General features: G+C 42.5%; 3 protein-coding genes across 4 annotated transcripts in view; 1 reads left to right on the forward strand and 2 right to left on the reverse strand.

Moving 5' to 3' along the window:
- The first annotated feature begins 732 nt into the window (after positions 1-732).
- Positions 733-15,799, forward strand: hsf2 (heat shock transcription factor 2). 2 transcript variants are annotated; one of them, XM_066677635.1, is made up of 12 exons: positions 733-972; positions 2,259-2,367; positions 3,500-3,627; positions 5,528-5,652; positions 5,751-5,826; positions 5,962-6,023; positions 6,769-6,850; positions 7,503-7,618; positions 9,239-9,499; positions 12,387-12,489; positions 12,708-12,771; positions 14,744-15,799. In XM_066677635.1, the coding sequence occupies exons 1-12, from the start codon at positions 880-882 to the stop codon at positions 15,040-15,042; spliced, it is 1,518 nt and encodes a 505-aa protein (XP_066533732.1). In that variant the 5' UTR covers positions 733-879; the 3' UTR covers positions 15,043-15,799. The 2 variants fall into 2 exon arrangements, with proteins under 2 accessions (XP_066533732.1, XP_066533733.1); XM_066677636.1 differs by having other exon boundaries at positions 6,772-6,850.
- Positions 15,800-17,877: 2,078 nt separating this feature from the next.
- Positions 17,878-28,548, reverse strand: serinc1 (serine incorporator 1). Its single transcript, XM_066677363.1, has 10 exons — positions 28,392-28,548; positions 24,448-24,609; positions 24,121-24,314; positions 23,613-23,692; positions 22,385-22,522; positions 21,801-21,970; positions 21,293-21,383; positions 20,983-21,124; positions 19,589-19,813; positions 17,878-19,079 (listed from the first exon to the last, which is right to left on the reverse strand). The coding sequence occupies exons 1-10, from the start codon at positions 28,428-28,430 to the stop codon at positions 18,941-18,943; spliced, it is 1,380 nt and encodes a 459-aa protein (XP_066533460.1). The 5' UTR covers positions 28,431-28,548; the 3' UTR covers positions 17,878-18,940.
- A 22,018-nt stretch (positions 28,549-50,566) lies between these two features.
- Positions 50,567-53,258, reverse strand: part of LOC136702254 (zinc finger protein 420-like) — an 8,082-nt gene continuing 5,390 nt past the window's right edge. The window contains exon 2 of the mRNA XM_066677227.1: positions 50,567-53,258. This exon is cut by the window's right edge and continues 265 nt beyond it. Within this exon, the coding sequence (XP_066533324.1) occupies positions 51,784-53,258 (1,475 nt within the window). The 3' untranslated portion in view covers positions 50,567-51,783.

Consider the following 53,258-nt stretch of genomic DNA (forward strand, 5'->3'; position numbering starts at 1 on the left):
CCAGGGTGTATTCCTGCCTTGTGCCCAATGATTCCAGGTAGGCTCTGGACCCACCGCGACACTGAACTGGATAAGGGTTACAGATAATGAATGAATGAATTTACAATTCACAATCGGAGCCCTGGCTGCACTGGAACAGTTTGGAACAGTAAAGTTTGGATAATGGACTCCCGACAGTACATTTTACGATTGTCAGGAGGATATCAACCTCAATATCGGCCCAGTTATCCTGTGGTGTGGACCAGGCAAAACTGTATTAAATAGACAGATTCAGACAGACAGAGTTTTTGACATCACAAACCCAAGGAACCATTCTTGTCAATTAGAATCTGATAGAGTGTGTTGAGCGGTGGAGAGGTGAGTGGAGGTAGAATCAGGTATTAATTACATGTTCATAAATCTGTGTGCACTTTTAAGGCTGCAGGGGATGTTTTAGGGGAGTGTGTAATGCTATGCTAGGGACCGGTGTTGGGCCCTGTCCAGGGTGTGATAAATCCTGCCTGTGCCCAATGATTCTGGGTAGAGGTTATAGAAGATGATGAATAAAATTAATGAATGATTCGAACTGAGCACAGTGTCTACTAAGTGCACTCTGTAGGGGAGCATGGAGCCAATTGGGACCGAGCGAGTGACAAAGACAACCCCCCACCCCCCTTCACCCCCCCCCCCCGTTTGCGTGAAGGGAACACGTGCAAAAACACACACTGATTACGTAAATCCGTAATGGACCAATCAGGAGCGCTCAGAGCAGCAGCGAACCCGTGAGTCTGCGTCGCTTTTCTCGCTGTTCCTGCTGTTGTTTTGTCCAGAGAGAAGAAAAAACGAGACAGAGAAACAGAGACATAAAATAACAACCTCTTTCATTCAAACGGCATAACCATGAAGCACAACTCCAACGTGCCCGCCTTCCTCACCAAGCTGTGGACTTTGGTGGAAGACTCGGATACAAACGGGCTGATCTGCTGGAGTCAGGTAACGTTAACGTACACATAGGCTAGCCGTTAGCCACCATTAGAATCATTTTGGGACACAAAAGACAGTCTAAACTAGCCTGTGGACAACCCAGGTAGCCTTTTCTGTCTAACAGAGCCTTATAACTTGACGTTAAATACATTTAAATCGAAGCTAAATCGCATGTAGTTTTTGAAATTTTCCCGTCCACCTTAAATGGCTCATATTGTGCTGGCGTTGCCCACATTCTAAAGCAGCTGCTGCGTCATTTAAGGTGGAACTTATAATTCTACAAAAGAAGTCGTCTGGCACTCTGTTTTTTGTCAACTCATTGTCCATTTTATCAACCCCACTGACCATATAACTGCACTTTGAAATCCTGCCAGTACAGGCTGTAATGTACCTGTTGCTCTGCATACTTTGTTTACTAATTCACCCAGATCTTTAATGGTCAAATATCTGGAATTTACCCACATCACAGTGAAACAAGACTGCCCAGACAGTTTGTGGGCTGCCTAAGTTAGAAAATATTAGATTCTGATTTTGCACTGCTCCTGACGTCAAGTGCAGAGACGTAAGAAATCTCCCGCCCCCTTGTTTGACTCTCTCCAATCACAGAGCTGGATCCATGTATATGGGCGTGTGCAAAGACTATATAAATATAAATTAGTCTCAGCTACAGACGCTCTGCCCACAAGTAAACGAGAAGAGAGTCTGGTACCGTCACTGCACTAACCTGGCCTCGCTGTCGGGATTCTTCTAATTGCATTCTAAAAGGCTGTGTTACGTCTGTGTACACGCACTTCCCTGTGTCGTTTGTGTACTGGCTCTGATACTGGTCCAACGTGAATCATAAAGGCTGCCTCCTACACGCCATGACAAAATACATATAGAGTAACACCACAGTCAATGAATGACAATATTAATTCTGCTCAGAACAGGGCAGTGCAGGAGTGTTTTTATTAATTCAGAGCTGTTGTACTTTACTATAGATATTGCAGGATGTCTATGGTTTTTGTTTATAAGGGTAACCTAATAGCTAACCCTTTCAAACTGTCAGAAATTTCTGTTGTCATTGTAAAGTGCTGCTTATTGTTGATTGTGATTCTAGACTTTTACTCTGCTCTTATGGGAGCAGTCTGTTTAGTTAAGGACTGAAAATAGACAAAGCATCCACTGTACATCTCTGACACCGTTTATCCTCGTTTCTGATGGTGCTAAATGTTTAATAAATGTTTCAGTGACTTAAAAGCTCTGATCTGTGTGCACCGTTTTTTGTTTTTTTTTGGGTCCTGTCTTTCTTACAGGAAGGCAATAGCTTCCTTGTGCTGGATGAGCAAAGATTTGCGAAAGAGATTCTTCCCAAGTTCTTTAAGCACAACAACATGGCCAGTTTTGTACGGCAGCTGAATATGTGTAAGTAATTTTACTTGGTCTGCGTGGCTGTCCATTTCATGTCATGTGTTTTTTAAAGGAGGGCGGCACAGTGGTGCAGCAGGTAGGTGTCGCAGTCACACAGCTCCAGGGGCCTGGAGGTTGTGGGTTCGATTCCTGCTCCGGGTGACTGTCTGTGAGGAGTGTGGTGTGTTCTCCCTGTGTCTGAGTGGGTTTCCTCCGGGTGACTGTCTGTGAGGAGTGTGGTGTGTTCTCCCTGTGTCTGAGTGGGTTTCCTCCGGGTGACTGTCTGTGAGGAGTGTGGTGTGTTCTCCCTGTGTCTGAGTGGGTTTCCTCCGGGTGACTGTCTGTGAGGAGTGTGGTGTGTTCTCCCTGTGTCTGTGTGGGTTTCCTCCGGGTGACTGTCTGTGAGGAGTGTGGTGTGTTCTCCCTGTGTCTGTGTGGGTTTCCTCCCACAGTCCAAAAACACACGTTGGTAGGTGGATTGGCGATTCAAAAGTGTCCGTATGTGTGAGTGTGTGAGTGAATGTGTGTGTGAGTGTGTGTTGCCCTGTGAAGGGCTGGCGCCCCCTCCAGGGTGTATTCCCACCTTGTGCCCATTGATTCCAGGTAGGCTCTGGACCCACCGTGACCCTGAACTGGATAAGGGTTACAATGAATGAATGAATGTTTTTTAAAGGGGACATATACCCATTTTCTACAAGTGAACAGAGTTCTGTATGAAATGTCTGTGATATATTTAGTTCAAAAACAAACAAGAAGCATGACATCACCATCAAACATAAAGCTATTGTCTTTGTCAATATTAATATTTTAAAACTGATGGCAGCGCCCTGTAACCACCGTCAGTCGGTGACAGATGCTGTAAATAATGTACACTGAAATATTGAAAACATGTTTAAAAATCATATAATCGGTATTGAAACATTTTATATTGTGATGTATATTGATATTGAATTATTGTCCAGCCCTAACCTGCACACTAAGATGCAGCACCAAATCAGTATGACTCATATTTCCCCATGTCCTTAGACACAGGCTGATCACGAAACACTGAATGGACTGTTTTATCTCCGTGTGTGGGTTGATAAAATCTCCAGATGCACGCTTTAATGTCACCCCATTGTGTGTCTCCTTTAAAATCTGTTCACAGACGGCTTTCGCAAGGTGATGCACATCGACACTGGGATAGTAAAGCAAGAGCGAGATGGACCTGTTGAGTTTCAGCACCCTTACTTCAAGCATGGCCGTGATGATTTGCTGGAGCACATAAAGAGGAAGGTCAGTGCTGTTACAAACCTCTTCATTTCAGGAAACAGAGTGGACTTTGTCTGAAACCTAATGACTGACTGAAGCTAAATGAAAGACATGGATTTCCAACAGCAGCATTGTTATAGGGTAGAACAAGTTAATGCTAGTGCACTGGCACAGAACGTCTCCTGATCAGCCGCCAGGCATGAAAATATCAGTCCTGCTTTACCTCTAAACTGGGTGAAGTTACCCAGACGGTGTAGGACATTTGGGCTAGCCCAGTATTTACTTCAAGCATAACACTGTGCTTGTGTATCCTCTAAAGTCTGAAATGACAGTGTTTGAAACCCTTTATTTAAAACACAGCAGGAACTAAAGCATATCTTCTGTTATTGTGATATATGTTTCTTATATCTCTTTTTAAATCTGTTAATTTCCAAAGCTGAAACTGTGCTAATGGAAAGTGTAAACGGCTGATATACAGTGTTCATTTTGGAATCATTGTTCATAGTGGATTTGCACAAAATGAAACTTTAATCCTGGTACAACCTGGTGCCTGTCTCGTGAAAGATGTAAGACATGGGTCCTGACTATGTTTAGGCTTCACAACCCAAGGTTAAGTAGTTTTAACTGAATCCTTTTGCACATGAATGTGTGGCGTTGATGACAAACACCTAGTAGCTTGAAACATGAGCTTTTGCCACTGTTATTTTTTTTATTGAAGCATTAACAGCTTTCTGACTTGTTTAAAGGCACTGCTATCAGGAGAGAGAGAGAGACACGGAGAGAGAGAGACAGAGAGAGACACGTAGAGAGAGAGACAGACACACAGAGAGAGAGAGAGAGAGAGAGAGAGAGAGATTCTACAGCAGTCCAGTTTTGTCATAAATCTGGCCTTGATTTGATCACCTGTATTGGTCCCAGAGCTGTTTATTATCCAATATCCGCCCGGCCCGGAGTGGGCATAAGCTGCTATGGCAATGGCCTCTGGACCTTTAGGTCATGTCTAAGCCAGAAGTGAGGCTTTGTGAGACTGTACCTAAAGTGCTTGCCACTGACAATAGCAGCATCTTCATGTAAGTCCATCTGCATCAATACATCAGTGCAGTCAGTCCAGAAAGTCAGTACTCATGCAGTTCTAAAGTCTCTGCACTTTATCAGTGGCTGATAAAGGCTCATTTTCAGTGGCTGATAAAGGCTCATTTTCTCCCATGTTTTCTGACCTTGGTCTTGTTACACAGTTGGTGAGTTGGTAGGGACTCCAGACCCCAAATTCACATATACTGAACGAGGAACACCTACGGACACTTTTGAGTCACCAATCAACCTACCAACGTGTGCTTTTGGACTGTGGGAGGAAACTGGAGGAAACCCATGCAGACACAGAGAGCACACCACACTCCTCACAGACAGTCACCCGGAGCGGGAATCGAACCCACAATCTCCAGGCCCCTGAAGCTGTGTGACTGCGACACTACCTGCTGCACCACCGTGCCGCCCATCCCCTTTAATGCTATTCTATATTAGCATTCTTATTCAGGGAAGTGTAATAGCACGGGTCATTGTCATAAGGAACAAAGACTAAAACCTGAGATGCCTCTCCCGTGGTGCAACAAAGCAAAAGCTGTTTATAAAAGCCATTTATGATTAAGTTTTTATGTGAGCTTCTGGGAGGAAGGCACTTCTTCCAGAGAGAGCACCACCCCAATCTCCATAAACCTTTTAGCAAAATGTGGCTGTTTGCTGGTGTAAAAACACAGACCCTTTGAAAAACAGACAGTAAATACCTACTTTTTGCTGCTGTGATATAGCTGAAGTATTCAGCACTGTTTGAATTGCCAGATTAAATAAACATCGCTGCACCTATCTGCACCTATCATCTTACAGGGAATGAGACAGGAATGTCTGTAACGTCCCGTCTGTATTATAGGTGTCCAATGCCAGACCAGAGGACAGTAAGCTGAGGCAAGACGACCTGTCCAAAATCCTTTCTAGTGTTCAGAACGTCCATGATCAACAGGAAAACATGGACGCCAGACTCGCCACTTTGAAGCGGTAAACGTAGACTCCTGTATTATTGGTTCGTAGTTTGTCACTTAAGTTTATCGTGCGCTGTTGTCATGTTCTGCAACCTTTTGATGCTTTGACTTCAGGGAGAACGAGGCTCTGTGGAGGGAGATGTCAGACCTACGACAGAAACATGCCCAGCAACAACAGGCTATAAAAGAGGTACCTTTTAAATATGTTCTGCACGGAGCTTGAGTATTAAACAACATAGTTTTAGAAGGAGGCTGAATAGTTGTATGCAGGTTAATGCATTAATTTTCTTAGGTCTGAAACGTGTGTTTGTTTCTTCTGTTTTAGCTTGTGCAGTTCATCATTACACTGGTACAGAACAATCGCATTCTCAACCTGAAACGCAAAAGGTAGGACTTAATGTTGCAGGTTCTGTAGGGTGAGGGTCATACAAACATATGCTGGAGTCAGAGGCGATTGCTCTAAGACTGCAAGGGGAGCTCGGCTTCCCCTAAAATACCAAAAATGAAGTGATCAAATATATACTGTTGTGTACATGTCATTGAATAAATATGCACTACAACGCGCTCAACTTTTGTTCAGAATCAGCTTCTTATCACTGGTAAAGACGCGGCTTTCCTCTCAATCATTCCCGCAGCTTCACAGTGCTTTAAACAGTGAGGACGTCCACAGAGTTCAATAGCGAAGCAGCGAAACGAGACGAGTCATTGGATAAATGATGGGCTTTGTCCCGCCCATCGGACGCTCAGCGTCTCTGGGGGTCATGGGGCAGTGGGCTGGCCTCGGCTGGCCCGGACGCAGACTACACACACACTCTTGTAGCAGTTACTTTGTAAAAGGATACAGACCGGACATTCAGGAACACGGTTCCCTTTGTTTTTCATTAGATTTACTGTTGAGGATCTCTGTTTTCTAACAGGGACCATGTCACTTGGTGAAGTGACTCAAACAGGCAAGATATAAAGTGCATGGCTTAGATATCAAATAGTGATCCGGACACACCAACACGAATGGATGAGCTTGTTTATCAGCCACAGTGTCCCTATAAAACCAGGCCTCATAGCTGTTGATGGTATATAAAACAACACATGCAGCTTGGCTTCTGATCATTATGGTTATACCTCTTCTTTAAAGCAGGCCCCAGTTATTGAGCAGCAATGGAAAGAAGGCCAAATACATCTCCCAGATCTATGAGGAGCATGTGGACCATGGCAAAGTAAGTGTGGAGGTTTAATATTGTCCTTTTTTTTTTACACTGCAGCCACAATCAGGACATTCACAGTAACAGAAAATAGCAGAACATCCAACAAAATGTGAATTCTTCCAGCTTCAAAATCAATGGCATGTAGTTGGTTGCAACAGGCGGTAATCGACTTGTTACACCGCACTGAATAAAATCAGTTATACAGTACAGCACAAAGCTGATGGAGATTACATACTGATTTTCCTAGTGATGGTGTTTATTAAAATATTTCACAACCTGATTGTGGCTTTAAGGCAAGGGTCACCAATTATTCCCCAAAAGGGCCTTAGTCCAGCACTCTCTTGTGGCCTATCAAAGTTGTGTTTTGAGCAGAGAGATCACCAAACTGTCCTGGACTGAGGCCCTAGGCAGAAGACCCCTGCGGCAAGGATTCAGTGGTGCTTTGAGCTTTGTGAACTTACACTACAGCAATTGATTATCCTGCTCTTTTCTGTCTCTGTAATAGATTTCAGATCTGTTCCTGGTTATGCCTTAAGTTGTGAGAGTCATTATCTGTTATTTTCAGGGTTGGTGGGGGACTAGGGGATCACCTCTTGATTATAGCTAACTAATTGGTACAGAATCCGGCTTTTGACTCATTCTGAGCTCTTCCCGTTAACTGCAGGCTAATGGAATCAACGGACTGAAGACCAACTCTGATATTTTTGATGATGTCATCATCCGTGATATTACCGATGAGGCAGAAGTCTCAGAGGACTCTGTGAAAATGGTTGATGAAAGGTTAGTTGTGTGTGTTGTACATTTTTCTAATTAAATCTGCAATTGATGAAGGTGAAAATGTCTTTTATTCAGAGGAAAAATCATCATCCTTGGGGTCTAAAGACCAGGCATTAAGATGGAGCACCTTGTATGTTACCCAATATATTACACAAACCTGAAAGTTGACAGAATGTTTCATTTCTGTGTGTGTGTGTGTGTGTGTGTTTGTGCGTGTGTTTGCGTGTGTGTTTGCGCTCTTATGATTTCTAGCATTAACTAGGATCAACAGCACACAAATGAAGTAACTGTGCCCTGAATACCTTCAATAGAGTTTTCTGTGGATATAAGGATGAGCTCATATTTTTGAATAGTTTTGAATCCGTTACATCAGATAATTGTAACCTTCCATTTCCAGAAAACATGGACATTTGGTAAAATTAAATAAAACGTGTGTTTCCTGAAGATTTATTTAAGGTCAAAGATATAAAATGGAGGGCGGCACGGTGGCGCAGCAGTTAGTGTCGTAGTCACACAGCTCCAGGGTCCTGGAGGTTGTGGGTTCGATTCCCGCTCCGGGTGACTGTCTGTGAGGAGTGTGGTGTGTTCTCCCTGTGTCTGCGTGGGTTTCCTCCGGGTGACTGTGAGGAGTGTGGTGTGTTCTCTCTTTGTCCGCGTGGGTTTCCTCCGGGTGACTGTCTGTGAGGAGTGTGGTGTGTTCTCCCTGTGTCTGCGTGGGTTTCCTCCGGGTGCTCCGGTTTGCTCCCACAGTCCAAAAACACACGTTGGTAGGTGGATTGGTGACTCTGTGTGTGTGTGTGTCTGTGTTGCCCTGTGAAGGACTGGCGCCCCCTCCAGGGTGTATTCCCGCCTTGCGCCCAATGATTCCAGGTTACATCTTGATTGTATTCTGTAAATATGAACAAGTTTGTAATTTGACACCTTCAACACCAAATAAAAAGTCGGGACAGAGTCAAAATTAGAAAGGTTTGTAGACGATTCAAGCTCCACCACTGTGGATGTCACTCTCTCTGCTATAAACAGCAGAATGGAAAAGGTGCAACAATCAAAGTGTCTTCAGCAATTGCTCAACACTTTGTGCCAAAATTAGTGAGACATTTTTAAACAAAAGCTTGAAAATAATTTAGGTCTTTCCCCGTCTACCGTACACAACACTGTGGAAGATTCAGGAACTCTGGAGAAATCTTTTTATGGAGAGGCCAGTGTTAAATGAGTGTGACCTTTGAGCCCTCAGATGGCACTGCATTAAAAAGGGTTATGCTGCCATGATACTATAAACACATGAACTCAGGGGTGCATTGGAAATCCATTGTCACTGAACACTTTCCACCACTGCATCAACAAATGCAACTCTATTACCCGAGGAGCCTAAGCTCACCTCGAACGGCCTGAAAGACAGTAGAACTGAGTGCACCGTGGCCTTTTGAAGATGGTCAAACGTTCCTTGGATCAGTGGCCAATGAAAGAATCCTCTTTCCCTAGTTATTTCGTGTTTCCGGCATCAAATACTACACGTGTTTATATTAACAAAACACAGTTGTTCAGTTACAACGTTGGTAACTGTCTTTGTCGATGGTGTCTCCTTAGCCAGTGTTTAATTCTGTATCATCTTTTATTTTCTAGTGAAATTGAAATAGTCAAGATAGACTATGACGAACCCTCAACAACAGAAAACCCAAACACGGTGGAAAACATGTCCACAGACTCAGCTGTTGAAGAGGAAGAAGAAATAATACCCAAAAGCATCATCAACACCCAGCCAACCAGCAGCGCTTTGAGGTTAAATCATTTATCGGTCCTGAGTCAGGAGGACCCCATGAAGATGATGGACTCCATCCTCAACGAGAGTGGGACCATTTCACAAAACATCAGCCTTCTGGGCAAGTGAGTAAGAATTTTGTGATTTCCGTATTGTAAACTGTTCAGGGATGAGGGAATGTGAAACTGGAATATGTTGCGAAGTCAAAGTATGGGATAAAACAAGTTGTACCATTGCATGGTATCTGCTCAGCTCTGCTTTTCTGCTTTTCCACGAAGCAAATCTAATACCTGGTCCTTGATGGTGGGTACTTTTTTTGTTCTTGCTCACGCGTGGTTCAAAGCAAGCTGAGTAGGGACTAAATGTGACCTGTAAACATTAGAGTTCTGGTTAGAATTACATTGTGTGCACTACGAAATGCTGATATCCAGCACAAACTAGATGCTTGTTAAATCTCCAGCTGCAGCAGAGATCAGGTTTGTTTTTATCCGACTCACGACGGCAGCTCGTAAAATGACGCCGTGGTCTTTTGAAGAGGTTCAAACGCTTCTTGGATCGGTGGCCGACGAAAGAATCCAGCGAGAGCTGGACGCTGCAACAAGGAAGGAACAAACTCTACTGATCTGTCTGAACTGATGACGGAGCTGTGTTCAGTCCCAAACAACAACAACACGCCGATACACCATGAGTAAACACCGCTTAACGTTACCGCCGCTGCTGTTGTGGTTTCCAAAGCCCACTGTTCCCCTTAGAAACGGGGTTTTGAGATGTCATCAGCTACATTTCGGTGCGGTGGGTACTTTTATATTAACAAACCAATCAGGGCCCAAGAGAGTTGAGTCGAGTAGAGCAGGTACCATGCAATGGAAAACACCAATATAGTCCAGGGGTTTAGAACAGCCCTGCCCCCTCGTCTGAGTCTCTCCAATCACAGCATTGGACCCGGGTTGATGTGAGAACGCAGAGGAGGTTAAACTGACCAAAAAAAAGACACAAGAATCCCACTATTTTCCTGCTGGTTGTCGGAATCGATCATGCAACCTTCCAGTCCCAAGTTCTCTTCTCCAACCATTAGGCTACAGCTACACTGTAATATAAGCTTCAAACACAATTTCCAAGGTTTCAAGACATGTTCTGTTTGATATAAAAATGAATTGAATCAATGTGCCACTGTGTAGCTGCAGACACAGGAACAGAGCCAAGGTCAGAGGGATGTGGGTTCAGTTGTGTGATGTGTTCTCCCTGTGTCTGTGTGGGTTTACTCTCACAGTCTTAACACACATGTTGGTAGGTAGGTTGGCTGTGTGACATCGTCCACCGGTGTGTGTGTGAAACCTTCTACAGGTGTATGCGAGTGACTGGATGAGTGTGTGACACTGTCCACAGGTGTGAGTGATTGGGTGAGTGTGTGACACTGTCCACAGGTGTGAGTGATTGGGTGAGTGTGTGACACTGTCCACAGGTGTGAGTGTGTGACACTGTCCACAGGTGTGAGTGTGTGAGTGATTGGGTGTGTGTGACACTGTCCACAGGTGTGAGTGTGTGAGTGACTGGGTGAGTGTGTGACACTGTCCACAGGTGTGAGTGATTGGGTGAGTGTGTGACACTGTCCACAGGTGTGAGTGTGTGACACTGTCCACAGGTGTGAGTGTGTGAGTGATTGGGTGTGTGTGACACTGTCCACAGGTGTGAGTGTGTGAGTGACTGGGTGAGTGTGTGACACTGTCCACAGGTGTGAGTGTGTGATTGACTGGGTGTGTGTGTGACACTGTCCACAGGTGTGAGTGTGTGAGTGACTGGGTGAGTGTGTGAAAGTGTCCACAGGTGTGAGTGTGTGAGTGACTGGGTGAGTGTGTGAAACTGTCCACAGGTGTGAGTGATTGGGTGAGTGTGTGACACTGTCCACAGGTGTGAGTGTGTGAGTGACTGGGTGAGTGTGTGAGTGACTGGGTGAGTGTGTGACACTGTCCACAGGTGTGAGTGACTGGGTGAGTGTGTGACACTGTCCACAGGTGTGAGTGTGTGAGTGATTGGGTGAGTGTGTGAGTGATTGGGTGAGTGTGTGACACTGTCCACAGGTGTGAGAGTGTGAGTGACTGGGTGAGTGTGTGAAACTGTCCACAGGTGTGAGTGTGTGAGGGACTGGGTGAGTGTGTGACACTGTCCACAGATGTGAGTGTGTGAGTGATTGGGTGAGTGTGTGACACTGTCCACAGGTGTGAGTGTGTGATTGACTGGGTGAGTGTGTGACGCTGTCCACAGGTGTGAGTGTGTGACACTGTCCACAGGTGTGAGTGTGTGAGTGATTGGGTGTGTGTGACACTGTCCACAGGTGTGAGTGTGTGAGTGACTGGGTGAGTGTGTGACGCTGTCCACAGGTGTGAGTGTGTGAAATTGTCCACAGGTGTGAGTGACTGGGTGAGTGTGTGACACTGTCCACAGGTGTGAGTGACTGGGTGAGTGTGTGACACTGTCCACAGGTGTGAGTGACTGGGTGAGTGTGTGACACTGTCCACAGGTGTGAGTGTGTGAGTGACTGGGTGAGTGTGTGACACTGTCCACAGGTGTGAGTGACTGGGTGAGTGTGTGACACTGTCCACAGGTGTGAGTGTGTGACACTGTCCACAGGTGTGAGTGTGTGACACTGTCCACAGGTGTGAGTGTGTGAGTGACTGGGTGAGTGTGTGACACTGTCCACAGGTGTGAGTGACTGGGTGAGTGTGTGACACTGTCCACAGGTGTGAGTGTGTGACACTGTCCACAGGTGTGAGTGTGTGACACTGTCCACAGGTGTGAGTGTGTGAGTGACTGGGTGAGTGTGTGATGCTCATTGATGGACTGGTGCTCTTCAGGGGGTGTTCCTGTCTTTCACCCATTGATTTCATGTAGACTCTGGAGCATCATAATATTGAACTTGATGAAGTGGTTACAGAACATGAATGAATTAATGAATGGATTTACTATGAGAAATGTTGTCATTCAGTCTAACGGTGTAAATGATCTCTCTATCAGGGTCGAGCTGATGGACTATTTGGACAGTATTGACTGCAGTTTGGAAGACTTCCAGGCCCTTCTGTATGGAAAACAGTTCAGCATCGACCCAAACATTCTGCAGGTGTGTGTCGTATCACTCTCTGAAAATGGATTAAATGAGTTCACATCAGGATAAAGAACCCACATTTATCTTCTGTTGCTGCACGGATGAAAGGAGTCTGCTGTTATTCAGCTTAAAGAGTTAATTTTAAAACACTGCTTCCAGACTTAGGAACAGCCCTTATTTCATTTTGTTTAATTTGATTTAATTCAATTAATTTACTGTTGGTTTTACACCAGGAACCCAGCTCCAATCAGAAAGAAAACCTTCCCAATAAAGTCAAGACTGAAGCAGCCAACACAGGTACATGTTTAACACTGTTCTTTAGGTAAAGGCTGAGAGTGATTTGATCAAATGTTTACTTGCAGGTCTTGGGTTCTGAGTGTGATCGTGATGTTTAAGTGTTTGTAGATAGCACAGCTGCACAACGCACACTTGAAATACATTGAAGTTAGTGTTAAGTAATCAGTAATTAAGAACCAATCCAACAGAACTGTGGTACATCACAGTTTAACTGCTTTGATTAAAGTCAAATAGCTGAGGAAACACACACACACACACACAGATCAGTCATGTTATTATAGAAACAGATAGAAATATATAGATAATATAGCCATATTATAGAAACACCACCTTGTTTCTACATTCATTGTTCATTGGCTGCATACGGGAGGTCCTCGGGTTACATCAGTCATCGTGGTTACGATACGTCTCCCATTTACTGTATAAAACCTTGTTTGACTTAAGTGGTTTCGCGTCGTAAACGTCGTAACGCGAACTACGTGTTTGGTGTACGCGGCGTAAGAATACACGGTTACACGGCTCGGGACTGAGGAGGACGGCGTCACCCCAGTCACATTGTACGCCATTTTAGCTCGCTGCTACGTCGTTCTCTCTCGTGTGTACGTATGTTCCAACCTACAGCAAAAATCGGTTTACGATGTGACGTAGGAACGGATCAACATCGTAAGTCGAGGACCCCCTGTATTTATATATGATACAGTGAGACCAGGACATATCTAGTTTAAAGGACATAACTGAAGTGGCAGTGCTAGACCTGGATAAGGTCTGAATTAAATGAAATAAATTGGAAATGCTATATAGTAGGATACAAGTCAATAAAACGAAATGCAAATTAATAAATAAATTAATTAATATAGTAGTTAAGTAGGTTACTTATCTTTGAAAAACAACATTGTTTGATTATCAAGCCTTGATTTTTTTTATATCAAACTTTATTTATATAGCGCTTTTCACAACAGAAAGTTGTCACATGGCACTTTTTTAGAAGCTTCTTTATAAAGCGCAATACGTAATGCTTTCCATTATTATAGTGGGTGAATTCAGCTTTAGATGTCAGAGGACGTGTATGTATTGGTTTAGTAGTAAATGTATAATATCTGATCATAGTTTGAAGTCTGTGATCCATCAGGACTGTGTGTAACACTCTGGGGAAACTTTACTGTGGTGCTGTGGCTGATCAATATTCCATAGTTAATTCCGTAAAAAAAAACAGAGGAAAACTCAAAGCTTATAAATCAACCAAATTGGTTTAAAGAAATGTAAAGTTCTCCAGCCTTGTGGCCATCTGCGACTTTCTAATGGTGCTTTTCCACTGCATGGAACCTCCACGACTCTACTTGACTCGGCACGGCTCTTTTGCTTTTCCACAGGACAAATCTGGTCCCTGGTAGATTTTCAGTCTCCGCTCCCTCCAGGTTCCAACCGTGCCAAGTAGGTACTAAATGGTGACCTGACGTGCAGAGCTCTGATTGGCCAGAGCCATGTTAATCACCAGGAAATGCAGAGCTCATTCAAATCCAGCACAAACCACCGCTTGTAAAATCTCAAATTACAGTAGCTTTCATGTTTATTTTTATTGGACTCACAATGGCAGCTTGTGACTTTACCTCGAGGTGAAGAGGTTTTTTGCTCCGACTACAATTTCCATTGAAAGCAGAACGTGCTACAAGTAAAACTGATCTGTGAGAACTGGGGGCGGAGCTGTGTTCAGTCCAAAAAACTAAAACAATACGCGATACACGATGAGCAAACAGCGCTTAACTTTGCTGCCGCTGTTGTTGTGGTTTTCAAAACCAGCGATTCTTGGGGGTTTTGCGATGTCACTGGCTCCATTCCGCGGGGGAACCCTGTTAGTGGAAAAGCGACAAGCTTCATGCGAGCTGAGCCGTGTCGAGTCCAGTAGAACCGGACCCATGCGGTAGAAAAGCGCCATAAGATTCATATTTGATTCCCAAACCCCCCTCTCCCGCAGATAAGCAGCTGATTCAGTACACCGGCTACCCCCTGCTGGCCTTCCTGGACGGCTGCAGCCCGCTGCCCTCGGCCCCAGAACCCCAGCCCGAAGACCTGAGCCAGTCCTTGCTGAAAGAGCCCAACGAAGAGGCTGTGGACCTGCTAGACTCCAGCCTGGAGACACGAGTGAGGCCCCGCAGCTCAATGATCCGTCTGGACCCCATCACAGAGGCCGAGGCCAGCGAAGAAACACTCTTCCTTCTGTGCGAACTGGACTCAGACCTGCCCTCGGCTGATCACCCTCAGCTGGAGGTCTGAGGAGGGAAGGTCCAGGCAGGAGACCAAAATGACTTTCTCTTTTCTTTGTTTGTTAATAGTCATCAAAATGATGATCTATTTGACTGAACGTATTTTGGTACATTGCTGGTCATTACATAAGTATGACATTCTATGATTTCATGTATGCTTCCTGTTACTGTTCACTGTTACTGTCATTTCAACATGTCCACGAGGGGATATGGCTGCAGTCGTGTTGCTGGATTACACTGCAGCAATTTTACTATGTGACTTTATTAGTTTTCTTTCTTTCGTCCTTATTGATTTATACTGTGGCTCTGAGGTTTGTGGGTAACAGTCCTGTAAGTGCCTGCGTTCAGATCTCTGTACAGTACTCTTATTATTATTATTAGTTCCATAACGCTGAGAGTAGAATGATTTGCCTTTCTCCAAAGCTTTCTCAGTATCCCAAGCTTGGCGATCACATTAAAAAAGTTGCAAGTTATTGGACGCTCTTTCTTTCTGGCCCTTTCCACTCACTCCTGGGTTTTCAGTGTCCTTCAGTAATCACCGTTGTGTCAAGGCCAAGGTTCGTAGTGCCGTTTGGCTCCGACAGTTTGACGGATTACTAAAGTCAGCAGACTTGGTTCCTGATGTGATGCTGTTATTAATTTATTGTTTTTGTAACAATCTAGAGACAGAACAATGGATTTGTGCCAAAAATCAAAGCTTAAATATCTAAACAAAATAAGAATTTGAGGATGGAGAAACTCATTGATGCACAACAAATAAATAAATAATCTCAAACATGTTTGATCATGTTTCTCACTGTTCATTTTTGAACTCCGTCTCCTGCGGTTACACTGACATTTTGTTTACGGTTTTCACACCGTTCAGATTTTCAGGAGTGTGTCCGTGCCGACTAGTGCCCCACACACTGAGCTGTCACTCAAAAACTCATTGGCCAAGGGGGACAGACTCCTGCAAAAACCCACCCCTGCCAGATGTTTGAGTCAGAATTGCAGGGAGTGTGAGCGAGGGCTGGCGGTGTAACTGCAGCCGACAGCGAGGCCAAAATTTGATTCGTGAGAAACACATTTACAATTTTGACGCTTTGCTTCAACTTTATTTTTTTTTCCCCAACAACAAAAAATACCTCTCACAACAGTCATCCAGAGCCCATCACAGGGAATTTGTTAAGCTTTCTTGTAGTATTTATTATTTATTTATGTTGGTTCTAAAATGAAAAAGCATCCACTATTGAGACGAGGAACATCACCGTTTATTGTTGAGAGGAATTAAGTATTTTCCTGACACAAAGGGCACAGTGCTATGATTGTGAATGAAAATAATCTGAAGTAGATTTAACAGCAGACCAACTGTAAACCGCAGCCATAACCTTTTCAAAGTTGGAAGAAGAAACGGACAAGACACTTTCACTTTCCTGAAGGGGAATATTAGACAAGACAGTTATCAGTCTTTCCCCTATTTCCGGCCACTGCCGTATATGGTGCAGTTCCGCTCTCTCTCTTCGCCAATCGCATTGGGTAAAAAAATAAAACATAAAATCAAGCCCTAGTAGGGCATTTAAACATCAGTCTTGCAAGAAATCACACATCTAAACAATATTTAAGTATCTCTAACAGTGTTGTAACTCTTTGTGTGCAAAACTGCATGTGGAACACAACACATTTCCATTTTGCTACGGATATTTACCTCAGTGTAAAAGTTAGCTTAGCGGTTAGCTTTCTTTTCTCTGAGGGGAAAATCTACCGCCATTTCCTCACATGTAGAGTACGGATACCAACACAGGACAAACGTAGTCTCATTGTGAACCTCTCAAAACCACTGAATGTGGTAGCAACGGTCTCGTTTGTCTGTCACAAGCAGGGGAGGTGGTCGAAGTTGGGGGGCGCTAGTAATCTTAGCAGTATTAGCACCTACTTAAACAAAAACGTTTTTATCTAAAAACACATTTTCTTTCAAAGTCAAGCAAGTCTTGGACATTAATCTACACACATTTGACTCCTGAAAAATATTGATCTGAGTGAGTAAAGTACTTCTATTTATTTACAGTTAGCTAAGATTTCCAATATTGTAATAAAAGTGGTACCTACGCTAACACATCAGTGGCAATTCACACACACCCCTTACATTCCTGAGCTCACTTCTCTGACTTTTAGGACACAGATGGCCCCCAGAACCATGATGTTCTTAAAACTTTCTCTCCCATCATGTTTCCACAAACAGCTCATGGACCGTGTCCTTTTCATCTTCAAATATCAGTTTAACCTTGAGCTAATTTGTGCTGTTTTACATTTTTAATGTTCCTCAAGAATTCTGTTCTTAACACGCCATCCAGGCTGATTCATTTCATTACTGGTGCCTTGGAGCACTGTTGCAGTATACAGCTAGGAACAACATTAGCATTCTGGACAACGTCAACGACAGAAGACGTTGTTTAATAAAACATTAAGTGGCAGTTGTTTTTGCAGAAATGAACAGTTACTTTGACTAAACCTGCTACAGCAGTGGTTTGATTTTTAATGGAGCCATGAAACACCATAAATGCTTTTTGTGAAGCAATTGGTGTGAAAATGTTTCAACAAAATGATACTTGTCAGATTAATAGCGTGTAATAAAATGCGTTCCTACGGAAGTACAATGTAATGTAGGAGTTCCTTCCAGGCTACAGCCCTGCAGTTTAACTCTAGGGTCCTTGCTTATGAGCTGACACATGGAATCAGGTCAAGTGTACAGAGATATGACATGGAAGGAACCCAGTTATGATTACAGTAGAGTTTCCCGTATTCCACCACACGTACAGCAATGACCGCGAGCTTTACATAATGAAATATGTACAATGAGGGATATTGGGGTTGAATGAAGAGACATGGACGGGGTTTTTAATCCTTTAATGATTAAGACAAGAGAGTTTACAATGCACCTGTCAAAAGGATGGGGAAAAAAAATTATATTACTATAACAGCAACTACCAGACTACCAACGTCTGCAGACGGGTAACACATGAATACATGGCCAAGGAGAGCAAAGAAAAATAATAAACTACAGATCCAAAACCAGACGACATCTGAAGGGATGTCAGATTACGAAAAAGATCAGTGCAAAACATTTCAACACAAGAATTAAAAAGTCAAAAACTCAACTAACCTGTGCAAGTTGCAAAAGGGTTAGCACTGTGGCATCATACAGTCCTAACGAAAGGCCTGACCGAGGAACTCTGTTAGCATGCACAAAACCAGCGACACTGATGGAGAAAGAAGTCCAATAATATGTATCCACTCACTGATCATGTTACTGAAACACCGTTAATATGAGCTCTACTGTGTCATAAAGCGTTGTCTAGAAGTTAGGCTATGATTCCGAAGAAAATCTTTAGGCAGAAAATAGCACAAATAAAATATCTAAGCCTCTAATTCGCAACTCTCGTTTCATGCTAAAGCAGCAATACTGGAATACGAAGCCGGTTCTAATGGAACAAGTCATGGTTCGCCAACTTAAATCATGTGCATCGTCTCCACAACAAAAACGGGGAAACATCGGCGATGTGTTGAAGCTTCCACATTCAAAACACAGTCACTTATCTTTTATTCATTTCCAAGAACACATTTGTTCACTCCCTCTTCATCTTCCTTAGGGACGTTTATGTAAATTATGATAATAATATTAATAATAATAATCCCACCTTAGAAACCTGGGTCTACCTCAGTTTTCTGACCTGCTTTTTTTTTTATTTAACATACGTCACAAATAAATATCACATCACATGCAACAGTTAAAACAAATCAGAGGTCTAACCACAGGGGAATGCACTGACTTCAGCTATTTACAATGGGACATCACTTGCCCATCCTATACAGATGAGTATTCACAGGAGCGATGGGCAAGGTTCACTCAGGGCTGTCTTTTCGGCAGCCGGTCAGTCGAAGTCGCGGTTGGTGAGGACCAGTGGAGCCACCAGGGTCCACACGTACAGCGAGATACAGATCCAGCTGGAGGAAATCTTCACCCACACAGACGGCCACTTGCTGGTCATCTTCTCATAGTTGGAGTCAGGGCTGAGAAGAATGACAAGGCACAGACTGAATTAAAGACAGAGCTCACAGCCGGTTACAAACTCCTAGGCTTTTGGAGGAACAAACCCCACAGCGACGTCCTCCAACTCTCTAAAGAGCCTTGTTCAGAGCGGCCACTTTCAGCGCCTGTTCCTTTAAATGATAATGAGCCGCTCGCTGTTCACCCCGACCCTGAGTGCACAGCAGTGACGAGCAAGGAGCTGAAGCGCTGGTTTTTAGCTGTTTTCCCCTGGTTCTCGTTTTTACTCAGTGCTTATTTCCAGCGCTTTGATTGGACAGACTCAGATGAGGAGGTGGGGTAACTCCAAAGTCACCACTTCTCAGAAGTGAAGCAAAATTAGAGCCAAAGCTCCCCACAGAACACAGACTGGGTGATCTGTGTGGGTCACTAGGTTTCACGTCCTCACAAAGTTTAATTTCATTAAACAATAAGTGTTTTACACTAAATAGGAAGCAAATCGTGGGTATGATTCAATAACTGCGTGACATACCTGTACCAGTTGGTCAGAGTCATCATGATGTAAAGAGATGCGAGGAAGAGCATGAAGTGGAAGAAGGAGTAGCTGTAAGTGACCCCATCCTTCTCGTTGTCAACGGCACGGTTTGCACTTTCTCCCTCGTCGAAATTCTCCTGAGTTGGACCGTCCTCGATCAGAGCGGACTCGTCGCTGGTCAGAGTCAGCTTGTTCACCTGAGTGTTGTTGGAGTTACGGATGCTGAAAAAGTCAATCAGGGAAAGAAATAAAATGTAAAAAATGGGTGCATACAGCACTTTCTCACGGAGCATGTTACTAACTGGGAGCGAGTGGCGCCATCTTGTGGAGAATGTTAGGCTAACGATGAGTGAGTATGAGTGTGATACAAGCTACCATTAGGTACATTATAAATGTGTCAGAATGATTGCACAGGCCACGTTTTTTTGTTTTATTTTTGCAGTACGTTAAAGTCAGCAGATTTAAAGCTAAAGTTTTCATGTGTTGTTTGACCAGCTGCACCTAAACTTTTGATGGAGCAATTCAACAGCATTGCATCACAGTGTTTACTCCTCTATTCTATAAATAGCTCCAGCCGTATTTGGTGTACGTTCTTTCTAAATCATTCCTGGTGTGCTCCTGACCACCGCAACCCAGATCAGGATGAAGCTGGTAGACGAGATGAATGAATGAACAAATGAACGCATGAATTCTGAATTGAATTAAAAGAAGAACAGTGTTCACAGTGGCACCTCCTTGTGGAGCACTCCCTGGATGTGAGTGAATGAGAAATGGCAAACCTTGAGGTGGAATTCCTAACACAGAGAGAGAGATACAGACAGACACACACACAGAGAGAGAGAGACAGAGTGACAGAGACACACAGAGAGAGAGAGACAGACAGACACACACACAGAGAGAGAGAGACAGAGTGACAGAGACACACAGAGAGAGAGATACAGACAGACACACACACAGAGAGAGAGAGACAGAGTGACAGAGACACACAGAGAGAGAGAGACAGAGTGACAGAGACACACAGAGAGAGAGAGACAGAGTGACAGAGACACACAGAGAGAGAGAGACAGAGTGACAGAGACACACAGAGAGAGAGAGAGACAGAGTGACAGACACAGAGAGAGACAGACAGTGACAGAGACACAGAGAGAGAGAGAGAGAGAGAGAGAGACACAGACACAGAGAGAGACAGACAGTGACAGAGACACAGAGAGAGACAGACAGACACAAAGAGACAGTGACAGACAGAGAGAGAGAGACAGAGTGACAGAGACACAAAGAATGACAGAGAGAGACAGACAGACACAAAGAGACAATGACAGACACAGAGAGAGAGAGAGAGAGAGAGAGAGAGAGAGAGAGAAGCCAGTTCCATGAGGCTCTTTGTATCTTACCTAGAGTACAAAACACACAACAAAAACAGGATCAGTCCCACAATGCCCTGAGCATCCCACCACTGGACCACTTGGTCCTTGCCAGCGGGGCTGGTGCTGTTCAGCCCAATGATGCCCAGCAGACTTGGGTTACATTTACGGTCTAAAAAAAAAAAAAAGACAGGGCATTTAATTCAGTGAGTACAACATCGAGGTGGTGAACTCCAAACTGCTCAAAGGCTTGACTTTTCAAAGTTTACGCTGGCTAATGTGAAGCTAAAGGCAGTTAATAATTTGAAGACCTTGTACTGGGAAAGGTCAGGATTCTCACCAGGCTCGTTGGTCATTGCAGACCAGGTCAGGTACATGGTGTACAGGGTAACAATGGACGACTGAAGGAGGCCAGACCTGGGCTGAGACTCCTAAAAATAAAATAAATATTTGGATTTAGAGATATTTATATCCATTAGGACTGACATATACATCATGACATATACACAGCTGCACTTCAAAAGAAACATTCTCCCTTTTTGTCCCTCCACACGAGAACACAGCTCTGTGTTTCTTAATGATGTGACACTCTGTGGTAAAAATACCACAAGGATCAAACAACAAAGCAGTGTTCTCCTCATCTGAACAGCCCTGTTCAGAACAGATATTTTTTTAAATGATAATGAACCACACACAGCTCTCTCACACACACACACACACACCCCTGACTGGTCAAACTGAGTCACATGTTCAGTCATCATCTAAAAAGGTAGCCCGACTCTGATTGGATAGTATTCGTGGCGTTTTATCTGCTGAACACCTGTCCTGCGGCCAGTGATGTTTATTACCTGGATTTTGGGCAAGATGGACAAGATGGAGGCCCCCACACACAGCAGCATGTTGACGCTGATGAAGGCTTTGTTCTCAGTGCAGCCATCAGTATGAGTGTAATACACGTAGAACATCACCAGGGACACCAGGGACAGGGTGTAGTTTAGAGCGGTGGCCGAGAGAAGCGCTGTGGAGCACAGCAAGTAAAACAAACAGTCCTTTAAACCACTATTCAAGACAGGATGTAGGGGGAGATAACAGTCCTATTTATATGTTTAGAAAACAGGATGTGGAAGAAACAAGCCTTTAACTGGCGCGGTTAACCACTAGACCCAGTTTTACTTCCACTGTCCAAACTCAGTGAGACAAACTGAATTTACAATAATAAAAAAACATCCTTAATAAATGCTGCATGTATTTGGGTCAATAACTACCGTGGGTCCCAGTTAAATTCTACATTTTCCACTTAAACACAAACCTAAGGCCTAAATTCACTTACAATATTTGATACAAGTGACCACAGGAGTTCATTTAGGAACCGTCCACTTCACTGTGACGGACAAGACCGCAGCACACAAGGTCAAGTCTTGGTTTTGCTCACCTGCGTACCAGCAGCGAGAGTTCCCCTCCTCCATCTTCTCCACCCATGACTCATTCCAGGAGTGAGCGAAGTCAATCAGAAGCACCAGCTGAATGAGAATGAAACAGAAAGCACCAGCCATCCCAGTGTAGAACCACACTATAGGGAGAGAGGGAGAGCGAGAGAGACAGAGAGAGACACAGAGAGGGAGAGCGAGAGAGAGAGAGTGAGAGAGACACAGACAGAGAGAGAGAGAGAGAGAGAGAGAGAGAGAGACAGAGAGAGAGAGAGAGAGAGAGAGAGAGAGAGAGAGAGAGAGAGAGAGACAGACAGACAGAGAGAGAGAGAGAGACAGACAGACAGAGAGAGAGAGAGAGACACAGACAGAGAGAGAGAGAGAGACACAGACAGAGAGAGAGAGAGAGACACAGACAGAGAGAGAGAGAGAGACACAGACAGAGAGAGAGAGAGAGACACAGACAGAGAGAGAGAGAGAGACACAGACAGAGAGAGAGAGAGAGACACAGACAGAGAGAGAGAGAGAGAGACAGACAGAGAGAGAGAGAGAGACACAGACAGAGAGAGAGAGAGAGACACAGACAGAGAGAGAGAGAGAGACACAGACAGAGAGAGAGAGAGAGACACAGAGAGACACAGACAGACAGAGAGACACAGACAGACAGAGAGAGAGAGAGAGAGAGACACAGACACAGACAGAGAGAGAGAGAGAGAGACACAGATACAGACAGAGAGAGAGAGACACAGATACAGACAGAGAGAGAGAGAGAGAGACACAGATACAGACAGAGAGAGAGAGAGAGAGACACAGATACAGACAGAGACACAGAGAGAGAGAGAGAGACAGAGACACAGAGAGAGAGAGAGAGAGACACAGACAGAGAGAGAGAGAGAGAGACATAGAAAGAGAGGCACAGAGAGAGAGAGAGAGACACACAGAAAGAGAGGCACAGAGAGAGAGAGAGAGAGATAAAGTGACACGGCCGACTGATGTTTTGCTGTTTGTGTGTTGTGAACACTGTTGTTTATGTCTCACTATGTTAAGGCAATTAGCTGAATTGGCTATTTCCTTTATGAACTAACAGCAAATCAAAACTAATGCTTTATTTCCTGATATAACTAGACGTGGAGGACTAGTTTACATGCCAAAAAACATCTGGTCTTAATACAATAAATGTATAGCCATGATCTTGGATCTTCAGTGAAATACTATTGGCCAGAAAGGGATTACCAGTGGTAAAGGGTCCTTCTGGAATGAAGAAGGCTCCGATTGTGATGCCAGTGGCGGCAGCAAACTTGAAGAACCAAAACCTGCAGAGACATGGAACATTTTAAATCACATATACACACACACACCTACAAACTACAATTAATAGAGGGCCTCAAACCATGTCATTTCAGGGATTAAGCCTAGTCCTGGGCTAGATCTTCCTTTCAACAGACTATGACCATTCATAAACGCTGTGTAGTCCAGGACTAGGCTTAATCCCTGTCTGGGAAACCATCCCATAATGTTCAAAGAGTCTGTGAGCTATGTTCTGTATGAATAAGTAAATAATCATGCAGTTTGACCGGCTGTAACACTTTCGCCTATGTTTATAACACTATGCCTTTTATGCATTTACCGATGCATATTAACACTGTGTGTGATTTTAATTCTGTAGGTGATGTGAGTATTTACAAAGTTTAATCGTACTCTTCTAATCATCTCGCTCAGCTGCCGCCCAGATATAATTTACCCGTTATGCAGAGAAGCTCGTGGATCCTGGCTGCTCTTGACTCTGATCATGATTAGGGAGAAGAGGAGGAAGAACATGGCCATGCCGAAGCAGACGCGGTAGACGGCTTTGTAGCCCACCAGCACATCGCAGTTCACGTGGCCCTCTACGCCCGGGATAGAGGACCCCATCCCTCCTTCACAAAAGCCTGGGATCTGCAGCCACACAAAAACAATAACCACAATATGGCAGGAGCGCTCTGGTTCACATCTCAACACGAGATCAGACGATCAGAGCATTGCAAGAGAAGATAAGACATGAGAACTCCTGCAAAACGATGCTGCATACCTTCTTCAGCTGGCCCTCCATGCCAGGCATGAGCATGATGCAGGCGACGCCCACTCCCAGCAGCATGAAGAAGGCATAGATCAGCCGAGAGACGGTGGAGTTGTTTCCACTGGGGCAACATCTGCACAGCAGGCAAGGAGCACTGCCACAGAGGCAGGGAATCTAGGGAGGGAGAGAGTTGAATGTTTTTCATTTTCCAGTGTTAAAAGATACTCGAACTGAGTGCACAGTTTAGAAAACACTCAAGGCTGCCTTGCTGCATCTTTCCTCTCAGAAACCAACAACACAGACATAACGCCTTGCACTCTATTCTTCTTGAGCTGCAGTCAACATTGAGGTGAATGTTTTTTGTTAAAAAAAAACATTTAAAGACAATGGCGAGGTAAAAAAAAAGCACCCGTTTCCACCAATCCACCCTCTGCCAACACAAACTACCACATGGCATTATCCTCATTTAAACCCTTGATTCGCCAAGTCCCAACGTCACCTCCAACTGTGCCACATCGTATCGTTCGTAATAATATCATCGTTATTTAAGTCGATAAATAACAAATCTATATCGTGACTCAGCAGAGCAACTGTTCTGTGTTTGTTTTGTTATTTAACGTGAAGCTTTAAGGTTATTTTTCTATGATTGTTCATGTTTGTCTTATGCAAACACTACATTTTCTGTACTTTGGATGTGTGGTAGATTTATATGCTACATTATTATTATTATTATTATTATTATTATTATTATTATTAATACATAGTCAGAATGAGAAGTTACTGTTTGCAAAATAAGCAAAGGTTTATAGTTTTGTTTTTTTGGTCACTTCTTGAAACTTACATTTGTAGTGAAATAAAACCATTAAATACTAATAATATATATATGAAATATATTTAATATAATTAATAATAATAATAATATATATTTTGTTGTAAAAGTCTGTTCTTTAAAGTAATATACGTTTTTTTTTTTCAGTGTTTGTCGTATTGGCGAGAATATCGTTATTGTGATGTTGAGTTAGGGCCATATCGGCCACCCCTACCTCCAACTACACAAAGTAAAGAGTGTGAATTAAAAATTTAACACTTGCTTTAAATTAAACCTTAAACAAATAAATAAACAACAAAAAATGTCTATAACAGGACGTCTAAGAAAAGGGTTTATCAGTGCTCAGAGGGGTTGGATGTGAAATAGTTCAGACTCATATAGGCTACATCATAAGCTTAGGAGTATGACTTCATCCAGAATGCCTTGTGTTGATGTATACAGCCTCAACACTGCCCCCTGCCGTTCCACACATCTTCAGTCCCTCTTCAGCACTCATCAGAGCACTTTTCACCTCGTGTCTTATCCATCTGTTGGATGTGTACTATGTTTTTGGTTGGGTCTGTACCGAAGCTCTAGAGACTTTGTTTTCTTGTTTTTACTCTCTAAACAACACAGTACAACAACTATATACACTATTCACATTGCATCAGAGACAATCAGTAGCCTATTACTCATTTAAAATGTGTCGAAGTACGTGCAGTAAACGTGAAAATACCAAGCCCTTTTATATAACCTGAGGGGCTTGATCATCTGTGGATTTTGGTCTCTGCTGGAGTCCTGAGCCAACCCCCTGTGGATATGGAGGGCTGACTGTAAACGTAAGCATCCTCATATGCAGCTACAGTCAGTGACAATGACAGCGTGCGTTTAAGGACCCCCTAAGTCTTCTAGGATTTATATAACATTTCCTCACAGGAGAGACGCTAGGTTTAATTTAGAAGTCAAATCCCTGCTGACATAAGCACACAGTAGACACAGCCTGTATGGAAATTATTAGATAATCCATGATGTTGGCTCTCACGTACCTACACAAAACACCCTGAGGTCATTTGGACCAACCTCAGGCAGTTCTAGTGAGTGTTACAGTGGATACTCTCACAGATACGACATGAAACTGAAACCTTGGTAATATCAACATGAATGAAATACTTCTCCTTGAAATCTATTACAGTTTTAAACCTGCTGTTCCACTTTACAGACTGCAGCAGTAGCTAAACGTGGTGTTGTTAAAATGGAAGTGAAAATGGAGTGAGACGGTGGAAGCGGTAGATGAAGCTGAAGCGGAGAGTGGCGCGTTTACAAAAACAAAACCGGCTCATGTTATAAATAGGACAGGCTCAGTACGAAAATCTTTATGGTTCTGTGGTTATCGACTCTTCGAAGATTTAGAGACAGAGTCTACACCCTTTTATCTTTTATGAGGAGATAAGAACGCAGTTAATAAAACAGATTTAACGTAGACATTTCAGTTCAAACTAGTCACACACTTTCAGAACCCACACTAAACAAATCCACACAGTGTGGATATGTGCTATTTTGGGTTTGGACCTGATTTATTGGGCTTGATTATGCAGTTTTCCGCCTAATAACAATATCACACATCTGGTCACGTCTGATAATACAAAATACACAAATACACACCTAAAAAATAAATAAATAAAGCAGTGCCGTAGCTGATACATGATTGCTCTTCCTGTTTTGGCCCCTGGGGTCAAATAAACGTGTCCTGAATATACGGCCTTTATTCTTAAATATATTTACACTTGTCACTGTTAATAAACAGACACAGCTTGGTCTCGACTGGGAAAACACTGATACAAAAATGTCAGTATTTCTTGCATTGCTTCATCATCTCTCTGTAAGATTAGGGGTGTTTGAAGAGTCTTTGATTATATAAATATGTCATTCTTATGATTATAAATATGAAAATACTCAAATATAAAATGGGATATATTTCAGTACCAGTATGTGTGCCATATTTGTGTCCAGCCCTGAGTAATACTGACACTTGAGCTTGTTTTTAATTCAGTTGTGGCGCAACACCTTTAGGCTTATGGGGCCTTGTGTTGTCATTTTCCGTTCCACCTTAAATAGCGCATCAGTAACTGCTGTTCCCTCCTTAATAGAAAACCCCAGTTTATCTGTTTATATACCACCTTTAGGCTTAAGTTGGCGTTTGATGTCATGCTCCCTTCCGTCTTAAATAATACCGCGGTTATTTCAGCTCTAATTTAAACAGCAGTTACCAAAACACGTTTATGTTTCAACTGGCCTCCTGCTGGAATTCTCGGTTCCACCTTAAATAGTGCCTCAATAACTGCTTTTCCACCTTAAAACAGTGCTGAAGCTTCCTTAAATGATAAAGAACCTCAACACCTTAGGACTTAAGGTCTTAGCGATACATCTTTCCGTTCCACCTTAAATACCGGTGCTGTTTCGCATTAAAGTATGCGGCAACAATTTTAATGTCTTAAATAGGACTGCAGTGATTTTAAGGTGGAACAGCGGTTATCAAAACACGTTGGTATTTTCCGTTCCACCTTTAATAACCCTGCTGTTCCACTTTACAGACTGCAGCAGTAGCTAAACGCTGTGTTTTTAAGGTGGAAGTGAAAATGGAGTGAGAAAAGCTCGGTGGACGAAGCTGAAGCGGAGAGTGGCGCATTTACAAAAACAAAACCGGCTCGTGTTGTAAATAGGACAGGCTCAGTACGAAAATCTGTATTTTTCTGTGGTTATCGACTCTTCGAAGATTTAGAGACAGAGTCTACACCCTGGTGTGTCTTTTATGAGGAGATAAGAACGCTGTTTATGTTTGTAGCCGATGTTAAACCTCCATCGCAAGGTTTCCGAGGCCCGAGGAAACACCCCACAGCAAACACCGGCTCAAAAACGGGGAAATCCGAGTTCAAAATCGACCAAATACGGATATAATATTTATCCACAGCTCAGTGTTATTCGTGTTGTATTAATTTAAGGCGCCGTCTCATACACAGGTCGTGAAACGACTCCATTTCCTCTCCTGAGTGGAGGATGACTAGCAAGATTTCGACGACCCTCTCCTTTGTGTCTCAATAAACGGGTTTGGGTATAAACACAGACGTTTTTTAAAAACTCGAGGACTCACCCAACTGGCCACAGAGCAAAGTCCCAGGACCGAGCCCATGACTGCAGCACCGTGTGAGAGGAAATGTCTGAAAGGTCTGAAGATGGACGCAGTGTGTTTACTAATCAGAGAGGACCGTCTGGCGCTGATAGTGGGAGGGTGCGCTCCGTTCCGAGTCAGGCATGCGCCCTACACCCTAGTCCCTGCTTTAGGCATCCTACATGACTATCTGTTCCAAAAGCGCCCAGTCTTTTCCGCCGGTGGTGGTTTCAGTCCAACACGTTTGTGTGTTTTCCCTGTTCCCTACTCCATTTTCTCTTCTCCTTACTCTCTACTACTTTCTCCCTATTTCCTGCTCCCCATTAAATACTCCCTACTTTATGCTCCCTATTCCACACTCTCTTTACCCTACGGTCTATTGGTATCTCGCCGTTCCCTACTCTCTATTTTCCCCTACTTACTCTCTATTCCCTCTCTTAATTCTGTATTCTCTTATTTTTCTATACTTCCTTCTATTACCCCTTATTTCCTGTCCTTTACTCCATACATTATCACCATACTCTAATTCCCCCTCTGTACCTTCTTACACTCCAGTCCATCTCTCCCTTCTATATTCTCCTCTCTATTTTCTACACATCATTCCCCTCTATGCTTTAATTGTTAATCAATATCTCTGTTATTTCACTACTCCTACTCCCTCCTCTGTCTTCCTCTCCATTACTTCATCTCTAATCTTTTCTCTCATTTCTCAGTGATCTATGAATATTCCATGATTGTAGAAGGCGCATACCTTGTCATTTACATGTATTTGTTCATTATTTATTAGTTTCTAGTTGATGGAAACAGCTTTTTAAAAATTCGAGTCTCTGTTATGTGAGGAACATGTACAGTGTTATTGTAGGAACATGTGTTAGCCAGCAGAGGGCGGCAGGGAGAAGGGTTTCCGATCCTGTGAATCATTGAATCATTTCCCAGAAAGCTGCTTCAGACGTCTCAGTGGGTGCGCTCCAATCTGCATATGGGTACACTAGTTAGGGCACTGACCTGAGTGTAGAGTTTGGCTTTCCCTGCAAATTTGATCGAGTCCGTAGTGCTTTGAATGGACCACATTTTGAGGGTTTGTTGACACATCTGATATTTTTAAAAAAGGATGTTTGAGACATTTAGCCTCCTGTCCACACACACACAAAAAAAAAAAACACTTTATAAGTAACCGAAAATGCTCATGTTTACGGCAAATCTGAGCTTTTCGAAAACTCTGATGTCACTCAGCGTGCTCGTCTCTGGCTGCAGTTCAATGAGTGGTTCTATGGCCACCTACTGGACTGGCACGATAATACAACAGTTTTCGTTCTTGTTTGGATGGGAATATTTTTAAAAACAGAGGGAGGAATGTCTCCATTTTCAAAAATATTCAGATACATGTGGACGGAGCCGTAGTTACCGGTGTTTACCAGACCGAACCCTCTAATAATTCTTAACGTGTCTGGTCACCTGGAATCAAGTATCAGACCTAAAAAACACTGTAGGTTTCTCTGCTGAGTGGAACAAGTGCACACCCTGTCTGACCTGATGCAGGGGAAAGGCTGTCTAGATCGGGATTTACCCACCTGCTTGGTGTTCAACATCTGTCTCTTCCATTCATAACTAAATCTACAGCTATTGGGTCTGTGTACCTATGAGCCGTTTGATGTTCATTTTGAAAACAACCCGTTTCTGATTTGAAAACAGAAAACTGCAAGGAAATAAAACAGGAAAGTGCTCAGTCTGTTTCTGGGACTTTCACCTTTTCTCACGCTCTCTCTGTTCTGTTTCTCAACAAGACAGCACTTGAACCACATTCTAAAATCATTTTACACACAGCAAAAAGAAGCCTCCGCAGTGTCTGCCTCTGTGTCTCAGTGTAGTGGGGAGGAGTGAGGGTTTTTCTTTAGGGGTGTAAGGAGAAATGGCATGTGTTTTCTTTTTCACAATCCTGCGGCATTGGGGCAGATATTACTCTGACATATCTTTAGCTATTTTCAGAGTCTGGTTCCAGATTTATCCCTCTGTTCACAGAGAGCACAGCAGAATAAAGTCAGAGTAAACAGAGATTGTAAAGAGGAGGAGACTCCTGAAGATTTGATTCTGTGAGCGTCTGCTGTTGAATCTCTTGGAGTCGACTCGGTCTCAGTTTGTGACTGTTATAAGTAGCTGCAGGGGCTGTAGTGTTTTTGGGTCTGAAAGGTTGGCCACCCCTAGCCTTCATCCACCTTGGTCCTGAAGCACTTAAATAAACAGCAACAAACAGTAAGAAATAGTGAGGTTGTGATTCCCTTAAACCTTTATTCTAACGGACAGAGCGTGAGCGGAGAATGAACACACGGTTGTCAAAGTGCATGCACCCTTTTCTACAGCTCTTCTTCATGCGACCTTCAAGCACAGCTGTTGAAGAAAGCCAAGGAGAGCATGAAGTGTGGTGTTGAATACAGATAACACAGCTATGCTAATCCTCAGAGGAAGGTGAGCAGCTCCCTGCAGAGAAAGGATCAGCTCCACAGGCTCTCTCCCACTCACCAGAAGGTCATCTCTAGGAATCATTTATTTATATAGGCGAGTTCCAGTCGCTCATCCACCAACCTTCAGGTCAGCGCTCAGGAAGAGGCCAGGTTCTCTCTGATAATGGAACAGCATCTATTTTTAGCTTTCAAGATTGAGAGGACACTAAAGATGATATAACATGATATACTAAAGCGTATATGAGTATTTACACTAATCAGCCATAACATTATGACCACCTCATTGTTTCTACACTCACTGTCCATTCTCTCAGCTCCACTGACTATAAAATCGCCGGAAAGAAGATATATGGTGTGTGTTGTGGATCAGACACAGCAGTGCTGCTGGAGTTTTTAAACCCTGTGTCCACTCTCTGTCCACTCTGTGAGACACTCCTCCCTCGTTGGTCCACCTTGTAGATGTAAAGTCAGAGACAGTAGCTCATCTGTCGCTGCACAGTGTGTGTCGCTCGTCCTCTAGTGCCTGGGAGCCATGTTCCGACACTGTAGCACTGGGTCGGTTCCTGTTCACACACAACGTTTTATTTCCAGCTGGAACCAAAGAACAGCAGGTAATTCAGCAGGAACCATGTCGATGTCAAGCTTGTCAAGCCGAAGAAGCTCCAGAAAGAGCACAGAGAGACCAAAGGGTTATGGAGCAGTGGACCCAACTTTTCTATTCTGCTCTCGTACACAAGTTGAGCAGGAGTTCAGCTCTGGAGCCAGACTTCAAAATACTCACCTTGAACTTAAAGAGACAAAACTCAGTGTCGTGTACAGATGTGTATCACATCTCACGCTGAGCTGGACCCAGTGTAAACGGTGGATTAACACTAGAAGGGAGGTGATCAGAAATGTAATTCGTGAAGAAAATGGAGCTATTTTACCTTGACGAATGTTGATGAACTCATCGTATTCTTACTTTCGTCTTTATCTTAAAGTCAAACAGTAAACGGAACGGTGGGATAATCACAATAATACACTCGAGGTTCATGTCATAGTGAGAGATACTGGCACTGTATCACGTTATGGTGCTATTGCTTAAGTGAGTAAGAGATCTAAGGTTCCTCCCTTGATCCTGTGTAAGGTCAGGACACACCCTGATCAGGATGAAGTGGTTTACAGAAGATGAATGAATGAATGAACTACTCTCAGCTTTTCTGCTGTACTATGGATTACAATCAGGTATTCTGCTGTGTTATGTAAGGAACTTGAGCATCCATGAATTGTAGATACTGGAAAGTGACGGTATCGGTTTCCTGAATTCATCTGGTCCAACGTCAAAAGCACCTCCATAAATAAGCTGACATCAACATTTGACCACAGCTATGTCCTCATGTATGAGTTCAAAGAGAGCTGGATTAACATTAAAACACACTGCTTAGGTTTGAAAGCATCTAATAAACAATGAGAAATACAGGACGTAAACATGTGCGGTCCTCATCTGTGGAAAATGTAATAGTAAGTACCAGAGGTGAGATAACAATTAGAGAAAAAGTAATACAATATTTGATCAGATTTAAGTTTCATTTTTGTATTTATCTATGCTTTTCAATATTACACAAGTGTGTGTATAAGTCTTTAAGAAGGACTACTACTCTTCGAGGACATGGACTTTATGTGAACTCATTGAATTGCTGGGTACCAAAGGAGATTAGGGACACATTAGCTTAATTCTCCTCAGGCGGAAGATGCCTTATGTGCAGTGAATACATTGAAGCCTGTAAGTGATTGCAATAAAATACCTTCATATAAAATGACATTTTAAAAACAAGAGGACAGACAAGTGGCGGAATGGAAACTAATCAATTAGTTAGTAATAATTAGTACAAATGTAGTCCCATTTTAGCTCTCATTAAAGCAGGGCTGTTGGGTAATGGAGGGATGTACTTCTGAATTCACCTGAAGTGATCGTATTGATGTGTGATTATTACCCGACTTATTTGTATTTTGCAATGTGTGAAGCACACAGTCAGTGACTGTGAATCATCATTTCAGTGTCACACACTCACCCAGTCACTCACACACTCACACCTGCGGACAGTGTCACACACTCACCCAGTCACTCACACACTCATACCTGTGGACAGTGTCACACACTCACCCAGTCACTCACACATTCACTCAGTCACTCACACCTGTGGACAGTGTCACAAACTCACAGAGTCACTCACACACTCACACCTGTGGACAGTGTCACACGTTCACTCAGTCACTCACACACTCACACCTGTGGACAGTGTCACACACTCACCCAGTCACTCACACACTCACACCTGTGGACAGTGTCACATGTTCACTCAGTCACTCACACACTCACACCTGTGGACAGTTTCATACACTCACCCAGTCACTCACACACTCACCCAGTCATTCACACTCTCACACCTGTGGACAGTTTCACACACTCACCCAGTCACTCACACACTCACACCTGTGGACAGTTTCACACATTCACCCAGTCACTCACACACTCACACCTGTGGACAGTGTCACACACCCACCCAGACACTCACCCAGTCACTCACACACTCATACCTGTGGACAGTGTCACACACTCACCCAGTCACTCACACATTCACTCAGTCACTCACACCTGTGGACAGTGTCACAAACTCACAGAGTCACTCACACACTCACACCTGTGGACAGTGTCACACGTTCACTCAGTCACTCACACACTCACACCTGTGGACAGTGTCACACACTCACCCAGTCACTCACACACTCATACCTGTGGACAGTGTCACACGTTCACTCAGTCACTCACACCCGTGGACAGTTTCACACACTCACCCAGTCACTCACACACACACACCTGTGGACAGTTTCATACACTCACCCAGTCACTCACACTCTCACACCTGTGGACAGTTTCACACACTCACCCAGTCACTCACACACTCACCCAGTCACTCACACACTCACACCTGTGGACAGTTTCACAAACTCACCCAGTCACTCACACACTCACCTAGTCACTCACACACTCACACCTGTGGACAGTGTCACACACTCACCCAGTCACTCACACATTCACTCAGTCACTCACACCTGTGGACAGTGTCACAAACTCACAGAGTCACTCACACACTCGCACCTGTGGACAGTTTCATACACTCACCCAGTCACTCACACACTCACACCTGTGGACAGTGTCACACACTCACCCAGTCACTCACACACTCACACCTGTGGACAGTGTCACACGTTCACTCAGTCACTCACACACTCACACCCATGAACAGTTTCACACACTCACCCAGTCACTCACACACACACTCACACCTGTGGACAGTTTCATACACTCACCCAGTCACTCACACACTCACACCTGTGGACAGTTTCATACACTCACCCAGTCACTCACACACTCACCCAGTCACTCAACTCTCACACCTGTGGGCAGTTTCACACACTCACCCAGTCACTCACACCTGTGGACAGTTTCACACACTCACCCAGTCACTCACACACTCACACCTGTGGACAGTTTCACAAACTCACTCAGTCACTCACACACTCACCCAGTCACTCACACACTCACCCAGTCACTCACACCTGTGGACAGTGTCACACACTCACCCAGTCACTCACACATTCACTCAGTCACTCACACCTGTGGACAGTGTCTCAAACTCACAGAGTCACTCACACACTCACACCTGTGGACAGTGTCACACACTCAGCCAGTCACTCACACACTCACACCTGTGGACAATGTCACACACTCACCCAGTCACTCACACACTCACCTACCCACATGTGTGTTTGGATTGTGGGAGGAGTTTTTACTCAGTGCTCTTATCTCTCTGTGCTCCTTGTGTCAGTTTTGCTGAGTTTAACCTCGTCTTTGTGCTCTCACATAAACATGGGTTCAGCCCTGTGATTGGACAGACTCAGATGAGGGGGCGGGGCTTTTCTAACGTGCCAAATCAGAAAACCTCTTTTTATTCCATGTTCTCAGATTTAGGCAGATTTCAAAAACTGGGTGGTCTTGTTTCACAGTGTGTGGGTTGGTAGACTCCAGTTCCACACATTAATATGCACATGCACTGAAAATGTGATTTTTCATAATATCTCCCTTTCAAGGACATCAATAGGCTGCTTGTTGGTGTATCCACTGCTATATGTAGATGATGGTATGTACTATAGGTTTAATGCCATTAAATCTAATATATGGATTTAAAAGCTAGGATTACACAAAGCAATTCCACAAACACACACACACACACACACACACACACTTGTTTTTGTGATTTTTCAGGACATGTGAAATAAACCTACAAAATTGGTACATGACTTTCTGAGAGGGCTAGAGACAAGGTGAAAAAATTTACAAAAATTGCATATGTTAAGTTCATCAGTTGATATTTTGCCTAACTCCTTTTTTTTAAAGCAGTCTGTATTTTTACTGCAAAATCAGGACATTTTCAGGCTTAAGTGATAAACAAGGACACGGAAACACACACACAACTCTTTCTTGTTCATACCACATTGCCAGACATGGTGAAATTTGGGTATATGACTACACCCCATTTGTTATGGTTAAAATCAAGGACAACAGACCCACTGCCTCAAAACATCCCATAATAATTGAAAAGCTGTTTAACTTTAACAGCTCTGAACAACCTACAGATGATTCCATCACTCATCTGCTTCACCCTGACTCACCTGGGCATCAGGAGGGGGTAATTATGTTGAAATGTTCCTTGTGGACTTTAGTTTAAGACTATTATCCCCTCCAAACTCACACTGTAGTTGGAAGATCTAGGACTTCATCCATCCCTGGATCGCCACCTTCCTAACAGACCACAAGCAGTGCAGGTGTGCAAACATCTCATCCACCCTCACCCATGGTACTCCCCAGGGTTTATGCCTTGACCCAAGTTTTGACCCATGCGTACACCCTTAAAATATTATGGTGAGAGCTCAAATTGGTGGCATCATGTGGTAAAATAGAGAATTGCAAGTAGGTCCAAGGCCAACTCCTGAAAAACAACCCCACACAGTAATCCCCCTCCACCAAACTTTACACTCAGCACAACACAGTCAGACAAGCACCATTCTTCTATCAACCGCCAAACCCAGACTCGTCCATCAGTTCACCAGACGGAGATTCATGATTCGTCACTCCGGGGAACATATCTCCACTGCTGTAGAGTCCAGTGGCGGCGTGGCTATGCACCACTGCATTCGACGCTTTGCATTAAGCTTTGTGATGTAAGGCTTGTATGCAGCTGTTTGGCCGTACACACCCATTCTATGAAGCTCTCTACGCACTGTTCTTGAGTCTAATCTGAAGGACACATGAACTTTGGAGGTCTGTAGCGATTGACTTTGCAGAAAGTTAGCGCCCTCTGTGCATTACACACCTCAGCATCCGCAGACCCTCTCTGTCATTTTACATGGCCTACCACATCATGGCCGAGTTGCTGTGGTTCCCAGATACTTACATTCTGTTATAAAAACCACTGATAGTTGACTGTGGAATATTTAGTAGCGAGGATTTTTCACAACTGGCATCCTATCACGGTATCACGCTGGAATTTACTGAGACCCATTCTTCCACAAATGTTTGTTGAAGCAGTCTGCATGCCTTGGTGCTTGGTTTAATTCACCTGTGGCCATGGAAGTGATTGGAATACCTAAATTAAATGACACAGATGAGTGAGTGAACACTTTGGCAATAGAGTGTATCTCACAAACATCTCACAAAAGTGCCACAAACATTTGGTTTACTGTTATTATTAAATGTGCTCCTTAGCCAATCAAATCTGTGCAGATTTGGGAGTGTGGAGCAAGGTGCGAAGCAATAAGCAGTGGAGTATAAATTGAGTCAGAAAGGCAAATTCAGATTTCGTGCTCTAAAAAAAAGAAAAACATTTCAACCAGTAATAAGCCCATGTTCATATTTCCCACAGGCCGTTCCAAACCAACATGTCTCATATGTTCTGAGACTGTGGCACTAATTAGCGCTAGCTACTGCTCCCTAATCTTCCAACTTAAGTCAGTCATAAGCCCATTTCACATATGCACGGTAACGTAGAGTGCTCCGGAGATTATGCGGAAGAGCTGTATATGTGAACACAACCACCCGCAACATTCGTCCTGAGCATTAAACTGACTATATCCTGCACAGGTGCCGCTCCACGCACACGGCACATTTCGCGTTGAGAGCGCATCTGATGCATAAATGTTTCTGCTGTAGAATGCAAGTGTGAGCACTTGTACACTGTTAAAATTCAGGACAAATTCAAGAATGCACACCTTTGACTTTAGTAAGTGTTACAACATCAGGACATTTTCACACTTTGGTTGTAATTCCTCAAATGTCCTCTAGTTGTACACACTTTGAGTAAATTTCAGTACACACACACACACACACACATTTTTCCTTTTTTGTGAAAATTTTAGACAAATGAAACGTTTTGCTCAAGAGCCATTTTTAAGGCCATAGAGCATTGTGACGCTAAAAAAATTGCTTGGAAAAATCAGGATGTCAATTCATGTCCTGAAGCTGTAACACGTCCTGAAGTAGAAGGTGTGCATTCTTGAATTTGTCCCAAGAGCTGGGAGAGAGAGAAAATAGACAAAGGAGAGAGAGAGAATGGGGCGGCATGGTGGTGCAGCAGGTGGTGTCACAGTCACACAGCTCCAGGGACCTGGAGGTTGTGGGTTCGATTCCCGCTCCGGGTGACTGTCTGTGAGGAGTGTGGTGTGTTCTCCCTGTGTCTGCGTGGGTTTCCTCCGGGTGACTGTCTGTGAGGAGTTGGTGTGTTCTCCCTGTGTCTGCGTGGGTTTCCTTCGGGTGACTGTCTGTGAGGAGTTGGTGTGTTCTCCCTGTGTCTGCGTGGGTTTCCTCCAGGTGACTGTCTGTGAGGAGTGTGGTGTGTTCTCTCTGTGTCTGCGTGGGTTTCCTCCGGGTGACTGTCTGTGAGGAGTGTGGTGTGTTCTCTCTGTGTCCGCGTGGGTTTCCTCCGGGTGACTGTCTGTGAGGAGTTGGTGTGTTCTCCCTGTGTCTGCATGGGTTTCCTCCGGGTGACTGTCTGTGAGGAGTGTGGTGTGTTCTCTCTGTGTCCGCGTGGGTTTCCTCTGGGTGACTGTCTGTGAGGAGTTGGTGTGTTCTCCCTGTGTCCGCGTGGGTTTCCTCCGGGTGACTGTCTGTGAGGAGTGTGGTGTGTCCTCTCTGTGTCCGCGTGGGTTTCCTCCGGGTGACTGTCTGTGAGGAGTGTGGTGTGTTCTCTCTGTGTCCGCGTGGGTTTCCTCCGGGTGACTGTCTGTGAGGAGTGTGGTGTGTTCTCTCTGTGTCCGCGTGGGTTTCCTCCGGGTGACTGTCTGTGAGGAGTGTGGTGTGTTCTCTCTGTGTCCGCGTGGGTTTCCTCCAGGTGACTGTCTTTGAGGAGTGTGGTGTGTTCTCTCTGTGTCTGCGTGGGTTTCCTCCAGGTGACTGCCTGTGAGGAGTGTGGTGTGTTCTCCCTGTGTCTGCGTGGGTTTCCTCCGGGTGACTGTCTGTGAGGAGTTGGTGTGTTCTCCCCGTGTCCGCGTGGGTTTCCTCCGGGAGCTCCGGTTTCCTCCCACAGTCCAAAAACACACGTTGGTAGGTGCATTGGTGACTCAAAAGTGTCCGTAGGTGTGAGTGTGTGAGTGAATGTGTGTGTGTGTCTGTGTTGCCCTGTGAAGGACTGGCGCCCCCTCCAGGGTGTATTCCCGCCTTGCGCCCAATGATTCCAGGTAGACTCTGGACCCACCGCGACCCTGAACTGGATAAGGGTTACAGACAATGAATGAATGAAATGAATGAATGAGAGAGAGAATGGGACAGAGACGAGTACGCACTGAATCGGAAAACTCTCACGGGATCCTTAAGAACCCGTAAAACACTGTTTCTATGAATAAAGATGTATTTACACCTTTAACCGTGTCTGTGGAGATTCTTTTCCATCACCTGTCTTCACAATACAGCAAATAAACAACAAAAAGATGGCAACAAGGATGGGATGCTGAGTTGTGGTCTTTTAGCTTCAGACGGCTCCTGCATTCGAACTTCCGCTTAAAGCCGGCAAATAGAAGGTGAGGTTTTTCACAAATTTGAGCACGGGTTGGTTGTTAGAGCGGTTTGTTGCTACAAGGGTTGTACCGTATTAGACCCATTCGTGTATGCAGTATTGTGTTGATGGTGTTGGAAAGAGTTTTCTCCGTTCTAAATTGGTAAATTAGAGTAATACAAAAATAGAAATGAAGGAAATAAAAGGGAACAATGAAGTAAAAGAGTAAAAAGTAACAGATGTAACAGAAAAGGAAAAGTTGAAGTATAAGTGTAGAATAGCTTAATTACATTGAATATATTGAAATAGTGAGAAGCCCTGGGGCCCCAGTGGCATTTGGCTAAAATTTATATAAGGTTAACAGTGAAGGAATATAAGGGAGATAGAAGAGAAATGAGGTAATAAAAGAGAAGTAACAGAAGAGGAAAAAAGGAATAAAAGGAAAAGAAATAATAGTGAGTTAAAAGGATGCCGCAATTTGGATTAATCCCTCTGTTGAGGTGGGTTTAGCCCGGCCGTAAACCCTGAAAAATTCACTAGGTGATTTTTTAGGTCAGTTTGATGACAAGATGCCGACCTTTCACGGACGATTTTGAGTCGCCAATCCACCAACCAACGTGTGTTTTTGGACCGTGGGAGGAAACCGGAGCACCCGGAGGAAACCCACGCAGACACAGAGAGAACACACCACACTCCTCACAGACAGTCACCCGGAGGAAACCCACGCAGACACGGAACATAAATATTGCTCTATTAGTTACTAAGTTCACTGTTTAATTATTTCTTCAATGTGTGAAGAAAATAAAAGTGTTATGGAAGAATTGTTGCATCTGATACAGATGAACCTGATGTTTGTGGATGTATCTGATGATTGTGGATGAAATAGACGGTTGAGGTTAATTCTTAGGAAAATAGCTGTGTACATAGGCACTAGGCAGCCACTGCTGGCCTATGGAGGGCAATAAGGCACCGTCCTCCCTGAATAACTACCTACTTGGAGTATGATTATGTAATGTCTTTAATGTAATGATTCATACTGTACCTTCAATCTGAGAACATTAAAGCTGCACTTTATGATCATTTTGATAAATGTTTATCTGCTGAATTGTTTTTAATATCAATTAAAAATGTACTGATTTTCACAGAGATTTGCTGCAGTTTGTATTCAATTATTGAGATGATTCTTTTAAAAGTGGAAATGTGGTATAAACAGCCCCACAGCCACCACTGGTACTAAGACTTTATGGAGTACTATTTTCTTGTGTACACAGTAAATTCACCAGTGTTAAATCAACACTATTAGTGTTAACACTGAGAGTGTTAAATTATTACACTAGCAGTGTTAATATAACACTAATAGTGTTGATTTAACACTGGTGAATTTACTGTGTAGTGATTGGTAGAGTTATCAAGAACTGTACTCAGTTACAGTAAATATTCCTGTAAAACAAACCTTATATGAGTTAACAGTAAGTTGCTGGAAAGATTGAGTTTTTGTGACTTTATTTTCAAACATTGTTCCACATTAAACATGTGGAGGGGAGGGTGTTTAGAGTAAATATATTTACAAATAGGTGAAGGCTGAAGTTCTCAGTTTATCTTTTCATCTTTCAGCTCTAAATCAGAATGATGTAATGAAACAAAACAAAGAATTCTTTTGTAAAATAACATTTAAACGTACAGTTTCATGAATCAATTCTCAGAGAATTTACAGAGGCCTATCAAGCCTTTATTGTCATCAAAATGTAGCTGCTTCTTGCATCTTCAGTAAGGTCGATTCACGGTTAATGAGAGTATGCTGTAGCCTAATAAAGTGCCCTAAGCTGCTGTGAGCATTTGCTTACATGCATGGATGTGTGTTGTTCTGCAATTACACTGTGGAAACACAAGGGCTGAATTATAAATATCTTCATCCACCCTGTGTACTGCGTAATATAATGGTATAGTAGTAATACTTTTATAATCTGTGAGGGGCACTATGTAGGGAGTATGGCACTACATGGAGTATATATTGGAATAATATACAGGTGCTGGTCAGAAAAAACATGAAAAAGTTGATTTATTTTAGTAATTCCATTCAAAAAGTGAAACTTATGTATTACACTCTTTCATTACACACAGACTGATGTATTTCAAGTGTTCATTTCCTTTAATTTGATGATTATAACTGACAACTAATGAAAAGCCCAAATTCAGTGTCTCAGAAAATTAGAATATTGTAAAAAGGTTCAATATTGAAGACACCTGGTGCCACACTCTAATCAGATAATTAACTCAAAAGACCTGCAAAGGCCTTTAAATGGTCTCTCAGTCTTGTTGTGTAGGCTCCACAATCATGGAGGAGACCGCTGTCTTGACACTTGTCCGACCATTATCACCTTACGCAAGCAGGGCAAGACACAAAAGGTCATTGCTAAAGAGGCCGGCTCTCAACAAAGCTCTGTGTCCAAGCACATTAATAGAGAGGCAAAGGAAATAAAAAGATGTGATAGAAAAAGTGTACAAGCAATAGGGATAACCACACTGGAGAGGACTGTGAAACAAAACCCATTCAAAATTCAAAGACTGCAGCTGGAGTCCGTGCTTCAAGAACCACCACACAAAGACGTATATAAGACATGGGTTTCAGCTGTCGCATTCCTTGTGTCAAGCCACTCTTGAACAAGAGACAGGGTCAGAAGGGCCTCATCTGGGCTAAAGACACAAAGCACTGGACTGCTGCTGAGTGCTTCAAAGTTATGTTCTCTGATTAATGTACATTTTGCATTTCCTTTGAAAATCAAGGTCCCAGAGTCTGGAGGAAGAGAGGAGAGGCACAGAATCCTCATTGCTTGAGGTCCAGTGTAAAGTTTCCACAGTCAGTGATGGTGTGGGGGGCCATGTCATCTGCTGGTGTTGGTCCAATGTGTTTTCTGAGATCCAAGGTCAACACAGCCATCTACCAGGGAGTTTTAGAGCACTTCATGCTTGACTGCTCCTGACCAACTTATGAAGATGCAGATTTCATTTTCCAACAGGACTTGGCACCTGCGCACAGTGCCAAAGCTACCAGTACCTGGTTTAAGGACCATGGTCTCCCTGTTCTTAATTGGCCACCAAACTCACCTGACCTTAACCCCATAGAAAATCTATAGGGTGTTGTGAAGAGAAAGATGCAATACACCAGACCCAACAATGCAGAAGAGCTGAAGGCCACTATCAGAGCAAACTGGGCTCTCATATAACACCTGAGCAGTGCCACAGACTGATCGACTCCATGTCACACTGCATTGCTGCAGTAATTCAGGCAGGAACCCCTAACTAAGTATTGAGTGCTGTACATGTTCATACTTTTCAGTTGGTCAGCATTTCTAAAAATACTTATTTTGTATTTTGTAATATTCCAATTTTTTCAGATACTGAAATTGGGGTTTTCATCAGTTATAACAAACAAATAAATAAATAAATAAAAACTTGAAATATATCAGGCTATGTACTCGGGGAGGCAGAGGTAAATGCAGGGAGGATACTTTATTATAACAAAGGAAACCGACAACTAGAAAACAAGGAATTAACAAACAAAAACTTAAAAACCAAACACTAAACACTAAACCTGAACAGAACTACCCAGAAAACTAAAGAGAAAGCTAAGGCTAAACCAAATCAAGGAGCTAATGCTAAACACAGAGCTAACGCTCAACCTAAATACTGAGCTACAAAGAAACAGAGGGACCTGGAGTGACAGATATCAAGACACAAAGGGATACATGAAATGCAATGGTCGACAAAAACTGAGAGTTAAGACAGGGCTTATAAACTAGAGGACAACATAAAACATCTGGGAACAACAATCACAAGAGGAGACACTGATGTGAAGGTGGAGCTACAAACCAAAGAGGGGCTAAGGAGGAGACAAGGGAGACAGGAACAAAACAAAACAAAGAGCCATGTGCTAAGTAAAGTACAACAGGACAGGGCCAGGGTGTGACAGTAATGAATGAGTATAATATCCATCCTGTCGTGTTCACCTCCCTCCCCTTACTTTAGTGCTCCCTGTCAAAAAAAAAATTATTCAGCTTTCTTTTTAGCTGTGATGTGAACAATGTCTCAAAGTAGTGTTTAACATGAATTTATAGAATTAGACATAAAATAACTGCAGTGAATGAGGTCTGTGTGAAGATGATATATTGATTAATCTGGAAGTTGTGGAAGAGGGCACAAAAGCATGGGAAACATCTGTACCCGCAGCAAAAGACATTGTTCAGTCTGATATGTGTGTGTGAGTGAGTGAGTGAGTGAGTGTGTGTGTGTGAGTGAGTGAGAGAGTGTTGTGGTGTGTATGGGGATGTTTTCTATCTGATGGCTGAATATAGTCTGGATACCCATTCATTTCCTATGGCAGTCAGTTTTGACCAGGAACACCACGGGTGTAACAACGTTGATTAAAACACTCAACATTCAATGAAAGAGGTGATCATCACTTTTATATGTTCAAGTGAATAGTGTGGAGGATATCATAAGGCCTTGTGACTACCTGATGACACCTGTGAAGAGCTAGTGATACAGTCGGTAGTTTGAGTACTCATGTGTTGGGCCCAATGATTAACCATAGATGTTAAGGATAGCCGGTTGCTGATCAGATCATAAAGGGTCACAGCAACCATAGTGTTGGGGTGTAGAATCTGGGGTGTAGACCACTTTGTTCTTTACTTTTAAAAACCAGGTCTCTATTTGTCACATCCCATATAGTGCCCCAGATAAAATTACAACAGTTTTTATTATTTTTTTTACTCCAAGCTTCCGTGGGTGAAAATATACAAGACAAAAATATAATCTTAGATAAAAGATACATTTTAATAATACCAATTTTTTCTTTATAGCTCAGAATTAAATTATTGCACTGGCTAACTTCTTCTTGTATAACAGGTTATATTTCTTTCCAGTTTGCATTAACACAACTGTTATTATCAAATTGTATTCCCAAGATCCATATTTGGTTCTTTTCAGGCATTGTCACGACTAGACAGAAGGCAGACACAAGCGGCGAGCAGTATAAAGAGTTTATTAGCAACAATCCACAAGGAGTTAACAATAACTAGCACAGGTCGAATATCAGGAACAAACAGTACCTCAGAGATAAACCAGCAGAGTAGTCGAAAAGCCAGACAGAAGGGTCGAACACCGGGAACAAACAATACATCCGAGATAATCATAAAGAGTAGTCGAAAAGCCAGGCAGAGTTCATAAACCAGAGAGCAAACAAATCCAAATGGGCAAGACAGGGACGAAAACCGAAAGACGAGCATAAGGTAAGTAACTGGAAATCAAGACAGACTGGAAAATAGAGAACGCTTTGTATTCGGAGATAATTCACGCAATACTCGGCAATGACTGGTGAGTGAGTGAAGCTTAAATAGAGAGATAGGCAGGTGTTCCAAATCAGAACTCTGGTGATTGAGAACGGTGTGATGTCATGTGACTGTCTAATGAATTCTGGGATCTGGAGTTCAGAGAGCTCTGCGTGACAGGCATATTAACTTTGAATTTGTTGCTGGCGTCACCGCGACCCTGAACTGGATAAGCGGTTACAGATAATGAATAAATAAATGTTGCTGGCATCTCCGATCCACAGACATTCTGATTTGGACATATTTAACATGGCTCATACTGTTTAAAATGTCTGTGAATTATTTCTGTATACATCCTCTGTATACACAGAGATAATGCACTTATTTCCATTTACTTTTACACAATGTAGTACTGTAAATCTTCTTTATTAAATAATATCTTTCTCAGTGTGTTCAAATTATTTGTTTTTTTTAATAATAATTACATTTAATACATCTTCTAATCTATTATAATAATCTTGTTATTATGTATATTCATTAAGGTCAAATGCCTGTAATTATCAATGTTAAATTTATCAACTCTTTTCTGCAAAAGTGTGAGTACCCATTCATAGAAGGATTCATGCAAACATCATTTTTGAAATCCTTCATTATATACCTGTGTTAATATTGGAGAAGTTTCTTTAATAAATAATAAGATTCTGTCGGCAGACCGTCTGGACCTGGTGCTTTTTTTTAATGGTTTTATCACAATAATAACTTCACTCTCTAAAATTTCACCTTCCAAGCAATTGAAGGTTACAGTATTTGGGGTTTGCACACTTTTATTATCAACTCATCAATGATTAATTCTTTATCTGTTTTTTCACATAAAGTTCTAATTGTTTTTTTTTTATGTCATTAGGATTTGTTATAATTTCATTCCTAATTTGATAGACTCTATTTGTGACATTTGTTTTCTCTTTGAAAGCAATCTTATCCTGTGTATCAGATAAATACTTATCTTCATAATCAGATCTAACTGTCTTATATTATAAATAAATGTATTTCTTTAAAGAGCTATACTTTCATTATTTTCTTTATTAGCTTACTTTAAAATTTGAATAGTTGTCTTATTTTTTAAAAATATTTCCCAATATTCTTGTTCATTAGATAACATTCTAAGAACTTTGCTTGCAGATATATTTTTTTCTTTTGTAAAACTTTTGACACAAAATTCACTCCATATTCTGTGTAGTATGACCACAGCGGGACCTGCGAGATGTAAACTCCTAGGTATTTAAAACTATCCACACTTTACAGGGAACACAGGTGGGATAAATGTTGCCTGCTCCGTATTTGTCTCCTTCCTGGAAGCGTATGTAAACTACATTCCCATATACTCCAATATATATATTATAATTATATATATTTCAATACATAATATTATACCAATATATACCAAGTAGTGCCATACATTATGCATTACATAAGGTTGATGAAGATATTTGTAATTCAGCCCTTGTGTTTCCACAGTGTAATTGCAGAACAACACAGACACCAATGCATAAATACTCACAACAGCATAGGGCACTATAGTAGGCTACAGCATACACTCATTAACCATAAACTGGCCTTACTGAAGATGCAAGAAACAGCTAAATATCTGAGTCAATGAGACTATACACACCTCTGTAAATTCTCTGAATATTGATTCATGAAACTGTACATTTAAGAGTTGTTTTACAAGAGAATATATTTTTTTCATTACATCATTCTGATTTAGAGCAGAATTTTAATTTAAAATACTTTAAATGAATATACAATTGCCATATTTAAAGTGGGGTTCCCATATGAGCTTCCTCCAATGTTCCTCCTGAAGGTGGGAACAAATATTCAGAATTCCTCACGGTTGATAACAGAGATTTAGCTACTGGATCTAAAAGTGGAAAAGTATGTACGTCATAGTCTACGCTTATTTGTAACTTTTTTTAGTCTAAACACCCTCCCCTCCACATTCTTAATGTGTAGTGTGACCAGACGTCCTCTTTTACCCGGACATGTGCTCTTTTTTAGATTAAAAAAAATGTCCAGGCGGAATTTCACAAACGTCCAGGATTTTGTTTTTCTAGAGCTTACATAGAACTTCGAGAAGTTTCGTTCACAAACTAGTTCCACCCCCCCCCCCCCCTACTCCGATTGGTTCGCTTGAGTGAGAAGGGGGCGTGGTGAAGTAGCCTAAAATTTTCTGATTGGACGGTCTGACTGTAGAGCTACCATACCCCCGTGGCCTCTTTTTCAACATCTCAGATCTGGGGTCACCCTATTAATGTGGAACAATATTTGAACATAAAGTCACTTAAACTCAACCCAATCTTTCCAGCATCTGAAACCTGTAAGAAATTTCAGTACAGTGTGCTAGAGAGAGTCAACATAAAAGCACCTGTCCTACTCTTTTTTTTATGTCTGTTCTCTGCCATAGTTTAGCACATTACTCTGTTTTGGTTCCTTGTCTCTGCCTTAGCTCCGCCCTCTAATTAGTGTTTCCACCTGTTCCACCTTTGTTACCCTGCCCTCTCGATGTCCCTTCCAGGTGTGCTCCTTGTGTATCTATAGTCCCTTGTTTTCAGTGCTTCCTTGTCTGGTGTTGTGAGTACAGGTTTACACCTTTTCGTGGCTGTTTCCTGTTTGTTCTGTTAGTTTTGTTTTCTGTCTCTCCTGCTCATGTTTATATTCAGATTGTACTTTATTATGAATAATAAAACCAAACAAGACAAAGTTACTCCTTGCGTGTATGTCCACCTACTCATCCTCCCTACAGACGTGACATTACACATCTTTTATTTATTTGAAGTGTAACGGTACTCAAAGGCACAGGAGAAGGTCTTTAATTTAGATTTGAAGATAGTAATAAACAGCACAAAATAAGATGTTTGATAGATTATTTCTTTGTTGTAATAATGTTTCTTGGCAATGAATCTTATACTGCTGGAGCCTGTTAATTTCCCTTTTATATTGTGCCACATTTGTAAGGAACAGGGATTTGTGAGATGAGCCATCAAGCTGAGTATGTGGGTTACGCCCATGAAAAATTTGGCAAGTCCTCTCTGGTGACAGAGCTAAATAGATCTGAGTGTCATCTGCATACCTATGATAGGCTGTTTTATTATTTGTAAAGATTTGTCAAAGTGGTGTAACATTTAAATGTAAATTTTAAACAGTAGAGGCCCAAGAAATGATCCTTGTGGAACACCTCATGTCAATGATGTTCGTTTTGATTTGATATGATTGACTTTCTATCCTCCAGATATGATCTTAACAGGCTGAGGACTGTTCCTGAAAGCCCCGCATAGTTCTGTAGTCTGTTTAAAAGGATGCTTTGATTGATAGTATCAAATGCAGCACTAAGATCGAGACCATTGAAAAGCTGGAGTGGTCTTGCTACGTTCCTCAGGGTGAAATAGCTAGCGATAATGAGGAGGCAGCACCTATAAAGTAACCCGTGAATGGTGAGCACAAGGCAAAAAAGCACCACAGCAGTAAATGAGTATAAAGAAACCACTAGTTCACTTAATTACAGGAAGTCACCAAATGCTGCATGCTTGCATTGAATCATCAGATACATCCGCAAACTTTAGGTTCATCCCAGATGCACTTCTTCCATAATCCTCAAATTCACCCGTAAACATCAGATACATCTGTTTGGGAAAAATAAAGAAACAACTCACGTAACTGTAGCATGGGAACTATATTTAAAATATTTATAATTAATTATGATTATTGATTATTTATTATTAATTCTCTAGTGGAAAATGATAATATGATGTTGTGAGACTTGATTACAATTCCCTGGGATTTTCAGATCTTTTATGAGTAAATTACATTTACATTTACATTTATGCATTTGGCAGACGCTTTTATCCAAAGCGACTTACAAAAGAGGATCTAGCATTCAAACTACAGCACAATTTATACAAAATACCTTACATTGAGTGCAATATGCCAGGAAGTAATAAGTGCATTAAAGAAAGAAAGAAAATTAAAAGAAAAGTAAAAAACTCAACACATTGAAATCATAAAGGATTATTTATTTGGATAAACAATGGTCACTCATCACCATAGTACAATTATTAAAGGGTCATAGGCTGGTTAACACATGTGAAACCCCTCTTATGAGTCTTAATAATAATAATAATAATAATAATAATAAAGTGATATACAGGGGGTCCTCGACTTAAGACGTTGATCCGTTCCTACGTTGCGTCGTAAACCGATTTTCAGTGTAAGTCAGAACATACGTACATACTGTACGTAAATAACATACAGTAAGCACTCATCACTATCCTAACACCTATCCTCCTCGGTCCCGAGCCGCGTAACCGTGTATTCTTCCGCCGCACCACACACACCAAACACAAAACCACTTAAGTCTAAACAAGGCTTTACACAGTAAATGGGAGATGTGTCGTAACCACGAAACATCGTAACTCGGGACTGAAGTAACACGAGGACCTCCTGTATGGTTTGTTTGACAAAATGTAATCTTACTCCAAGGTAGATTAACCTATAACTAAAGTTTAAATTTGATCAAAAGGACAATTAGGCATCAAAATCCGTTGTCCCATCCAGGTGAAGGACACCACTTGTCTGCATTGGTTGAAAAAGTGGGTCCAGGCTGGGCCTTGCCACTCTGCACTGGCTTGTTCATTGGGTTGTTCAGGTGTTCTCCAAGCAAGAGTGAAAGGGTCAGATGAGCAGACAATGTCATGGTTCTGGCTTTGAGGATAGACCGAAGCCAGCAAATGGCTGATAATGGCCTCTTTGACTAATTTCAGAATTGATACCAAATGTCCGTTTATTCCTCTCTAATCTGTTGACTAGTCTCAGACCTGACTTGACTTATTCCAGCCAAAAATAAGTTTCATATGCTTTAAACAGCCAATGGTTCACTCGGCAATAAAGAAAACAATCAAACAACTTAACTTTCTGTAGAAGGCTTCAGCTTAATATATATAGAGCTCAGAATTGCTAAATTGTTGCTATTCAGCTTTCAGTCTCTGGGTTGCACAGTTAATCAACACTCTGTTTCCACAACATAGTTTTCTCCTTTTCTTTGAAAACTTGCTCTTTCTTTTTCCTATTTCTTCTATCCCTTTTGGAACTCCCGCATTGGCATCTTATGGGCAGTTCTTTCTCCACCTCTATGAGAAGGATCTGATGTTCTGGTTGGACCTTGGGTTTGGAAGGAACATTAAATCCCACGTCATTGGAGGATTCTCAACACAAAGAAATTACTAATTTGACATGTGACTATCCTGTGATTGGGGTCCTGGCCTCAACGTGAATTTCTTAATTTACTTATTTTAGCTTGTGATGATAACCGTGACAAAACGAATTTCATATTTTAGCATCTTTTTCTTTTAGTGTTAGTGTACGTATACTGACGACATCCAAGATTAGTAGAAATCAAATATATGAGGGTTAAGCAAGATCATACACATTTAAATTGAGGAATGAATCCCTTCCTGGTTACAAGCACACACATCTTATATATGAGTATATAAACCAAATAAAAACAATAAAAATTGTGGTAGTGTGGTGTCATCCTTCTGAGTGTCTACTTGAGAGCGCTGACGGTTTGTGCTGGTTCCATAGATGTATCAATTTTATGCGATAATAAATATATTTGTCTAAATTTACATTACAAATTGTTGTAAAGTCAAAGTCCCTAATTTAAATGTATTTGTAAATTACTCAATCTGCATTTCTGGATCAAGTCCCTCGCCTGTTTTCCGTGACGTGAATTTGTTCATTTCCTCTCACAGGTTTTTGGATTTTGCGACTTTCCTTTCACATTTCACGGGATGATTTTAACGTATTTTATTTGACAAGCCTAGTTTGTAGCGAAATTAGGTAAGTTCCGCTGGACTTTAACATCGTTAATTTTAGGGCACCTTCAAAAGCGTTCCACAGTGCTCCAAACTGTTTTTGATATGAAGCTGAATTCAGCAGCGTTTTGTTTGAACTTCCACTTTAAATATTGCGCAAATGCGTCTCCATTTAAGTTGGCCCCACACGTCCTAAAACAACAGTGCCACCTCGCAGTGGCTTGTTCGCCTGCTGACCACATTTGTGGATCAGGCTTAATTTGTATTTGGATCGGGTGAAATGCGAAAGGAAAACCTCAAAATCCAAAAACCCGCGAGAGGAAATGAGCAAATGCACGTCACAGAAAACACGTGAGTGACTTGGTCCACAAAAGTAGATTCAACATTTTACAAATACATTTTAAATTTGAGACTTGGATTTAACAAATATATACAATGTACGTTTAAACAAATGTATTTATCTTTTATTATGATATAGATGTGAAACCCAAACACACGTGTTTATGAATGTAACTGTATTTGTACAAATTGTAGACACAGATTGGGATGGATTCATTTGTGAACAGTGAAACATATTTGTGACTTGGGTTTAATTTTTGTATTAACATTTACGCATTTGTCAAGTATTTTGGACCTAGCTTTGCAGCTAGGAATGAGCCATCTGCTGATTTCCTAAAGACTGGGCCTGACCTTTAGGATGATAGACTACTGTTAAATAAGTTATGGGATTATAAGAGCCATTGATTTTAAGAATCTGGGGTGATTGCCCACAGAGTAGGTGGGGGTATTTATTTATAGTCATATCCCATGGTCCGAGGCAAGAGGAGATCTTCAGACCCATGTTTATGACTGCCCATCCTCCAAAACTGGTAGCTATGAAAATTCAGCATGAGGTTACGAAGAGTTTCAGATCCTATTTCACCCATCGGAGTTGAATTAATCCAAAATCATACAAATAATCTGCATATTACATCCTTACAGCACTACATTACCATGAAGAAAATTACGTTTCCACTGCCGTGATCTCCAGATCCAAAAATGTTAAACAATGCTATTTTTAATAAAATTGTTCTTTGAAAGTTAAAACTTAGTAACTAACAGAACAATATTAATGTCCCCTGTGTTCACGTGGCTTTCCTCTGTTACCTCAGAATTCTTTGCATGGTCAAAAACATAGTGGATTGACTACTCAATAGTGAGTGTGTGTGTTCTCCCTGTGTCCGTGTAGGTTTCCTCCGGGTGACTGTCTGTGAGGATTGTGGTGTGTTCTCCCTGTGTCTGTGTGGGTTTCCTCCGGGTGACTGTTTGTGAGGAGTGTGGTGTGTTCTCCCTGTGTCCAGGGTCTGTTCCCACCTTACGTCCAGTAATTCCAGACCCATCACGACCCGGAGCTGGATAAACAACTACAAATAATGAATGAATGAATATTAACACTTGGTCATTTCTGAAGCTCAAAGTTCCCCAGGTATCAGTATGACAATAACAGCAGGTATCCATCCATCCATCCATCCATCCATTATCTGTAACCGCTTATCCAATTCTAGGGTCGCGGGGGGTCCAGAGCAGCAGGTATCCAGCTCTTTCCTAATGTATTTATGAATATTTGAATCCAGATGTCTCAAGATACTCCCACATTAGGTGCAGTGGTCCTGCTTTGGTTCTGGGTGAAGGCACCGATGTTGTTTTAGAGAACTGTGTCGAGAAAAACTCTTGCCACACTCCGAACAGGAATAAGGTTTTTCTCCTGTGTGAGTGCGATGGTGACTTTGGACATTAGACAGATTACTAAAACTTTTCCCACACTCTGAACACTTATACGGTTTCTCTCCTGTGTGAACGCGCTGGTGCTTTTGGAGAAGGCTCTGGAAATGAAAACACTTCCCACACTCTGAGCACTCATATGGTTTCTCTCCTGTGTGAACGCGCTGGTGGTTTTGGAGAAGGCTCTGTAAATGAAAACACTTTCCACACTCAGAGCACTCATATGGTTTCTCTCCTGTGTGAACGCGCTGGTGGTTTTGGAGAAGGCTCTGTAAATGAAAACACTTTCCACACTCCGAGCACTGATATGACTTCTCTCCTGTGTGAAGGTGCCGGTGTTGATTTAGAGAACTATGATCATAAAAACTCTTCTCACACTCTGAGCAGTGATACGGTTTCTCTCCTGTGTGAAGGAGTTGGTGTCTTTGAACACTAGACAGTCTTTTAAAACTCTTCCCACACTCAGAGCAGTGATACGGTTTCTCTCCTGTGTGAATGCGCTGGTGTTTTTTGAGAAGACTTGGTCCATGAAAACCTTTCCCACACTCTGAGCACTGATACGGTTTCTCTCCTGTGTGAATGCGCTGGTGCACTTGGAGACGACTCTGTCCATGAAAACCTTTCCCACACACCGAGCACTGATGCGGTTTCTCTCCTGTGTGAATGCTCTGGTGTTCCTTTAGAGAACTGGGTTGAGAAAAACTCTTCCCACACTCTAAACAGGAATAAGGTTTCTCTCCTGTGTGAATGCGCTGGTGATTTTTTAGATGCCTCAGTTGAATAAAACTCTTCCCGCACTCTGAACAGGAAAAAGGTTTCTCTCCTGTGTGAGTGCGCTGGTGACTTTTTAAAGATCTCATTTCAACAAAACTCTTTCCACACTCCGAGCACTGATACGGTTTCTCTCCTCTGTGATAGAGTTGGTGTCTTTGGACACTAGGCAAACTATTAAAACTTTTCCCACACTCTGAGCACTGATACAGTTTCACACCTTTGTGAATGAGTTGGTGTCTTTGGAGATGAGGCAGACTATTAAAACCTTTTTCACACTCCGAGCACTGATATGGTTTCTCTCCTGTGTGAGTGTGCCGGTGAATTTTTAGAGACCTCATTTCAGTAAAACGTTTTCCACACTCTGAGCACTGATATGGTTTCTCTCCTGTGTGAGTAAATTTGTGTCTTTGGACACAAGACAATCTATTAAAACTTTTCCCACACTCTGAGCACTGAAACGGTTTCTCTCCTGTGTGAACGCTCTGGTGTTTTTGGAGGTGACCCTTTCGAAAAAAACTCTTCCCACACTCTGAGCACTGATGTGGTTTCTCTCCTGTGTGAACGCTCTGGTGTT

This window comes from Hoplias malabaricus, chromosome 7 (genome assembly GCF_029633855.1).
Source record: "Hoplias malabaricus isolate fHopMal1 chromosome 7, fHopMal1.hap1, whole genome shotgun sequence".
NCBI classification, from domain to species: domain Eukaryota; kingdom Metazoa; phylum Chordata; class Actinopteri; order Characiformes; family Erythrinidae; genus Hoplias; species Hoplias malabaricus.

Coding starts and splice junctions, on each gene's coding strand:
- hsf2 (XM_066677635.1), top strand. CDS start 880: ATGAAGCACAACTCCAACGTGCCCGCCTTCCTCACCAAGCTGTGGACT. Junction 2,368..3,499: donor TGTACGGCAGCTGAATATGT/GTAAGTAATTTT, acceptor ATCTGTTCACAG/ACGGCTTTCGCAAGGTGATG. Junction 5,827..5,961: donor AACAACAGGCTATAAAAGAG/GTACCTTTTAAA, acceptor CTTCTGTTTTAG/CTTGTGCAGTTCATCATTAC.
- serinc1 (XM_066677363.1), bottom strand. CDS start 28,430: ATGGGCTCGGTCCTGGGACTTTGCTCTGTGGCCAGTTGG. Junction 21,384..21,800: donor CCATCTTGCCCAAAATCCAG/GTAATAAACATC, acceptor TTTTATTTTTAG/GAGTCTCAGCCCAGGTCTGG. Junction 19,080..19,588: donor ACTCTGACCAACTGGTACAG/GTATGTCACGCA, acceptor CATTCTTCTCAG/CCCTGACTCCAACTATGAGA.